The sequence below is a fragment of the Lathyrus oleraceus genome, chromosome 2, assembly GCF_024323335.1.
Source record: "Lathyrus oleraceus cultivar Zhongwan6 chromosome 2, CAAS_Psat_ZW6_1.0, whole genome shotgun sequence".
NCBI classification, from domain to species: Eukaryota; Viridiplantae; Streptophyta; class Magnoliopsida; order Fabales; family Fabaceae; genus Lathyrus; species Lathyrus oleraceus.
The window spans coordinates 269,381,227-269,442,174 of record NC_066580.1 but is presented as its reverse complement, the minus strand read 5'-3'; the positions used below and the strand labels follow the sequence as shown (position 1 = coordinate 269,442,174).

Genomic DNA, 60,948 nt, shown 5'->3' with positions numbered 1-60,948 from the left:
ATGAAAAATAAATTTTTAGTTGCAGAGCAACAAATTTCAATTGAAATAATTTAAACTTTATATTTGACAGTCCCCGACAGTGGCGCCAAAAACTTGATTGGGAAAATAGCAAGTGTACTATTTTGCCAATGTAGTAATAATAGGGATGTTTCCTAAATATTGATCTCGAGGACTACGCAACAATATGAGTTTAAATTGTGATTCAATTGAATAAAACAAATAAATGAGGGTTTGTAATAAGTCACTGTATAATGGAATGAGAAATGAAACAGAATAAATATTTTACACAATTTATAATATTATGCCAAGGATGGTGTATGAATATCTCCTGTAATGACCTTGAATGTATATCTCCTTAAATAGTTCAAAATTGCAATTACCAGATCTTAAAATTGTTTCCTCATAAAACCTTAGAGGGAAACCTTTGTTCATTCATTCTAATCTCTAAGTCCTTAGGCGATTAAAATGAAACCAAGCCTTTTGAAATATCAAGATATAACCAGTAACCATAGGGTATCCCTAGTCCTAGGTGATATCTACTACAGTTTCACTGTGCAAAAACCTTAATAATTGCAATCTCGCAAATTGTTAACCATATAATAATCCTTATTTTTATGATAATGAAAGCATTAAAAACATTGTATAATGAAATTGACAAACAAACATAATATTAAGGAAATTATCAATTCATAGTTATTACACGATCAATTCAGGGACACCCCCTGGCATTGGGGGGTTCAGCCTTTCATATTATTCAAATAAGATACAATATAAAATTTAGACATTACAAGAATAAGAGAATCTCGTTGATCTTCAATTGCATCCGCTCTTGAAGGACCTCCGTTCTTCGCAACTCTTGATCGTTCCAATCTCAATCGTACCAATTCTTTATCGTGTAAAAAGTCCCCGTTCTCAGTCTCCAAAAGTCCCCTAAATAGTTACCGATCAAATATTTGATGTAGCAAATGTCCACAATGCCCTTCGGGATCAGCAATGCCAAAACACAAGAAAAATAGAAGATGAGGTGTCCAAGCCAACACTGGCCATGTCAAGCAACACGGTCGGCCGTGTCAGGCAACACAGTCGGCCGTGTCAGGCAACACAGTCGGCCGTGTTGGCTTACTGATGCCGACTCTTCAACACGCCCCTCCCAGGGTTGCTGACACGGGCCATGTCAACTGACACAGGCACCCCTGTCAGCTCCCTGATTTAGCAGTTGGCCTTCCTTCCCCTGACACGGGCCATGTCAGGAAACACGGGCCATGTCAGGCAACACGGGTGGTCGTGTCAGGGCTATTGTACCTTCAAAATTCTGCTTTCGATGAGCCCGGAATGCCCGATTCCCTTGGCGAGTCTTTGGGTATTCTTGCTTACACCTGAAACCAATCAAACTACCACAGGGAGACATAAAATTGAGTACATTGACGAAAACCAAAGATAATAATCAAAACCAAATGGAAATGCAACCATCTAATTTACTAAACAAAATAATATAAACAAGTAGAATAATATGTTACCGAATTCGTGAATTTGTGCCGAATGAGTGTTAGAAAACAAGTAGGATTGGAGACCGATCACCCTTCTTTTCCGTGAAGCCCAAACTTCGTTTGTCCCCCTCCTTTATCCTTATCAGAGTCCAAATACTTTGTTTATCCGTTTCTTTTGAAGCCTGATCCTTATTTATTACCCATCGAAACCCAATCCTTGTTGGCACCCTTAAAATTCTGGCCTTTTCTTCAGCTTCCTTCCTGGCCTGTTCCTCAACTTCCTGCACCACACGCGCCTCTAGTCTTTCCTCAACACCTCTGATGTAGTCATTTCTGACTTGTTTAGAGAGTCCCTTGAGCTTGAAGACCTCAGATGTAATCCACCTAAGAAATCCATTCTAGTGAGTCCTTACTTCATAAGGATTGTCACTTAGTATGGATTTTTTAGATAACTGCTTGAGTCTCGCAGCAGTGTCCTCTGAGAACTTGGCAAAAACCTCATATAGGGTTGGGAAGGTTAGGTCGGGTTCAGAGGTTTGAGGTATAGGTCAGAGGGGTTGTGGATGGGTTCAAAGGGTTCAGAGGTGGGTTCAGAAGGAGGTGGAAGGGTTTCAGAGTGTTCTGAAGTGGGTGCAGGAGGGGGTGGTATGGGTTCAGAGGCTTCTAGTACATACTTAGTCTGTTCAGATTTTGTTGTGGCTTGAAGTTGCGCAAGAGTGAGGGAGGTTGGGTCAGGGACGTCTGAATGTTCAGAGTTTGAGGTTAGGTCATAGTATTGATGAGAGCTGGGAGTAGATGAGGGAGGTGATATAGGTTCATTCAGAAATATGGCATCAGATACAGGGATTGAGGTCGAGTTAGGTTAAAGTGTGGTAGTGGGGGTGAGGATGTGTTAGGTATGTGGGGTTCTGAAGTCTGGGGTTCTAAAAGAATGGGTGTCATACCCCGATTTTGGCCCTAAAAATTTTTCCCCATCAATCACTTGTTTGCATTCTTTCTTCATGACCATTCCATCTGGTCATGATACTATCCAAAAAAAAAACGTTTGTTGTTGGACTCGCTACCACGACCAGTCCATGTTTGTCTTTTTGGTTTTGTTTCTTGATTTTTGGTATAAGATGATTAATCTCCTTAGCCATGCGAGATTTGAAAACTCTTTCATTTGTTAGAATCAAGTGAACCACATGTTTCATCTTCCGTTCCAATTTCATCGAGGTGATTATTCATCTGTCAGTTGTCTTATTACCAGTTTTCACCCCCCTTTCGAGTAAATCATGTGTCAAGTGCAAAATATTTTATTTTGGGTCATCATGCATATTCATTTTCTCATTCATTCATAATTCAAAGAAATTTCATACATATTTCTTCATTCACATTTATATTCTCCATTTCACATTCAAGATTCTACATTTCATATTCAAAATTTTCATTCATATTTCTTCATTACATTGGAAATTTTTCATTCATATTCAAAAGTTTCCACATGCTCATTCATAGTTCGATTACTCTATTCATTCATTCAATCATAATCATCCATGAACATGGCATATGAATAAAGAACTTCATCACGTGAATATTGGAAGGTTTAAGGTACAAGAGGACGAGTTTGGTTATGCCACGACGTTATCTATTTTCATTCACATAAACGTTATAATCATTACAAGTCATAAGCTTACAAATTTACAAAGTCGGAGTTTGGACCAATCTCAATTCACCCAAACCCCAATAACCAGGGACTCATCAAAACTTTTGGTTGCTTGCTTTATCTCTTGTAAGGAAAAATATCGACACAGACCTTGAGCCATGGCAGCGAGGTTTGCACTAGCAATGCTCTTCCCAGACATGGATTTACTGGCATTTATGTGTGAGTTTTCGTATATGGGAAGCCAACTTGTGTTTGTGGATGACCCTAGAACTCTCTTCTTCTTGTTGAAGACAGTAATGCAGATTGCCGCCATAAAAGCAAAACCTGCAGCACCACCAGCGGCTCCACCAATGACGACTTTCCTGTTATATCCTTCGTGTGTTTGGAAACCTCTTTCCTCTGCTTGGTCTTCTAGGAGCATGTCTGAAGGCTGAGGATTGGGGCCAGACAAGTCTGTGTCATTGAGCTTGAATATCTCCACCTCATTGAGTATGGCATCATAGAACTCTGGCTTTGTCTCAGGTGTTGGCTGCAGTGCAAGCCAAAGTTTTTCATCCACATCACTGTCTTGGACATGTATCACATAGTCCTTATAAGTCGGCACGCCTTTACCTCCTGTCCACCCAATAACATCAACTTGAGGCTCTGCCGTTTGGTTGTTGATAAGTATATTGAAAACAATCTCGTTCACCTTGGAATAATAATACTCATAGAAATGCAACCTCACGAGGTACATGGAATTTGGATCAACTTGGAAAATCCACGTGAGTTTGTATTCTATGTTCGCGTTCTTATCATTTCCCATTGATCTTGACGTTGAGTAGACAGTTTCAGGAGCAATGTATTGTGGCATAGTTTGGTAGTTGATTTGAACATCCTTGGTAGCTTTGTTGGTGACACCTGTGGATGCACCATACAAGTAAGGCGTGTCGTCGTACCACATCCTAGAAAGGCCAGAATCTTGGGCTGGAGACACATACTGCCCACCAACGTTTAATCTAAACATGGTTTGCAATCTCATGCTTTTGACTTCTACTTTTTGTTCAACATACCCTACCAATGCAGCAGAGTCAAACAATTCAGGAATCGGAATCAATTGAATGCCATTGACGAAAGCAAAAACACCTTTTTGCTTGTCAAAAGGTTTAAAGGTAAGAGTCAAAGTATCTGAATTCAAAGGAGCAAGGGAATACTCTCTATCAATATAAGCCAGTGAGAGGGCTTCACAAGTGATGTAAGCACTGAAATTGGTGAGGAGGATAATCCTATTAGTAGCCACGGAGAAATATGAATCAGAAGGGCTGAAACTGCCATAAAGAGAGCAAGCTGCTAAGGATCTTGATCCTAGTTCTAAAGTGCAAACGCGGCGTCTGGTGTTGATGATGTTGTGAGATCTTTAAGCTGCATTTGGATTTCTCATATTCACGCTGATCACCACACTAGGTTGGCTAGGATTCTCGCTCTCCGCCGTGATTTGATGAGAGGAATTCATCACAAACTGGTGCTTGTTGTAGGACCAAGGAAACTCAAGAGATATTTAGATGCATAATAAAGACAGGAAACTCTTCTGGAACAGTTGGTAGAATCCTCTTCTAGATGGAAGACATTGGCATAACCATTTAGGACCAACAAGTATGCTGCTATTAGAAACCTATGAAAGTACAAAAATGTGATCTTTAGTGAAAACAGAACCATTTTTTTCAAACTTTGAAAATTCAAAATCAAATCAAATTCATCTCAAACAAAAACATAGTGTGTGTTTGTGTCTTCATCGCCATCACAATCCTATGTTATGTTCTTTTTTCGTTGAGTAGTCACAAACAACACCAATTCCACAAGCTGCATTCCAAGACCTGTCTCATTTCCAAACATACAAAAAGAATAACAGCAGTGGTTCTCAGGCACAGCCAAACCAGTCCTAGTTGTCACGCCTGCTATACCGTCGATTTCGCGACAATAGATGACGAAGCGTTGGCGTCGAAGCTGAAGATTGATTCTGCGTGCAGCAAAATGAAGAACCTCACTTCCCAAACCGAAGCGTGAAGAGAGGTTATTGAAGGGAAGTTTGAAGATTGGAGAATTCTGTTCGGTTTCGGTTCGTGAGTGTTGAAGATTGTGGACGAAGGTTCAGTTGGATGTCATGGTCGGTTATGAGTCGTTGGCCATTTTTGGAATTTTGATGGATCATTGGTTTGATACCGTCGTAAGAGCCTGAGCATCAATGATTTGGATCTCCCGGCTTCTACTGAATGCACACCTCTGAAGCCTGGTCAAAGCACCAACTAGAGTAGGATTATGAGAATTGGCGGCGGCTACAATCATTGTCACAAATACCAATGAACTAGTTTCAACAGTAGCAACAGTAGCGGAAAAAAACCGTTACTGTCAAGCAATCTAACAAGACATATCATGGTTGTGATGATTGTTATCTTAAGAAAACCACTGAGTTGGTATCCTTGCAAAATCTTAGCTGGAAAAGTGTCGGTTCACAAGACAGCAAGCCCCCTAAAACACAGGGAACACTATTAAACGTATGAGGCAAACTAATGGTGCTCGTATTGAGGTTGATGATTCCAAGGCTCGTCTTGATGATTGCTTAATCACTATAACTGCAATAGAATCTTCAAGTGATCTGAAATCCATAGTTGTGGAAGTCGTTCTACTGCTGCAAGAAAAGATAAATGATGAAGATGATACGCCGACATATCCGACTCTTAGTTCTATCTAAAGTGATAAGGTGTATTATAGGGAGAAGTGGTTCAATCATAAATAAAATTTGGAAGAGAGCTAAGGCTGATATTCAAACCTCAAGAAGTAATAAGCCCAAATATGCAGATGACAATGACGAGCTTGTTGAGGTGGTAGGTAAAGTTGATTGTGTGAGAGATGCTCTAATTCAGTTAGTCTCGAGACTAAGGGAGGATGTATTAAGAAAACAGGACATTGACCAAAAATCTCCCATAGGTGCCGAATCCTTGTACCCAGGCAGTTCTGTTCTTTCAGCACCATCTATGTTGCCTTCTGTTCCTACTACCGCACTAGCTTATGGTCAGAGGACTGGAAGTGCAACTGGAACTGGACTGGGCATGCACTCTTCTAACAGCCGTTACGGATATGATTCTTACTCGATGCCAGCCAATGGTTAAGGATCTATGTCTTCATATGCTACCAAGATGTATGAAGGACATAGTTTGCCTCCCCTGTCAACATCTGAGATATTTGTTCAAGCATGACAGCAGATCCTCATGCTAATGAGCCTAAGCGCATCACAAGGAACCAATTAGTTGCTATTGCTCAAGCAGCAGAGAAGAACAAGATGGAACAAGCTCCGAAACCTGCTGCACATGAAGTTATTGTCATCAGTTCTGATGAAGAAGCTGAAGTGAAAGAGAAAAGTCCACTTAAAGGGAGAAAGTTAAGAGACAGATCTAAGATAAATGTCAGGACATTTAACTCTTTCTTTCAGCTAGAAGCAAGGCTGCTGGTAGAAGTGTGCCAAATGATTTGGTAATGAGCATTGATGCAACTGACAAAGACAATGAATTGGCTGCAACTGAGTATATTGATGTTATTTACAATTTTTACAAACTCAGTGAAGGTGATTGTCATGTACATGATTACATGGTTTCACAGCCGGATATAAATGCTAAGATGAGAGCGATTCTTATTGATTGGTTGATTGAAGTTCATCGAAAATTCGAACTCATGCCAGAAACTTTCTATCTGACTCTTAACATAGTTGACCGATTCTTGTCCATGAAGGTTGTTCCTAGAAAGGAACTTCAGCTTGTTGGCATAAGCTCAATGCTTATTGCATCTAAGTATGAAGAGATATGGGCACCAGAGGTTACAGATTTTGTATGCATATCAGACAATGCCTATATTAGAGCCTGGAATGGTATTTAACCTGGAATGGTATTTAACAGTTCCTACTCCTTATGTTTTTCTGGTTCGGTACATCAAAGCCTCCACTCCTTCTGATAAACAGATGGAAAATATGGTGAATTTCTTAGCTGAACTTTCTATGAGGCATTATGTTACTGTATCATCGTATAGTCCTTCGATGATTGTTGCTTCTGCTGTTTATGCTGCAAGATGCACCACTCGATCCAGAAATATTGAGGCGGGAGGAGTGCGTGCTGTTTGCAATAGCTCATGCAAACCAATTTGATTCACTGCTAACTTTTCTTGACGAGTTGTCCGACTTTTCTCGGTTTAAGACACTAGAAATAAATCTGCAGTGTTGTCTGCTAAATCATCTAGCAGACCTTGTGAAAGTATATTCAAGCTCCAGGCTTGAGAAGCTATTTGGCGATGTGGTTTATCACTTGTCTTCATTGAATTCATACAAAGAGTATGACACCTACAAAAAATGCTTGTTGCGTCTTTCATGCTGGAAGGGTCTCTATGAGTGCCTAAATGAAGTTTCTGTGGACACTTCGAGCCACATATCACATGCTGAGATATGCATGGAGGTTCTATTTACCTTATTACCAGTTGTGAAATCTGCTGGAAGTGTAATGTCAGGAGACACAAGTTCTGTAGAGGAATGGTTTGAGGCTGTAAGATGCTTAGGGAAGGCTCCACAGGGTTGGCTATTGGATTTCCTGAAGGTTTCGCAAGAGGAGTTTGTTCAGAGTTCATGCAAATCTTTTGAAGTCCAAAAGAAGGTTCATGCTAAAATCAAGATTGTTAAAACCGGTTCTCTTCCTCTAATTGAACTAGGAAAAATGAAATCTTACATATTGAGCTCCACATCACAAGGAGTCTGGGATGTTCTCTTGGAAGTTGCGGCTGTTTTGTATCATGCAGAGATAGGTTTTAAAAGACAGTGGCTTATTGATGCTCTTGAAATTAGTTGTGTGTCCAGTTTTCCTTCTACGGCACTGCAGTTTATTGGTCTGCTATCTGTTACCTGCTGCAAATACATGCCTTTTATAAATGTTGACCAACGAACAGTACTGAATGATCTACCAGTCACACTTGTGTCTCTTCTAGCAGATAAAAGTTGGAATGTTATGGCAGAAATTGTTGTTTCCCATCTCTTTTCATCGATAGAACGCATGTATGATTGGATAATGCACATAGCAGACAACTCTTATGTTGAGGGTTCACAATGAAGGAGAATTGCGGTCCAAAACGCAACGGAAATTAAAATTTTCTTCTTTAGAGATCGTTACGAATGGTCATGATAAGTGATAAAATATTTACCTCTTGTGACGATTGAAACCTTTGGTGCAGATCTCTTGTGACGATCAAAACCCTTGATGCACATCTAAGGAGCGATCACGAACGTTGAACGATGACAACGTCTCTACTCAGTCCACACGAACGGATTCCTTCAATCTCAGTGCTAGCTGGTTCGAAAGGCTTTGAGTGAGAGAGAGAGAGAGAGAAAATGAAAATAATGCAACCGCAATGAATGCTTCTGCACAAGGGTTATATTTATAGAACCACTTGTGTGGACTTCAAGCTAAAAGGCCCACTTAAGTGTATTTTGGCCCATATCTTATAATATGCACAAAATCACTTAAGCCCATGGTACCTTACCATATTTCGTATTCTACTTAAGTTCACCGTATCTTACGATGTTCTATAATTCACTTAAGGGCACCGTACCTTACGATGTTCCTTAGTTACTCTATCTCTCATCAATCCGTCCTTTGTGTGTGACCCTGTAGGTTTTCGCGACGTTGGCAATTATATTAAATCACGCATTTAACATAATAAATAGTGAGCGGTATCTAGCAACACATCACTGCTACCCAAGACACGAAAATGTCATGTGATCTGACAAATCCTTTTGTGATAATACTTATGTGTATAATTACCCTTTTGCCTTTATGTCTATATTGAACACAAGGCATAGGCCGTGTCATCCTTGTCCAGTTCAATATTGGACCCATAGACATTTATCCTGTTATGCAGGATGGGCAAATTCCATTAGGTCACTCATGTCCCTCAGCATGCTTTGTGGAGTACCCATCAACTGTCTTTATGGTTATCCAGTTACGGACAATGTTTGATCAGCAATAAAGCACTCGACTCTACATCTAGGGTCCATAGTGGTTTCAGGTCGAAGAGTGGTATACACCATTATCACCATGAGAATAACTTATGACACTTTGCATAACTTTCTATATAGTATTCTCATAGCGGGTCAATCCGGTTTAAATATTACTCTTAATATTCATACCTATGTTTAAGACTTGATAACTCCTTATCCATGATCCATGAGATGTGATCATCAGTCTATATACATAATAGTCTTAATGCTTTAATGTTATCCCACTTCACAATAAAGCTCGACTACTGATACTTTAAGAATAGTGTCCTTATATTTAATGTGATCTCATGATCAAGTCACACTTGATACATTAAACGGACTAGCTATTCTAGGGACTTTATTAAACAAACGTAATAAAGAAAAAGCCTTTTATTATTAATAAATAATTCAATACAAGTACCAAAAGTATTGGCCTCTAGGGCTTACACCAACACACAAACCATTGATGAAAGTGAGAATCATATGGCGGGGGATTTTCTACTGCAAGAGATGCATCACCCTCATTCACGGACACAAACTACTTCTGGTTATGAAGATATTTATACTCAACACACTATTCCCACTTTGATTATTTGGAGTTATGGTGGTAAACATGTTTCTGTGGAGAGATCTTGGGACAATTGGAAATCAAGAACTCCTTTGCAGAGATCGGACAAAGACTTTACAATATTGAAGGATTGTTCCTGAAGACATTGAAAGCATCTCTGGTTTTGAACCTCCTCAATCACCAACCTCAAGTTACGATAATTCATAGCCTGATCTCCCTTTTTCTGTTCAGGGACTAGTAAGTTATCCTCATCATTTTTGGGTAAACCAAGCTCATCATACTTCCCCACTTCCTTCCTACAAGCATCAAACAACACATATTATATTCAAGTGAATTTGTAATAGTGAATAGTCTTTTACCGGCGGTAAAAATCCACAAGCAACAAAAGGGAATCAAAATATTTCCAGGAGAAGGTACAAGGTACAAGTTACCTTTTTCAGAGCAAGCACCAAAATGGGGTAGACAACAGAGCAGCACAAGAAAGCACTTCCAATTCCAATACTCTTTTGATCTCAGTGACCAATTCCAAACCCTAGCAGGTGAATATAAAAGCAAAAAAACCCTAATTTTGGAGAGGGGCGGCTACTGTTCAAGAAGAAAAAACCCCTAAGAATCCTTTGACGGCGAAACGACAAAAAACAACCCTTCATACTCCACGCTTCAGCTGTACAAACAAGCCTCACCGTTTCCTCGCGCCGGTCGACTACAAGTGTGATTCATACATCGAGACTCATCAGTAATCAGCGACAATCACGTAAGATTTGTTTTGATGTCGAGTCAACTGTGCGGTTTTTAAGTTTTGCTGCGTTTTTTTCTTTACCAAGTTTGGTTGGAATGTCCACTTATTCGGTGACTGGGTTCGGTTTTTTGTCAATGTTTGGACTAATTATGGTTGGTTTCATTTTCGTTATCGTTGAGCTTTGAGTTGTTATTATCACATACGTTAATTTTTTGTCTAAAGGAAGAGGATGAACAGTACAATTCCTTTCCATTTTTTTTGTTTTTGTTTTTTCGTTCCCAGTTTTCACTGTATATAGCGCTTGAATCCATTCATGAGCATGAATGATTGTTTGGCTCGATGGAGAGGGGTTTTCATGGGAAACGTTAGGCCATGAGTTCGACACCTTGTGATTCCCTTTCTGTTTTTTATTATGTTTTCTAATCAGTTCATTATTTAGTTTTACTATTTCATTTTTTTTATATGTTATTATCTTTTTATTCATTTTTAATCTCTTTTTATTTTATTCTCATTTCTTCCGACGCTTGTTGATTTTTATGTTTGCCCCTGATTTATTTTCATGAATTAGACATCGATTTTTTGTAATCTATGGATTCAACAACTCTCATGTTGTTTATCCATGATTGTTTTATCGAGATAACAATAGGATTTCGCCGCGTTTTGATTAATCACATATGAAATTTCATTTATGGTCAATATGTGTAAACCGGCTTTGAGCACATTATCTAGATTTCTTGTCTGCTTTTCAATTTCCATCTGCCTTGCACGTCATTGCGTTATGCGACTTTGATTCGCATCCTCGCATCCCGATTTTTATTCGTGCACATCCGGATGTTGTTTCTTTCAATTTAATTTTTGAGTGTTTTTTAAATATAACTTGTTGTGTTATTTATTTTCTTCACATGGCTTACTCTTGGGCCTTCTTATAATGAGACAGTTCCCTTTCACCTACACTCATGCATTGTTTATTCATTGATTGGTCCGATTTAATTATTCCATTACTTTGAATCCCGATTTAACAAAATGTACCCCCACTCCCATGGCATGTAATAATTTTATCGCTTTTTATTTCTTTGTTTGCTTGACTGTTTAGTTAGCTACTAACACCAGAATAAAATCAACAATTTCCAAAAGATCAAAAATAAAAACTCGATCCAACGTCGAGTATTTTCTCAATAAACAAATCAATCCATTTCTTCCTCCCATTCTATTCCATTTCTTTCAAACCTTCATCAAATGCTTGATCCAACGTCAAGCCATTTTTCATAATAAAAACTCAAAAAATATTAATTCATATTTAAGACCTTTTCAATAAAGATGGAAATGGAACGTGGTGGATACCACCCACTCCTGAGGCTAGGATTCGAGATGGATGTCTCGCCTACCTTAGCTCTCGCCAGCATCCAAATTTATCTATTTTGTTTTCTCTCAAACATTCATTCAAAAATTTCTCTTAAACGTTCATCAATGATTGATCCAAAGTCAAGTCATTTTCACAACAAAACTCAAAATACTTAATTCCTATCTAAACACTTTTCAATAAAGATGGAAATGGAATGTGGTGGATACCACGCACTCCTGAGATTAAGATTCGAGGTGGATGTCTCGCCTATCTTAGCTCTCACCATCATTTAAAATTGTCAATGCGGTTTCTTCAAACCATTTCTCAATCAAATTCAAAACACTTAATCCTTATTAAACACTTTTTGCAAATAAGATGGAAATGGAATGTAGTGGATACCACGCACTCCTGAGACTAGGATTCGAGATGGATGTCTCGCCCATCCAAGTTCTCGCCATTACTCAAAACACATCAAACCAATCAATTTATTTTCTCGCCGTCGTGCGATTGACTCTTAAACCTTTTCTCGCCATCGTGCGATTGACACTTCAAACCTTTTCTCAAACGAAAGGTACTTTGTTTCAAAACAATGCAAGGCAATGTTTCTCCACCTGTTTTGGGTAGTCCAACAATGTTTTCGTCGATTTGACACAAAGTAGCTTTCGCTAAAATCGACCAACAAACAAACATTTTTCTACCCAGAACTACGTAAGCCTTGATTTCTCTGTTGAGATACGTAGGAGCAAGATTTGTAAATCTTGTCAGGCCCACTAATAAAAAACTTAGGTTTAGTCCTTCGTCAAAAACTCCAAAAACATTCTCCTCTTTTCTATTCTTTCTTTCCCACCTAATAAATTGAAAAGCCTAACATTTCAACTAACACTAATGCACACAACTAACCTAATGGTTCCCATTGAGTACAACGGACGTGAGGGGTGCTAATACCTTCCCCTTGCGTAATCGACTCCCGAACCCTAATTTGGTTGCGACGACCATAATCATTGTCGTTTCGTCTTGGGTTTTATTGATATTTTCCCTTTCCTTTTTAGGAATAAATAAAGTTCGGTGACGACTCTGTTCAGTCCATCATTGCGAGCGTGCGATTGCGCTTCGCTAGTTCGTATTCCTATTTCCCGAGGTACGATAGATGGCGACTCTACTGGGGACGGTCTTTCCCTAAGTGAGTCAAGCCTAGTTAGGACGTTTGTGTGCCTTTGGTTGTTTAATTGTGTGGCTTTTCTTTATTTATCGCTTTTATTATCTTTATTCTTATATTGATATATTTGTTGTATATTGGTTCCAATGTGTTGGGTACTTGGATATTTGATTGCAAACCATGTGGGAAAGACTCTACACCCAAGTCTAGAGTGAAAAGACATAAGATAGGATGATGGTTGAGTAGTACAGACTCCCGAGGTGAATACTTTGTAAGAGTCGGTACGAGAACCTCACTTAGAGTTGATCCTTTTGTAAATATTGTCGCCCGAGGTGTATACCTCGTAAGCTTCGATGTTTCAAAGGGGTCCATGACTCTAAGAACCTTTTAGAACATTAAACCTTTGGCCAACTAGAAATGATGGTTGCGTAGTATGGATTCCCGAGGTGAATAATTCGTAAGAATCGATACGAGAACCTCGCCCAGAATAGATTCTCTAGATGGAGTTGACGATCGGAAAGTATTTTTTGTAAGCGTCAAACAGTCTTTTGAATCCATGACTCTGAGTACCCCGTCTAGAACCAAGTCGATGGTTGCGTAGTGCAGACTCCCGAGGTGAATACTTCGTAAGAGTCGGTACGAGAACCTCACCCAGAATAGATTCCCTTGATGGAGTTGACGACCGGAAAGTATTTTTCGTAAGCGTCAAACATTCTTGTGGATCAATGACTCTGGGGATCCTTTGTAACAAAGCCCTAAATCATACCCGGTGAGAACCCCGTTTTGGAAAGCAATCAAATTTATCCATACCTCGGACCTTTGAACCTGTACCCAAAAAAAAACATTGTATCCATCCATTCATTGCATACGCAAAAAAAGTAAAACTCTTAGTTTGTTTCGCATTGTTTCAGGAATCCAATACTTGTTAGCAAAATGAATCCTGAGAGAAGAAGCACTTTTCAGTTCAAATACAAGAACGTGGACCTTGCCAGCCTACAAAAGTTGAGTGCCAAAGTAACACCAATCAAACTCAATAGCTTTGTACAAGACTATGGAAGAATTCTGGACATCCTAAATGAGAAGATGAACATGATGACCGCAGTGACTATTGCTCAGTTCTATGATCCACCTCTACGTTGTTTCACGTTTTCTGACTTCCAATTGGCTCCTACCTTGGAAGAAGTTGAGAGGATTGTAGGCCGGAATCTGAGGGATCATAATCCATTTCCTAAGTTCGATGAAGATATTCCTCCCAAGAGGATAGCTTTAGCTTTGGGTCTGAAAGTTTCTGAAGTAGTAGATAATTGGGATGTGAAGGGAGCTTTCAATGGTTTTTCTAGGAAGTTCTTGGAAGATCAAGCTAAGAAGATGAAAAAAGAAGGGAATTGGGAAGCCTTCTATGTTGTGTTAGTCGTGTTGGTATATGGGATAGTTCTCTTCCCAAATATTGACCATTTTGTGGACCACCTGGCAGTGAGAATCTTCCTCTCTGGTAACCCTGTACCGTTCCTCCTGGCAGACCTCCACTATGCTCTCCACGATCGTCATGAGAAGAAGGGAGGAACCATCTTATGTTCTGCACAATTGTTGCATGTCTAGTTTAGATCCCATATTCCCGAATAAGGCCCTTTTGTCTTAGAGGAACTCAAGCCTTCCTAGAAGTTAGCTTCCCTCACCTCCAATCATGTTAAGTGGTATATCAGGGATTGGGAAACCGAGGATGTTATTGTCAGCATTGGAGACTTCCCCAATGTACCTTTGATAGGAACCAAGGGTTGCATCAACTATAACCCCGTGTTATCTCTGAGGCAACATGGTTACCCTATGAATGGCCCTCCAAAAGCTGAAGCTTTAGAGCCTTTCATCTTACACAGTGCTGAAGCAGATCATCCTATGGTGAAAAAGACCAAGAGGTCTTGGCAAGCAGTTATCAAAAAGGGTAAGGAGTTGGGTAAGAGAAATGTCATCGCTCAAGAGCCTTATACTTGTTGGGTTAGAGAGAGGGTTCAGATGGTTAAACTCCCTTTTCCATTTGATCCTTCTATCTATCCTTCGGTTCCTGAGCCAGAACCCATATTACCTGAAGATGTAGAGAAGCTCAATACCCGTATCAAGGAGTTGGAGTTGGAGAATGCTGACTTGAGAGTTAAGCTCGGCTGAGTCTCGATAGAGAATGGGAACTTGAAAGACGGTCAATAAAAGAAAGACAAAGAGCTTGAAATCTCCAACAAAAGAGCTAGGGAGTCTGAAGCAAGGAGGGAAAAATTCGGATAAGCGCTCTACAACACTAAATCTGTGTTCAAGTCAAAGGAGGAGTAGTTGGATAATGCTTTACTCCGAATTCAAAAACTCAACAAGACTCTGGAATTGACCCTTGAAATAAAAAGGGAAGCGCGACTGATTTCTGAGATTCGTACTCGTGAACTAGAGAATACCATTCAGAAATACAAGGATACTCTGGAACGCGAGAAGCTGAGGACTGAAGAGTCAGAAAGAGTTTGCACACGGCTGAAATATCATTTGGAACGAGCCGATGCTAGAATCCAGGCACTTGAAGGTGGGGATCAGGATGCTGCCTATATGATATTGCTAGGTGAATGCAGATATTGGAGAAACCTCTACAGGGACATAGAGGTGACCAAGGCTAAAGACTTGCGCATCATTCAAGACCTCCAAGGGCTTTACACTGAGTGGAAGGGTAAATTTCTGAGGCTGTCCGGATTTGCGAATTCTGTCATGCGAGAGCTACCTGAGAAACTGCAAGAAGCTGATTGGTGCATCTGTCCAGAGAACACCCAGCATCAAGTCTTTAATTTCATTAAGTTTTGTAAGGCAATGCTAGAAGGGCTGACTACCGACCTTGCTACGGTTCGGAAAGCCCATAAGCCATAAGCACGTTATTTGTATTTGAACTTTGCTATGAGATTAATGAAAATTCGCTTTTGAGATTCATTTTTATTGTGTTTCATTTCCTTATTATATTTGCAAACAAGTGTTGTGGAATTTTTGAAATGAATGACTGGAACTAACCAAGAGTTTTGCAAACAAGATGCATCCATACATGTATCATGCATTTTCCAAATAGAGTCTTACTCCGCCCTTTCTTCCTCCAGTTTCACGCTAAATTTTCAACACCAATACAATACTCACGCCCGAGCAAGACAGAGAATGGCTGAACAAGAGCAAGAGAGTTCCCGAATTAGAGCTGAATTGGACGAAATCAAGGGAGACATGTCCCAGATGCGAGAAATGCTACAAGCGTTAACCTTCAGGTTTGAGGTTCCGCAAGCGATCGTGATTTCAGAGACCACGGGCCCAGCAGTGGAAGTCCAACCTCAGAGGACATTACCCTCAACCCTTCCTCCATATGGGCTACCTTATGACTTCGTCCCCTGAGCGGAGGTAGTGCACGACATGGGGCAATCTATCCAACAAGTCGTGCCATTACAGGTTTACACCGACGCACGTCCAGTCATCCATACTGTGGTTCCACCAGCTGCCTATGCTAGGCATATTCCTCACTATGAAGATCAAAATCACATATATCAGATTGTCGACTTAACCGTTGCTGGTGACGAAGTAAGGTTTGAGGATTTCATAGAAGTAAAGGAGAACATGCAGCTCCTTGAGAAGAAGTTCCGAGATTTGGAAGGGGACCATGTCTTTGGATCTGCCGCCAAAGAGATGTGTCTTGTCTCCGGGTTGGTGATTCCGGCCAAATTCAAAACTCCAGACTTCGACAAATACAAGGGGCATACTTGTCCAAAGAGCTATCTTATCATGTATTACCGAAAAATGGTTGCACACGTGGAGGACGACAAGTTGATGATCCATTGCTTTCAAGATAGCTTGAGTGGGGCTCCTTCCAAGTGGTATTTGAGTCTGGATCAGAATAGGATCAGGTGTTTCCAAGACCTGTCAGACGCGTTCAAAAAACATTACAAATATAATATGGACATGGCGCCTGACAGAAGACAGTTGCAAAGCATGTTCCAGCATGACAACGAGTCCTTCAAGGAATATGCTCAGAGATGGAGGGAGTTGGCTTCTCAAGTTGAACCACCTCTGGCTGAAAAGGAATTGGCTGAACTGTTTATCGACACTGTCCAACCCCAATTCTACGAGAAGATGGTTGGAAGTGCTTCCTTGGGATTCTCCGAGCTTGTTGCTATAGGAGCTCGCGTTGAATATGGTGTAAGGAATGGCAAACTGGCGGCTGTAGCTGAAACTTCAAATGCCAATCAAAAGAAGTTCTCTGGAGGGTTTCCCAGAAAGAAGGAAGGGGAAACAAATGCGGTGACCGTTGGTCAAGGAAGAGCTCCTCCAAGAAGGAGACCACAACAATATTCACCACAGCAGTATGGTCAACAACCCTTTCCCTATCAGCAGCCCATGTATCCCGTCCAGTATGCTCCACAACCGTACGTGGCTGTTGTGACGCCTGCATTCAATCAACAGCCTGCTCAGGCTTATCAAGCGCCTCCAGTTTATCGACCAGCTCCAGTTCAACAACGTGTTGCGGCTCCTCCAACTTATCAACAAGAACCAGCAACTCCTATTTATCAACAGCCGAGAGCTCAAGCGCCAAGGCAAAATGCTCAAAACCAGAATAGGAGGCAAGGGGATAGGGTGACCTTCAATCCAATCCCAATGTCGTACACTGAGCTTTATCCCTCCTTGTTGCAAAAGGGTTTGGTGGTTCCCAGACCTATGGGACCTCCACCTGATCGTCTTCCTCCATGGTACAACCCTAATGCACATTGTCCTTTTCATGAAGGTGCCCCCGGGCATGACCTAGAGGGTTGTCACGCTCTGAAGCATAGGGTTCGTGAACTAATTGAAAGCAAGATCCTGTATTTTAAGGACATGGGACCAAATGTGAAGAACAATCCTCTTCCTCCCCATGGAAATCCTGCGGTAAATGCCATCGAAGACGCCTTTGTCGGTGTTACGGTTGATAAGGTGGATGATGTTAAGACTCCTTTGGCAGCATTCCGTGCCCGATTGGTGGAAGTTGGCCTGATCAATGTTAATCATGACAACTGTGAAGAGTGTGCCACACATCCAAGAGGGTGTCAGATGGTATGAGATAATATCCAAAACTTGATGGATAAGGGAGTGCTTCAAATCTCCAGCGTTGCAAAAAGCGAAGACGTGTTGGTAATTGAACCTTGCTTCAATCAACCTAAACCAATTGAAATCCCATATTACAGTGGTGGAGTGGTTCCGGCGAATAGTAAGTCATCGCCTGTTGAAATATGTATGCCCACACCTTTTCCATACGAGAGCACCAAGGTTGTGCCTTGGAAATATGAGTTTACCGCTGTGGACAAGGTAGTTGAAGGGAGTTCAGACACTGAAGTGACAGAAGCTGTAAGTGAAGACATCACCAATATTGCAGGGATGACCAGAATGACCCGTAGCGGTCGAATCTATACGCCTGAGTTCAATGTGACTCCTCAAGGGCCGGCCAAGGAATCAACAGTTGCAGCTCCTACTAAAGAACCCGAAGTGGTCCAATCGAGGATGCTGTTGAATTCTTGAAGTTAATCAAGAGAAGTGACTACAAGGTTATGGACCAGTTGCATCAAACACCATCTAAGATCTCTATTCTGTCTCTGTTGTTGAGCTCTCAAGCCCATAGGGAGGCTTTGTTGAAGGTGCTTGCCCAAGCTCATGTCACGCAAAGCATAACAGTAGACCAATTTGATGGGGTAGTTGAAAATATCACAGCTTGCAATACTTTAAGCTTTAGTGGAGAGGAATTACCTAAGGATGGACAAAATCATAATCGTGCTCTCCATAGTAAAATGCAAAGATGATGCTTTGGCAAGAGTCTTGGTCGACACTGGATCTTCTCTGAATGTTATGCCAAAGAGAACACTCACTAAGTTATCTTATCAAGGACCAGCTATGAAACCCAGTGCCTTGATAGTGAAAGCTTTTGATGGTTCCAGGAGAACCGTGATTGGAGAGGTTGAATTGCCCATATTAATTGGCCCTCACGTATTCCCAATTAATTTCCAAGTCATGGATATTAATCCAGCATATAGCTGCTTGCTAGGACGTCCTTGGATTCATGTTGCAGGGGCAGTCACCTCCACTTTACACCAAAAAATGAAGTTTGTGGTGGACAGTCAACTGATTATTATCTCTAGGGAGGAGGACTTTGTGGTCACTCACCTTTCATCCTTCAGATACATCGAGGCTGGTGAGGACGCTTTGGAAACTTCTTTCCAAGCTCTTGAGATAGCCAATGCCACTTTTGTGGAGATGAAGGACCCTGTTGGGAAAGCTTGTTCATCTTTCGCTTCTCTGAAAAGCGCGAAGTCTAGCATTGAAGGAGGAAACCCTGAAGGTTGGCGTCAACTTATTGATATTCGTGAGAAGCATGATCACTTTGGTCTGGGATATGTGCCTTCCGCTACGAGAGGAGCCCGAGTCCCTGCAAAGGACAACACCCGAAGCATCCAGGAAGTATTCCTTAGCACAGGATTCATCCATGGAGATCAAGTCAATGAAATTGGAGATAGCACCGAAAATGAAGATGAGCCATGTTTGGTTTATCGGTGTGAGACGGCTTTGAACAACTGGAAGGAGGTTGAGATCCCCGAATTTTTTCCTTTGTCAAAGTAATAATTGTTGTATTTTTCCTTTCAAATCCTTAGCTCTGCCCAAGGCTAATGGATCATGTTGTAGGGCCCCTTTTCATTTTCAAATAATCATTATCAATGAATGAAAGACATTTTGTTAAATTCTTATTATTCATTTACTTGGCTTTCTCTTAAGAAAATGGCAATCTTTTCAAAAAAAAAAATCATTTATGCATCTTTTATTTTTACTTTTCTAAAAGAAGTCAATCATTCAAACATGCAGAATAAATGATAACCCCATTGAATCCAATGACTTTACTACCTCTCATAACTTCGACTCCCCTATCTACCAAGCGGAAGAAGAGGGTGAGGAAGAATGTTACATCCCCGACGAATTGGCAAGACTGCTCGAGCACGAGTCCAAAGCCCTTCAGCCACATGAAGAACCGGTGGGAACAATCAACCTTGGCACAGAGGAAGAGAAGAAAGAAGTTAAAGTCGGCACCACGCTTGAAGCAAGTATCAAAGAGAGATTGGTTAAGCTGCTACAAGAATATGTGGATGTATTTGCATGGTCATACCAGGATATGCCAGGTTTGGACACCGACATTGTAGAGCACAAGTTTCCGCTTCAGCCAGATTGCCCGCCAGTAAAACAGAAACTCCGAAGAACAAGACCAGATATGGCTTTGAAGATTCGGGAAGAAGTCAAGCGACAATTTGACGCTGGTTTTCTTGCAGTGGCGAAGTACCCACAATGGGTAGCTAATATTGTACCTGTGCCTAAAAAGGATGGTAAGGTGAGGATGTGTGTTGACTATAGGGATTTGAACAAAGCTAGTCCAAAGGACGATTTCCCTCTACCGCACATTAATACTCTGGTAGACAACACTGCAAGTTTTGTTGTATTCTCCTTTATGGATGGTTTTTCGGGATACAATCAAATCAAGATGGCTCTAGATGACATGGAGAAGACCACTTTTATCACCCCTTGGGGCACGTTTTGCTACAAGGTAATACCTTTCAGTCTCAAAAATGTCGGGGCAACTTACCAAAGAGCTATGGTCACTCTTTTCCATGATATGATGCACAAGGAGATAGAGGTTTATGTTGACGACATGATCGCTAAGTCTCAAAATGAAGAAGATCATATGAACCATCTAAAGAAGCTGTTTGAACGCCTCAGAAAGTTTAGATTACGGTTAAACCCTACAAAATGCACATTCGGTGTTCGTTCAGGGAAGTTGCTTGGTTTCATCGTTAGTCAACGAGGAATTGAGGTGGACCCTGACAAGGTCCGAGCTATACAAGAAATGCCTGCTCCACGCACCGAGCGAGAGGTTAGAGGTTTCCTTGGACGTTTGAATTACATCTCAAGGTTTATCTCACATATGACGTCCACGTGTGAGTCTATCTTCAAATTGCTTCGAAAAGATCAAGTTGTTGAATGGAATTCTGATTGTCAAAGTGCTTTTGAGAAGATTCGTTAATACTTGCAAGAGCCTCCTATTTTGGTTCCACATGTCCAAGGAAAGCCATTAATCATGTATATGACTGTGCTTGAAGGATCAATGGGATGCGTGTTGGGACAACATGACGAAACTGGTCGGAAAGAACATGTTATTTACTATCTGAGTAAAAAATTTACCGATTGTGAAAGTCGATATTCGCTTTTGGATAAAACTTGTTGCGCGCTGGCATGGGCCGCTCGTCGTTTGAGGCAGTACATGATTTGCCATACTACTTTGTTGATCTCGAAAATGAATCCAATAAAGTACATCTTTGAGAAACCTTCCTTGACTGGAAGACTTGCCCGTTGGCAGATGCTCTTGTCAGAGTACGACATCCAGTACGTAACCCAGAAAGCAATCAAGGGAAGTGTTTTAGCAGAGTATCTTGCTCACCAACCAGTTGAAGACTATCAGGCTTTGAAGTTTGATTTCCCCGATGAGGATATAATGGTGATAAAGGATTGTGAGATCCCAGGCCCAAATGAAGGACCAGAACTAGGATCTCGATGGAAGCTCGCGTTCGATGGTTCCTCCAATTACATTGGTCATGGTGTGGGAGCTGTTTTGATGAATCCAAATGGTGGCTTTACCCCTTTCACAGCAAGGTTGTGCTTTGATTGTACGAATAATGTCGCAGAGTATGAAGCTTGTATCCTTGGTCTTGAAGCCGCAATTGATCTCCGAATCAAGATCCTTGAGGTGTATGGAGATTCAGCTTTGGTGATCTATCAAGTCAAAGGAGAATGGGCGACCCGTGATACGAAGCTAATCCCGTATCGTGCTCATGTTGTGAAGATGATAGAATACTTTGATGATATCACTTTCCATCACATCCCAAGAGTAGAAAATCAAGTGGCTGACGCTTTGGCAACATTAGCATCAATGTACCAAGTCAGATTCCATAATGAAGCTCCACTTATTCGAATCGAGCAAAGAGATGAGCCTGCTTATTGTAAATTGATTGAAGAAGAAACTGATGGTAAACCATGGTTTCATGACATCAAGCGATATCTTTTAAGTCAAGAGTATCCAGAAGATGCTACATTGTTGGATAAGAAAACTCTGAGGAGGTTATCGTCTAAATTCTTTTTGAGCAATGATGTGCTTTGCAAGAGAAACCATGACATGGTTATGCTCAGATGCGTGGATAGACACGAAGCAGACATGTTAATCAAGGAGATTCATGAAGGATCCTTTGGAACCCATGCTAATGGACATGACATGGCCAAGAAAATTTTGAGAGCTGACTATTATTGGTTGACCATGGAGTCCGATTGTTTCAGCTATGCCAGAAAATGTCATAAGTGTCAAATTTATGCGGACAAAGTGCATGTACCGCCAACACTTTTGAATGTTTTAACATCGCCTTGGCCTTTCTCAATGTGGGCCATTGACATGATTGGTGCTATAGAGCCTAAAGCTTCCAATGGTCACCGCTTCATCCTGGTTGCCATTGATTACTTTACTAAATGGGTAGAGGCTGCTTCCTACACCAATGTGACGAGACATATGGTTGCTCGCTTTATCAAGAAGGAGATTGTTTCCCGCTATGGAATCCCAAACAAGATCATTACAGACAACAATTCAAACTTGAACAACAAGACAATGACAGAATTATGTGAGAGTTTCAACATTGACCACCATAATTCTTCTCCATACCGTCCAAAGATGAACGGTGCTGTTGAAGCCGCCAATAAAAATATCAAGAAAATTCTGCAAAAAATGGTGAAAACTTATAAGGATTGGCACGAGATGCTACCCTTTGCTTTGCATGGATATCGGACCTCAGTCCGCACTTCAACAGGGGTAACCCCATTCTCCTTAGTGTATGGGATGGACGCAGTTCTCCCAGTCGAAGTAGAGATACCTTCCACGAGGATATTGATGGAGGCCAAGTTGGATGAAGTGGAATGGATCCAGAACAACTATGATCAACTTAACCTCATTGATGAGAAGCGTATGACCGCTCTGTGCCATGGACAATTGTACCAGCAATGAATCAAGAAAGCGTTTGACAAAAGGTTCGTCCTCGAGAGTTCAAGGAATGAGATCTCGTGCTTAGGAAGATCTTGCCAATACATAAAGATTCACGTGGGAAGTGGACTCCCAAATATGAAGGCCCAAACGTTGTAAAAACAGCATACTCTGGAGGTGCCCTATTTCTCACAACTATGGATGGCGAAGAGCTCATTCACCCTGTGAACTTTGATGCAGTCAAAAGATACTATGCCTAACAAATCCCGGTGGACTGAAAACCCGAAAGGGCAGTCCAGGCAAAAGCTAGGGATAAAAAAAATGATAGCTCGCTAAGTTGAAAACCTGAAAAGGCGACTTAGGCAAAAAAGAGCGCCCCGGTGGATTGAAAACCCGAGAGGGCGATCCAGGAAAAAGTTTGGGACAAGAGGCATGGACTGCATCAGTTTGTCACTAATTAACACAGAAAAGCTAAAAGTGGAAGATCAACTTGACTGCTCCCTTCAGAAGCGAGGTTTTGTGGAGTCATTGTTACTAGGGATAGTTAGTCATTGCGATTCAATGTAAACCTTTCCCTATTGCCATTTTCAAATGTGTAACATTCCATGGAGCTACACCATTTGTGTGCTACCATTCTTGAATAAATACAAGTTTGCCTATCAAATTCTATCATTTGCTGTTTTTCTCTGATTTTCTTTGTTATGCAAAATGTCATTTATTTGTTAATAATGAAATTTTGAACTCAAAAAGAATTTTTCAACATATTGAGAAACACAATTTTGCTTTGACATGTGGAAATATTAAAAGGAAATCTTTTGTCTTTCCCCGCAAGTCTCAAGTTGCAAGACTTCCCTTGGATGATCAACATACATCTCCAGAGAGCTTAAAGTTATTATTCTCTGAAAGGATTACTGGGGCAGTTGTAACTTTTCAGCTTGATGGATCCTCCTTTGATGCATTTTTACTCACTCCTTCGATTGAGTTATTGGTGTTGAGGATTCAGTACCTCCATAAAATTTTCCCTAATTTTTAGTCTGTATATTGTCAGCATTTGCATATCATGATCATTCATACATCATGCATATAAGCAAAAGCCAAATCATGCATAGCCCGAAGTGCTTCGCGCTCATTTACATAATCTCAGGTCTCGTTGTTGATTGTATCCCTTGACCTCTAAGACCAGTTGTTACTGGCATCGTCTGTTAAGTCTGGTTGTCACCAGTGTCTTTGACCAAATCCAGTTGTAACTGGTATCCTTTAAAGTTTGGTTGTAACCAGCATTTGTTTTAAGCCCAATTACTATTGGCATCGTCTATTCAGATCCAGTTGTAACTGGTATCTCTTTAAATCTGGTTGTCACCAGCGTTTTCTGTCAAGTCCAATTGTTATTGGCATAATCTGTTAAGTCCAGTTGTAATTGGCGTTCGAATGTTAAATTCCAGTTGTAACTGGTATCTTTTAAAAGTCTGGTTGTCACCAGCATCTTGTCTCAAATCCAATCATATTTGGTACCTCAAGCACAATTGTAACTGGCACTTTGATAAAATCCATTTGTAAATGGTACGATAAATCTGGTTGTAACCAGAATTATCTGCAAGTCCAATTATTATTGGCATCATCTGCTAAGTCCAGTTGTAACTGGCACTCAAATGCTAAAATCCAGTTGTAACTGGTATCTCTTTAAAGCTTGGTTGTCACCGACGTCTTATCTTAAATCCAATTGTAATTGGTATCCCCAATCAGAGTTGTAACTAACACTATATTAAATCCATTTGTAAATGGTATGATGAGTCTGGTTATCACCATTCTTGTTTGTAAGTCCAATTGTCATTGGCATTGTCTGTTAAGTCTAGTTGTAACTGGCGCACATCTGTCAGATCCAGTTGTAACTGGTATCATTTTAAAGTCTGGTTGTTACCAGTATTTGTCAAATCCAGTTGTAACTAGTATCATTTTAAAGTCTGGTTGTTACCAGCATCTGTCAAATCCAGTTGTAACTGGTATCATTTTAAAGTCTGGTTGTCACCAGCATCTGTCAAATCCAGTTGTAACTGGTATCATTTTAAAGTCTGGTTGTCACCAGCATCTGTCAAATCCAGTTGTAACTGGTATCATTTTAAAGTCTAGTTGTCACCAGCGTCTGTCAAATCTAGTTGTAACTGGTATCCTTTTAAAGTCTGGTTGTCACTAGCATCTGTCAAATCCATTTGTAAATGGTATCTTTATGTCTGGTCGTCACCAGCACCCTTGAAGTCTAAGTGTATCTAGAACTTCCTGGAAAGTGGTCCTTTTGACTCTTTCATTGACAGTAATTTCCAGAATATTTGATCGGATGATTTTCTTGTAAGAAATCTCCAAATTTGTCAAGAATGTTCAAGTCGTCATCAGGTCATGTATGAACTTGTTGATACACTCTCTTTGATTTTTCTGATGTTGTTATGTCATGTCTGAACTTTCTGTCAGAACATCTTGATATTCCCCAGCATTGTCAGGTCATGTATGAACCTGCTGTTGAGCTTTTATTCCAGTATTACCAGGTCATGTCTGAACCTATTTTTGAAGAATCTTTCTCTTTGATTATTCCAGTGTCGTCAAGTCATGTATGAACTTTGTGGAAATTTTCTAAAAATATTCAAGTCATTAGTAAGTCATGTGTGAACTTACTGTCGAAATCTCTTGTACTCCAAGTGTCATTTGTCAATTTTCGCCTTGAGTACTCCCATGTTGTGTGTCTGACTCTCCAGCAGGATTGTTATCCCCAGTGGTTTGTTTTTACCATTTGTCTGTCTTCATGTGGACCATCAGCATTCCCCACAGATTTGTCTGTCTAGTAGCATCTCCGTATCCCTAACAGATAAATTCAGAAATAAAGTCTTTCACCCATGCATATCATATCATAGCATTTTCATTTTTCAGGTTCAAAATCTGGGTCTCCATGGTATTTAACCATCCCCCACTGCGATCCGATGAAAAGTGTTGTTTCATTTTCCTCTGGTGGAGGACGTTTAAATAGGGGCAACTGTCATACCCCGATTTTGGCCCTAAAAATTTTTCCCCACCAATCACTCGTTTGCATTCTTTCTTCATGACCATTCCATCTGGTCATGATACTATCCAAAAAAAAACATTTGTTGTTGGACTCGCTACCACGACCAGTCCATGTTTGTCTTTTGGGTTTTGTTTCTTGATTTTTGGTATAAGATGATTAATCTCCTTAGCCATGCGAGATTTGAAAACTCTTTCATTTGTTAGAATCAAGTGAACCTCATGTTTCATCTTCCGTTCCAATTTCATCGAGGTGATTATTCATCTGTCAGTTGTCTTATTACCAGTTTTCACCCCCCTTTCGAGTAAATCATGTGTCAAGTGCAAAATATTTTATTTTGGGTCATCATGCATATTCATTTTCTCATTCATTCATAATTCAAAGAAATTCCATACATATTTCTTCATTCACATTTATATTCTCCATTTCACATTCAAGATTCTACATTTCATATTCAAAATTTTCATTCATATTTCTTCATTACATTGGAAATTTTTCATTCATATTCAAAAGTTTCCACATACTCATTCATAGTTCGATTACTCCGTTCATTCATTCAATCATAATCATCCATGTACATGGCATATGAATAAAGAACTTCATCACGTGAATATTGGAAGGTTTAAGGTACAAGAGGACGAGTTTGGTTATGCCACGATGTTATCTATTTTCATTCACATAAACGTTATAATCATTACAAGTCATAAGCTTATAGATTTACAAAGTGGGAATTTGGACCAATCTCAATTCACCCAAACCCCAATAACCAGGGACTCATCAAAACTTTTGGTTGCTTGCTTTATCTCTTGTAAGGAAAAATATTGACACAGACCTTGAGCCATGGCAGCGAGGTTTGCACTAGCAATGCTCTTCCCAGACATGGATTTACTGGCATTTATGTGTGAGTTTTCGTATATGGGAAGCCAACTTGTGTTTGTGGATGACCCTAGAACTCTCTTCTTCTTGTTGAAGACAGTAATGCAGATTGCCGCCATAAAAGCAAAACCTGCAGCAGCTCATGCAGCTCCACCAATGACGGTTGTCCTGTTATATCCTTCGTGTGTTTGGAAACATCTTTCCTCCGCTTGGTCTTCTAGGAGCATGTCTGAAGGCTGAGGATTGGGGCCAGACAAGTCTATGTCATTGAGCTTGAATATCTCCACCCCATTGAGTATGGCATCATAGAACTCTGGCTTTGTCTCAGGTGTTGGTCTTGTGCAAGCCAAAGTTTTTCATCCACTTCACCGTCTTGGACATGTATCACATAGTCCTTATAAGTCGACACGCCTTTACCTCCTGTCCACCCAATAACATCAGCTTGAGGCTCTGCCGTTTGGTTGTTGATAAGTATATTGAAAACAATCTCGTTCACCTTGGAATAATAATATTCATAGAAATGCAACCTCACGAGGTACATGGAATTTGGATCAACTTGGAAAATCCACGTGAGTTTGTATTCTATGTTCGCGTTCTTATCATTTCCCATTGATCTTGACATTGAGTAGACAGTTTCAGGAGCAATGTATTGTGGCATAGTCTGGTAGTTGATTTGAACATCCTTGGTAGCTTTGTTGGTGACACCTGCGGATGCACCATACAGATAAGGCGTGTCGTCGTACCACATACTAGAAAGGCCAGAATCTTGGGCTGGAGACACATACTTCCCACCAACGTTTAATCTAAACATGGTTTGCAAGCTCATGCTTTTGACTTCTACTTTTATTTCAACATACCCTACCAATGCAGCAGAGTCAAACAATTCAGGAATCGGAATCAATTGAATGCCATTGACGAAAGCAAAAGCACCTTTTTGCTTGTCAGAAGGTTTAAAGGTAAAAGTCAAAGTATCTGAATTCAAAGGAGCAAGGGAATACTCTCTGTCAATATAAGCCAGTGAGAGGGCTCCACAAGTGATGTAAGCACTGAAATTGCTGAGGAGGGTAATCCTATTAGCAGCCACAGAGAAATATGAATCAGAAGGGCTGAAACTGCCATAAAGAGAGCAAGCTGCTAAGGATCTTGATCCTAGTTCTAAAGTGAAAACGCGGCGTCTGGTGTTGATGATGTTGTGAGATCTTTAAGTTGCATTTGGATTTCTCATATTCACGCCGATCACCACATTGGGTTGGCTAGGATTCTCGCTCTCCGTCGTGATTTGTTGAGAGGAATTCATCACAAACCGGTGCTTGTTGTAGGACCAAGGAAACTCAAGAGATATTTAGATGCATAACAAAGACAGGAAACTCTTCTGGAACAGTTGGTAGAATCCTCTTCTAGATGGAAGACATTGGCATAACCATTTAGGACCAACAAGTATGTTGCTATTAGAAACCTAAGAAAGTACAAAAATGTGATCTTTAGTAAAAACATAACCATTTTTTTCAAACTTTGAAAATTCAAAATCAAATCAAATTCATCTCAAACAAAAACATAGTGTGTGTTTGTGTCTTCATCGCCATCACAATCTTATGTTATGTTCTTTTTCCGTTGAGTAGTCACAAACAACACCAATTCCACAAGCTGCATTCCAAGACCTGCCTCATTTCCAAACATAGAAAAAGAATAACAGCAGTGGTTCTCAGGCACAGCCAAACCAGTCCCAGTTGTCACGCCTGCTATACCGTTGATTTCGCGACAATAGATGACAAAGCGTTGGCGTCGAAGCTGAAGATTGATTCTGCGTGCAGCAAAATGAAGAACCTCACTTCCCAAACCGAAGCGTGAAGAGAGGTTATTGAAGGGCAGTTTGAAGATTGGAGAATTCTGTTCGGTTTCGGTTCGTGAGTGTTGAAGATTGTGGACGAAGGTTCAGTTGGATGTCATGGTCGGTTATGAGTCGTTGGCCATTTTCGGAATTCTGGTGGATCATTGGTTTGATACCGTCGTAAGAGCCTGAGCATCAATGATTTGGATCTCCCGGCTTCTATTGAATGCACACCTCTGAAGCCTGGTCAAAGCACCAACTAGAGTAGGATTATGAGAACTGGCGGCGGCTACAATCATTGTCACAAATACCAATGAACCAGTTTCAACAGCAGCAACAGTAGCGAAAAAAACCGTTACTGTCAAGCATTCCAACAAGACATATCATGGTTGTGATGATTGTTATCTTAAGAAAACCACTGAGTCGGTATCCTTGCAAACTCTTAGCTGGAAAAGTGTCGGTTCGCAAGACAGCAAGCCCCCTAAAACACAGGGAACACTATTAAACGTATGAGGCAAACTAGTGGTGCTCGTATTAAGGTTGATGATTCCAAGGCTCGTCTTGATGATTGCTTAATCACTATAACTGCAACAGAATCTTCAAGTGATCTAAAATCCATAGCTGTGGAAGTCGTTCTACTGCTGCAAGAAAAGATAAATGATGAAGATGATACGCCGGCATATCCGACTCTTAGTTTTATCTAAAGTGATAAGGTGTATTATAGGGAGAAGTGGTTCAATCATAAATAAAATTCGGAAGAGAGCTAAGGATGATATTCAAACCTCAAGAAGTAATAAGCCCAAATATGCAGATGACAATGACGAGCTTGTTGAGATGGTAGGTAAAGTTGATTGTGTGAGAGATGCTCTAATTCAGTTAGTCTCGATACTAAGGGAGGATGTATTGAGAAAACAGGACATTGACCAAAAACCTCTCATAGGTTCCGAATCCTTGTATGCAGGAAGTTCTGTTCTTTCAGCACCATCTATGTTACCTTCTGTTCCTGCTACTGCACTAGCTTATGGTTAGAGGACTGGAAGTGCAACTGGAACTGGACTGGGCATGCACTCTTCTAACAGCCGTTACGGATATGATTCTTACTCGATGCCAGACAATGGTTATGGATCTATGTCTTCATATGCTACCAAGATGTATGAAGGACATAGTTTGCCTCCCCTGTCAACATCTGAGATGTTTGTTCAAGCATGACAGCAGATCCTCATGCTAATGAGCCTAAGCGCATCACAAGAAACCAATTAGCTGCTATTGCTCAAGCAGCAGAGAAGAACAAGATGGAACAAGCTCCGAAACCTGCTGAACATGAAGTTATTGTCATCAGTTCTGATGAAGAAGCTGAAGTGAAAGACAAAAGGCCACTTAAAGGGAGAAAGTTAAGAGACAGATCTAAGATAAATGTCAGGACATTTAGCTCTGTGCTTTCAGCTAGAAGCAAGGCTACTGGTAGAAGTGTGCCAAATGATTTGGTAATGAGCATTGATGCAACTGACAAAGACAATGAATTGGCTGCAACTGAGTATATTGATGATATTTACAAGTTTTACAAACTCAGTGAAGGTGATTGTCCTGTACATGATTACATGGTTTCACAGCCGTATATAAATGCTAAGATGAGAGAGATTCTTATTGATTGGTTGATTGAAGTTCATCGAAAATTTAAACTCATGCCAGAAACTTTCTATCTGACTCTTAACATAGTTGACCGATTCTTGTCCATGAAGGTTGTTCCTAGAAAGGAACTTCAGCTTGTTGGCATAAGCTCAATGCTTATTGCATCTAAGTATGAAGAGATATGGGCACCAGAGGTTACAGATTTTGTATGCATATCAGACAATGCCTATGTTAGAGAACAGGTTTTGGTTATGGAGAAAACAATCCTGGGAAACCTGGAATGGTATTTAACAGTTCCTACTCCTTATGTCTTTCTGGTTCGATACATCAAAGCCTCCACTCCTTCTGATAAACAGATGGGAAATATGGTGAATTTCCTAGATGAACTTTCTATGATGCATTATGTTACCGTATCATCGTATAGTCCTTCGATGATTGGTGCTTCTGCTGTTTATGCGGCAAGATGCACCACTCGATCCAGAAATATTGAGGCGGGAGGAGTGCGTGCTGTTTGCAATAGCTCATGCAAACCAATTTGATTCACTGCTAACTTTTCTTGACAAGCTGTCCGACTTTTCTCGGTTTAAGACACTAAAAATAAATCTGCACTGTTGTCTGCTAAATCATCTAACAGACCTTGTGAAAGTATATTCAAGCTCCAGGCTTGAGAAGCTATTTGGCGATGTGGGTTATCACTTGTCTTCATTGAATTCATACAAAGAGTATGACACCTAAAAAATGCTTGTTGCGCCTTTCATGCTGGAAGGGTCTCTATGAGTGCCTAAATGAAGTTTCTGTGGACACTTCGAGCCACATATCACATGCTGAGAAATGCATGGAGGTTCTATTTACCTTATTACCAGTTGTGAAATCTTCTGGCAGTGTAATGTCAGAAGACACAAGTTCTGTAGAGGAATGGTCTGAGGCTGTAAGATGCTTATGGAAGGCTCCACAGGGTTGGGTATTGGATTTCCTGAAGGTTTCGCAAGAGGAGTTTGTTCAGAGTTCATGCAAATCTTTTGAATTCCAAAAGAAGGTTCATGCTAAAATCAAGACTGTTAAAACCGGTTCTCTTCCTCTAATTGAACTAGGAAAAATGAAATCTTACATATTGTCGCTCCCCGAGGATTTCCCAAATCCAGGTACAAACGCGAAAAGAGGCGGCGAGGAGAAAAAAGAGTAGAGTCGCCAGCTATGTACTTTTATCCCAAGAGAAGGGAAAGGTAGTACTGCATAACCGAAAGGGAACGGATAAAACAAAGTCTCGAACTAAAGAAAACTGAGTAAGGGGGCCGGTTACGTGAAGGGAAGGTTATCGCACCCCTTCACGTTTGTGGTACTCTACAGGATCCATGTTTGCTAATTATGTCTAAAGTGTGTGTAAAAAAGTCCTATATGTGATGCGAAAGAGAGAAAATCAAAGTAGGGAAAATAAAGAGTTATTGCTCGCACAGGCCCTACCCTGCTGCATACGTATCTCATGAAGGATTGCGAATCAGGGCATCGTAGCTCGGCTAACCTATTTTTGTTTGTTTTGTGTTTTTTAGATGAACGACGTTACTACGCAATCTACCGGATGCTCGACCTTTGGAGACTTACTCGCCTGTAGTAGAAGGAGTTAACGTGTTCTTAGGAGAAGAAAAATCAATGAGTTTGTTTGTGTTTTAGGAATGCTCATGCGAAAAGGAAGTCCTAGACGAAGGAACCGTGCTACCTTAATTGACATGCAGACGAGAGACTATACGAAGCCTAGCAATCCTATGGGGAGACGATCACACCACAAAAAAAAACATATAGCATAGAGTAAACACACCAACAAGGGGGCTCAAACATACATGGGTAGGGCTTTAGTCAAGAGGGGTCATATCAACCTCGACAAACAAGCCATGGAAAGGTAATCAAATGGGCTCTTAACCACTGACATTGAACGTCAGGGTAAGCAGATCAAAAGGGTAATGAGGGTAAGACCTCATAGCTTTTAACCCTGGACAGGATGAGCTTATGACAAAGCGTGGGGATTCTGAAAGATGGAACCCTCTCCATTGACTGACCGGACAAAAGATCTTGGGCTTTTGTTCTGAAGTATCGACACGTAATGTGAGCATATCGAACGACATACTGAATAATGGGGGATTGACTACTAATCCCTTTTATCCGTCAATTGCCTCTTCATGGAGGTCCTTAGTACTGGTGCCTCTTCTTGGAGGTCTTTGGGCACAAAAGTAAACACACAAAAACATTGCCTCCTATCGAGGTCTTCCAGCTAAGAAAGCGGTAAAATGCGGGAAAGATGTAAAAGGGATCAAAAGATCTACCACACGGATAAAGATCCGAAGTAACAACAACTAAAGAAACAAGATACCCAGAGACCTCTCAAGCTGGCACCATCAAAGAAAGCAAGTCAGCAAAGTAATCAGAATAAATCTCCCAAATGGTATCCCACAAATAAAGTGGAATACCAAGTAAGCTATCTCTTCCGGAGTCATATGAGCCCTCACAAAAACTCAACAAACAAGTTATAATAACAAGATGGGGTGCAATCAAGAGTTGCATAAAAGAAACATAACAACAACAGTGTCAGGTAAACAGTGCACGGATGCAATAGAAAACATGTCACAACAAAACACAAAACAGATTAGAGAGCAAATAGAAAAAAAAGCTACTGTCATCATCGCTACTGCTTCGCTTAGCGAGATGCTAGCGAAGCTTCGCTACATGTTCGCTTAGCGAGGTGCTAGCGAATGCCTGCGGGTTCAAGGTTCTTCCTTGATAATAGTCCGATTTCATGAACCCCAAACCCTATGGTATCCATCTCAGAAGCGAAGTGATTAAACATTCAAGGCATTGTTCTACACATTCATATACATCTAAACCCACATGCAAAACCTAACTATAACCACTCTCCCGGATTACCCATAATACCTCATGCTTCAGGAATTTCAGATTGAGAACGTAAAGTAATGGGAATAAGGCAAACTTGATTGGAGAGATCGAATGAAATTGAATTGCACGGTTGGGTTTGCAATGCAACGGCTAGGGTTTGTATGCGATGGAAGTGATAAGTGCGTGAGTCAGAGTGAAAAGTCTCAGAGTCCGAGTGAATTTGTTTGGAGGCTGCTGCAGATTCGTTCTCTTCAGTCTCTGGAGGTTGCTCTGAAATAGTTAGAATTGGGTTTTGTTCCAATGAAATTAGAATTTATACTCTGATTTTTTGTGGCTTTGTGGGCTCAAAATGAGGGCAACTCAAGCCCATGACTTTCTGTTATATTTTTTTATTTTTAAAACGCGTGGGCTTCGCCTAGCGAAGAATTTGCTCACCTAGCAAGCATGACAGCTCAGGAAGTTCTTATGGGCGCAGGTGACTCTGGTGGCCTTTCTTGGGACTCGCTAGGCGAACCATTATGCTCGCCTAGCGAGCATGACAGCTCAGGAACAGACTTTTGCCCCTTCAAGATGAACGTTTGGATGATGAATAAACCCCATTTGAACATGTTGGAAGTATCTCAAGTCATTCCCTAGCCATTTGACCTTCAGTTGACCACCGTTGACTTTTGACTTCACAGTTGAACTTTGAACTGGACTGAGCCCATTAAGCTTGATCCTTTAAAGAAAACCTCTAGTTGATGCACAATCTCCTTTGCGTTGACTGATCATTCAGATAGAACCCACAAAGCGACTTGGATGATATCCAAACTTCTTGGAAGATAAACTCTTGGAGCTAATTCTGATTGACATGATGAAATGCAATATGAAATTTTAAATGACCTAAAATGAATGCATGAATGAGGAGGGCAAATTTGAGGTGCTACAGCTGCCCCTATTCAATCAACTGTGAACCTGAACGGATGAAAGCAGCGGCTATCGGACTTTCAAGGTAAACAGGGATTGAATACCAAAAGAACCGGAGAATTTGCACTCTGTAGTTAACGAAGCGAGGAAAGCGAGGCCATTTACAGATGGCGGCTTCAAAACAAAATTTGATATTTACCGATATCAAGGAAAGCGAGGCCATTTACCGATGGCAGCTTCAAAACAAAATTTGATATTTACCGATATCAAAGAAAGCGAGGCCATTTACCGATGGCGGCTTCGAAACAGATTTGATATTTACTGATATCAAAGAAAGCGAGGCAATTTACCGATGGCGGCTTCAAAACAAGCTTGATATTTACCGATATCAAAGAAAGCGAGGCCATTTACCGATGGCGGCTTCAAAAGCAAATTGATATTTACCGATATCAAAGAAAGCGAGGCCATTTACCGATGGCGGCTTCAAAACAAATTTGATATTTACCGATATCAAGGAAAGCGAGGCCATTTACCGATGGCGGCTTCACAACAGATTTGATATTTACCGAGATCGAGGAAAGCGAGGCCATTTACCGATGGCGGCTTCACTGGGGAGGGAAAAGTGAAACAAGACTAGACATTTACCGATGACTGGGATGGAACTCGATGTTTACCAACATCGAACAAATATGTTTATAAGTGAAACAAGGCCAGACATTTACCGATGACTGGGAAGGAACTCGATGTTTACCGACATCGAACAATGATGTTTACCGACACCGAACAATGATGTTTACCGACACCGAACAAAGATGTTTATAAGTGAAACAAGGCCAGACATTTACCGATGACTGGGAAGGAACTCGATGTTTACCGACATCGAACAATGATGTTTATAAGTGAAACAAGACCATACATTTACCGATGTCGAAGAAAGAATACACTTATGAAACGAAACCATTTACCGATGGCGAAAATGAAACACTCGATATTTACGGATAGCGAATCTGCTGGGGATCTTAAACGACCAAACCATTTACCGATGGTTAACAAGCGGCTGATGTTTACTGACATCGAATCAATGGTGTTTACCGACACCAAAAAGGGAAAGGACACACACGGGTGTTGACAGAACGATTTTTTGTAGACGCCGTGAGAGACATGCCATTTACTGATGGCCAATGATTGGAATTCGACGTTTACCGACATCGAAAGATGATGTTTGCCGACATCAAAGAAAAGCACAGACATTTACGGGGATCAACACGACACTTATCGGTATCGCAAGGATGACATCTACATATGTCAAAATAAGGCAAACACTTACTGGTGACTAAATCGGAAGAGAATCAAGCTTTCCTTTCCCGGACTGGTGAGAAAATAAATCTCACTAGGATCATCGATTCTGAATGTTGCCAAGAGCAACTGCTGCAAATGTGCTACACTGATGTTGAAAAATGATTCGTCTCTTCCGGAGATATGATTCAATCTGGTTTAATACATGTATGCATATGTTTGAGTTTTCTATGGCGTAATGCTCCACACTGAATGGAAATGCTACGCGATTTGAGAATGCGAATGCAAATGATGATTACTACATGCAAGATGCAAAGGGAGGAAAACTCCTGCTGGGAAAGCAAATGATCACTTTACTGAGCACACAATTTCTGATACGATCTTCCAACTCTGTAGGGACATACAACAATTCTGCTGAGGATACTTACTGATCTGACATTCTCGGAACGGTAGAGAAACCAACTCAGCTGGGGAGTCACTTGTTGGGAAAACACCAACCTCTCGACCATGTTGGGGAGACAAATTCTGAACTCGACTTAGACGACCCAACTTCTTACACGACTGGGCAGCGTTGAAACAACGGGGTCTTCCTTCGAACAAACTTTGGCTCATCTGCTTTAGCCATCAATCAAAGATAGTAACCTGCAAAACGGCAAGACATACATGCCCCTGGGGATTTTATGGACAAAATACTCAAGTGTACTCAGCATTCAAAATGATTTTCAGATGTTTTATCTTTCCGCACGTCATTGTCTAGCCTTCATGTTTTTAGATGCAATGTTTATCAAAAATTCAGACGTTTTTTGCAAACAAAACAGTAGAATAAAAAACAAGAGAGCAATTTGACTGAATAACGACTTTTATTGATTGAAAATGGCCTATAAAGGCAAATACATCAGGAAGCAATTCCTAGGAAGAGGTAATTGCGCCAAAAGAGAAAATAAACTATCCTATTGGCAATGTGAACACGGTATTCCACTATTTTCCAATTCTGTTATGACTCATAGATCTTCACTTTCCCCCAAATTCTTTGCTTTCTGAGAAGAGTGATTGGACCGATCATATCCTTCAAGATGGTAGACACTGAAACGCGATGAAGTATAGGTAACTCAAACTATAGTCTTCGCTTTAATCCCTCTTTTGCCTGGACCGCCTTTTCAGGTTTTCAATCCACCGGGATACCCATTTTTGCCTAAGCCGCCTTTGCAGGTTTTCGACTTACCGGGTGTACATATTATTTTTTTATTCTTTATCCCTAACTTTTGCCCGAACCTTTTTCTTTTCCTTTTCTCTTGGTTCACCGGGATGCCCTTTTTTGCCGGGACTCTCTTTCTTTTTTTCTTGTCCAGCGGGTCAGTTTATGCGAAGTATTTTTTGACTACATCTGAATTCACAGGAGACAGAAAATCTTCACCATCCATAGTTGTAAGCATCAAGGCTCCACCAGAAAAGACCTTTTTAACAACATATGGACCTTCATAATTCGGAGTCCACTTGCCCCTATTATCTGTACTGGGAGGAAGGATCCTCTTCAAAACTAAGTCACCTATCTGATAGCTTCGAGGACTCACTTTCTGATCAAAGGTCTTCTTCATCCTTCTCTGATATAGTTGTCCATGGCACACAACTGCTAATCGCTTTTCCTCAATTAAATTTAACTCATCAAACCTGGCTTGAACCCACTCAGCCTCGTCAAGTTTTACATCCATCATCACCCTCAAAGAAGGGATTTCAACTTCCACTGGTAAGACTGCCTCCATGCCATACACAAGTGAAAACGGAGTTGCCCCGGTTGACGTACGCACTAAGGTACGATACCCATGCAAAGCGAAAGGCAACATCTCATGCTAATCCTTGTACGTCACAACCATCTTTTGCACAATCTTCTTAATGTTCTTGTTTGCCGCCTCTACAGCACCATTCATCTTTGGTCTGTAAGGAGTAGAATTGTGGTGTTCGATCTTAAAGTCTATGCAAAGCTCTTTCATCATCTTGTTATTGAGATTTGAACCATTATCAGTGATGATTCTCTCAGGAACCCCATAACGACAGATAATTTCTTTCTTAATGAATCGAGCAACCACTTGCCTGGTAACATTGGCATAGGAAGCTGCTTCCACCCACTTGGTAAAGTAATCAATCGCGACTAGGATGAAGCGATGTTCATTAGAAGCAGTAGGTTCAATCCTTCCAATCATATCGATGCCCCACATCGCGAATGGCCAAGGAGAATTCATAATATTCAGAGGGTTTGGTGGTACATGCACTTTATCTGCATAGACCTGACATTTGTGACACTTCCGAGCGTATTTGAAACAATCAGATTCCATGGTTATCCAGTAATAACCGGCTCTTAACAACTTCTTGGCCATTGCATGACCACCAGCATGGGTACCGAAAGATCCCTCGTGTACTTCTTGCATTAACATGTCTGCTTCGTGTCTAACCACGCATCTGAGCAGAACCATGTCAAAGTTCCTCTTGTACAACACATCATCCTTGTTCAAGTAAAAACTTCCAGCTAGCCTTCTCAGTGTCTTCTTGTCATTCTTTGACGTTCCTTCAGGATACTCTTGGCTTTTGAGGAAATTCTTAATATCATAAAACCACGGCTTCTCATCAATAACAGACTCGGCTGCAAACACATATGCAGGCCTCTCGAGTCGATTCACAACAATGTGTGGCACATGATTCGGCCAATGAACTTTAATCATGGAAGATAATGTGGCTAAGGCATCAGCCATTTGATTTTCATATCGGGGTACATGATACAACTTTACTGTCTTGAAGAAAGTCAGGATCCTTCTGGTGTAATCTCTATAAGGAATCAAATGCGGATGATGAGTATTCCAGTCTCCATTGACTTGGTTAATCACTAGAGCAGAATCTCCATAAATGTCTATAGTTTTGATCCTTAGATCGATGGCTTCCTCAATCCCCATGATACAGGCCTCATACTCAGCTTCGTTGTTGGTTACTTCAAAAGTCAATCTAGCAGAAAAAGGTATGTGTGCACCTTTAGGATTAATGAGTACTTCCCCAACACCATTTCCATTCACATTTACCGCCCCATCAAACATCAGTGTCCACTTGTCATCGGGATCCGGTCCTTCCTCGACAAGAGGCTCTTCACAATCTTTCATCTTTAAGTACACGATATCTTCATCGGGGAATTCAAACATCATCGGCTGATAGTCATCAATTGGTTGCTCAGCAAGGTAATCAGAGAATACTACCCTCGATGGCCTTTTGCGACGTGTACTGGATATCATACTCTGTCAAAATCATCTCCCAACGAGCCACTCGTCCGGTAAGAGCCGGCTTTTCAAAGATATACTTTATTGGGTCCATCTTAGAAATCAACAAGGTAGTATGGTTCAACATATACTGTCTTAGTCGGCGAGCAGCCCATGCCAAAGCGCAGCAAGTTTTCTCGAGCAGCGAATATCTTGTTTCACAGTCGGTAAACTTTTTGCTAAGGTGGTATATTGCATGCTCTTTTCGACCAGACTCGTCATGTTGTCCCAATACACACCCCATCGAATTCTCTGTTACTGAAAGGTACATTATCAGAGGCCTCCCAGGAATCGGAGGTATAAGAATTAGAGGTTTCTACAAAATATTCTTTTATCTTATCAAAAGCTTTTTGACAATCATTGTTCCACCTGATTGCTTGATCTTTTCTTAGCAATTTAAATATTGGTTCGCACGTAGCTGTTAGGTGAGATATGAATCGTGCAATGTAGTTCAGCCTCCCTAAAAACCCACGAACCTGCTTTTCCGTTCTTGGTTCGGGCATTTCTTGAATAGCTTTTACTTTCGCTGGATCAACCTCAATCCCTTTCTCACTGACAATGAAACCTAACAGCTTTCCAGATCTCACTCCGAATGTACACTTGTTTGGATTCAGCCTCAGTTTGAACTTTCTCAATCTTTCAAACAACTTTTGCAAGTTTACCAAGTGCTCCTCTTCTGTCTGAGACTTCGCAATCATATCATCCACGTACACTTCAATTTCTTTGTGCATCATGTCATGAAAGAGAGTCGTCATAGCTCTTTGGTAGGTAGCACCGGCGTTCTTCAACCCAAACGGCATCACCTTATAACAGAATGTGCCCCAAGGTGTAATGAATGTCGTCTTCTCCATGTCTTCTGGCACCATCTTGATCTGATTATAGCCAGAAAATCCATCCATGAAAGAGAAAACCAAGGACTGAGCAGTGTTATCGACCAATACATCAATGTGAGGTAATGGGAAGTCATCTTTCGGACTGGCTCTGTTTAAATCTCGATAATCGACACACATCCTAACTTTACCATCCTTCTTCGGCACGGGTACGATGTTGGCCACCCAAGGGGGATAATTGGTAACTTCTAGAAAACCTACATCCAACTGTTTCTGAACCTCCTCTTTGATCTTGACAGCCATATCAGGACTAGTTCTGCGAAGCTTCTGCTTTACCGAAGGACAATCTTCTCTGAGAGGTAGCCTGTGCACCACAATATTTATATCCAAACCAGGCATATCTTGATACGACCATGCGAATACATCCACATATTCTCGCAGCATTTCAATCAGCCCTCTCTTGACCTTTTCCTCTAAAGCAGCCCCTATCTTGATCTCTTTCTTTGCGTCCTCAGTACCAAGGTTAATGACTTCCAACTCTTCCTGATGAGGTTGAATGACCCTTTCCTCTTGTTTCAATAATCTGGCCAATTCTTTGGGGAGTTCACAATCTTCTTCACTCTCCTCTTCGGCTTGGTAAATGGGATTATCGAAGTCATATTGAGCCATAACATAACTGTTTTTAATGGAATCCGCAAGATCAATTCTGCACGAATGATGTTTCATGCTTTATTTTAGAAAAGAGTTCAAGAAAGTCACACAAAAAAAACATTGCCATTTTTATTGTTTTGAAAATGAAAGAAATAAAAATAGAAAGGTAGTGAACACAAATTTGATTGCAAAACGTCCTTTATTGATGATAATCATTGAAAATTTAAAACATGATGTGGCCCTACAATGAACCACTACGCCTTGGGCAGAGCGTAGGGCTTTCATGTAAAATGAAAAACAGAAGAAAATTACTCTGTCTGAAGAGTAACTTGGACTATTTCTTCAACAGTCCAGTTGTTGATCTTCTTCCCTGGAGCACACGGGCGCACCCAAATATCCATATCACAATCACTGTCACCATTCTTCATTGTCTGTTGCAAAGACATCCTCGTGATCCATCAAGTTCAAATTTTCCCCATCTTCCACACTATTTACTTTGGGCCCTCTATGCTGAGGTATAGGATTATTCACCATATTCGGAGTAGGAGCAAAGTTAATCGTCTTGACATCAATCAAATCTTGAACTTTATGGTGAAAAGCCCGACAATTCTCGATGTGGTGTCCTGGCGCACCAGAATGAAAATGACAACGGACATTAGCATCATAACCAGTGGGAATCCTTGTTAATGGAGCCATAGTGCGAAGTTCAATAAACTTTAACCTGAGCAGTTCAGGGAGTAATTCAGCATAAGTCATTGGCAACGGATCAAAATGACGCTCTGGCATTCTTTGTCTTGGTTGGAATTGGCGTTGCGGTTGTTGTTGTGGTTGTCCTCTTTGTTGTTGTTGAGGTTGGGTGGCTGGAATAGTCACAGCAACAACTTGACGGTATTGTTGTCCTCTGTTTCCATTTCTCTGATTATGTATAGCATTTGTCTCACCCTCTCTCCTTCTGGGTGCCCCTGAAAATGGTTTCTTAGCACTTGAAGAACTTGAAGAACCAGGGTCTTGGATTTTTCCCGCTTTGATAAGACTCTCAGTTCTTTCTCCGCAAATCATAACATCCGAAAAACTACCAAATGGGCAACTTCCCATACGATCCATGAATACACTTTGCAGGGTTCCAATGAACATATCTGTCAATTCTCTCTCCAACATCGTAGGTTGTACTCTCGCAGCTAGTTCACGCCACCTTTGGGCATATTCCTTGAAACTCTCACCAGTCTTTTGAAACAAATTCTGCAACTGGGTTCTGCTCGGAGCCATGTCCATGTTATGCTTGTACTGCCTCAGAAAAGCTTCACCTAACTCTCTCCATCTTCTAACAGATTCTTTTCTCAAATCCATGTACCAATCCAAAGAGGCTCCAGACAAGCTGTCTTGGAAAAAGTACATCCACATTTTTTCATCATCAGTATAAGTGGATATCTTCCGGTAGTAAGCTTGCACATGAGTTCGAGGACAAGAAGTGTCATTGTACTTGTCGAAAGATGGCGCTTTGAACTTGTATGGGATCCTCAAACCATCCACTAAACCCATGTTAGTAACATCAAAACCCAAAGAATTTTGGCACTCCATGGCACAAATCTTTTCAGCAAGGGCGTCAACCCTTCTATCTCTCTCTTCCGCCTTTCCAAATTCATCGTCATCACTGGGAATAGTGAACATATATTCTTGCTTGTCAACCAAATGAGAAGGGTGGTGAACTGGAGCACGTGTCGCTCGAGCATTAGCAGCCTCTGTAATGATGGGTTGTCCATTGATTCTAATACCACGCAATTCGTCACCAGTAGCATGGTTGTTGACAGGGCTGGTAATAGCAGTGTCATTGACAGGGGTTCCTTCTGGCGGATTCTGACCGACAGGGGGAATCACAGTTTCTTGTCTCTGGGCCAAGGCTTGGAGTTCCTCTTGCCCTTGCACTACCCCTTGCATCATACTCATGAATTGGGCCATGTTGGTCCTCATCTCTGCTAGTTCTGCTTGAACTTGATCCATGATCTTCTATTGATTCTGCCTTGTTGCGTAACGGTGCGGACGATACTCAGCAATTCTGCCTGAAACGGGAACCAGAATGAGAAATCCTCCTCAAGAACACCTGTAATGATGCAAGAATGATATGTGTATGATGCGCATGCTATGTTTTATCATGAATAAACCTAAAAAATGATATGCATATGCGGGTTAACTTTTTATTTTATTTTTATTATGCATTATTTTTTTGAAAATGAACATGCTATGATGCAAAATGATGAAACAATGGCTGGTTGGCTGTGTATCACAAGGCACAGGATCAGAACTTCAGCATGAATTCAGAACCGGGAACCATAGAACACAATCATCAACTTAGAACCCATACTTCAGAACCAACGGTTACCCACAAGAACCAGACAAAAGTCACCAACAGGACACGGTCACCAATAGGACAAATCACCATCAGAACAAGTCACCATCAGTACCTGTAAATGATCCATTCCCGCCCCACTCACGGGTGTAATCTAGGCTAGGGTAAGGTCAAGAGAAACGCAGGATAAACAATCCTTTCAAGAATATCATCATATGCACACCAGGTGTATGCAACGATAATACCTCATCAGAATCTGAACTGCTCGTGATACCATGTTCCGCTAAGTGGCGCCATACCACCCGCTTCCCATGAATCACTCTACTCCTAGGTGTCCTAAAGTTCACTCATAGCCTGTGTATTGGGCCTTTTACCTCTTGTGACTCCCACCCCACAGCGAAACAGAAAAACAGCCAACACAGTATGCAGGAAACACTAAAGCGCACATAGGATGCAATGCAAGCAGATAAGTATGCAAAGCAATAAATAAATAACACACCGTAGCTCGGCTAACCTATTTTTGTTTGTTTTGTGTTTTTTAGATGAACGACGTTACTACGCAATCTACCGGATGCTCGACCTTTGGAGACTTACTCGCCTGTAGTAGAAGGAGTTAACGTGTTCTTAGGAGAAGAAAAATTAATGAGTTTGTTTGTGTTTTAGGAATGCTCATGCGAAAAGGAAGTCCTAGACGAAGGAACCGTGCGACCTTAATTGACATGCAGACGAGAGACTATACAAAGCCTAGCAATCCTATGGGGAGACGATCACACCATAAAAAAAACATATAGCATAGAGTAAACACACCAACAAGGGGGCTCAAACATACATGGGTAGGGCTTTAGTCAAGAGGGGTCATATCAACCTCGACAAACAAGCCATGGAAAGGTAATCAAATGGGCTCTTAACCACTGACATTGAACGTCAGGGTGAGCAGATCAAAAGGGTAATGAGGGTAAGACCTCATAGCTCTTAACCCTGGACAGGATGAGCTTATGACAAAGCGTGGGGGTTCTGAAAGATGGAACCCTCTCCACTGACTGACCGGACAAAAGATCTCGGGCTTTTGTTTTGAAGCATCGACACGTAGTGTGAGCATAACGAACGACATACTGAATAACGGGGGATTGACTACTAATCCCTTTTATCCGTTAATTGCCTCTTCATGGAGGTCTTTAGTACTGGTGCCTCTTCTTGGAAGTCTTTGGGCACAAAAGTAAACACACAAAAACATTGCCTTCTATCGAGGTCTTCCAACTAAGAAAGCGGTAAAATGCGGGAAAGATGTAAAAAGGATCAAAAGATCTACCACACGGATAAAGATCCGAAGTAACAGTAACTAAAGAAACAAGAAACCCAGAGATCTCTCAAGCTGGCACTATCAAAGAAAGCTAGTCAGCAAAGTAATCAGAATAAATCTCCCAAATGGTATCCCACAAATAAAGTGGAATACCAAGCAAGCTATCTCTTCCAGAGTCATATGAGCCCTCACAAAAACTCAACAAAAAAGTTAGAATAACAAGATGGGGTGCAATCAAGAGTTGCATAAAAGAAACATAACAACAACAGTGTCAGGTAAACAGTGCACGGATGCAATAGAAAACATGTCACAATAAAACACAAAACAGATTAGATAGCAAATAGAAAAAAAAAAGCTATTGTCATCATCGTTACTGCTTCACTTAGCGAGATGCTAGCGAAGCTTCGCTACATGTTCACTTAGCGAGGTGCTAGCGAATGCCTGCGGGTTCTGGGTTCTTCCTTGATAACAGTCCGATTTCAGGAACCCCAAACCCTATGGTATCCATCTCAAAAGCGAAGTGATTAAACATTCAAGGCATTGTTCTACACATTAATATACATCTAAACCCACATGCAAAACCTAACTATACCCACTCTCTCGGATTACCCATAATACCTCATGCTTCAGGAATTTCAGATTGAGAACGTAAAGTAATGGGAATAAGGTAAACCTGATTGGAGAGATCGAATGAAATTGAATTGCACGGTTGGGTTTGCAATACAACGGCTAGGGTTTGTGTGCGATGGAAGTGATAAGTGTGTGAGTCAGAGTGAAAAGTCTCAGAGTCCGAGTGAATTTGTTTGGAGGCTGCTGCAGATTCGTTCTATTCAGTCTCTGGAGGCTGCTCTGAATTAGTTAGAATTGGGTTTTGTTCCAATGAAAGTAGAATTTATACTCTGATTTTTTGTGGCTTTGTGGGCTCAAAATGAGGGCAACTCAAGCCCATGACTTTCTGTTATATTTTTTATTTTTAAAACGCGTGGGCTTCGCCTAGCGATGAATTTGCTCACCTAGCAAGCATGACAGCTCAGGAAGTTCTTCTGGGCGCAGGTGACTCTGGTGGCCTTTCTTGGGACTCGCTAGGCGAACCATTATGCTCGCCTAGCGAGCATGACAGCTCAGGAACAGACTTTTTCCCCTTCAAGATGAACGTTTGGATGATGAATAAACCCCATTTGAACATGTTGGAAGTATCTCAAGTCATTCCCTAGCCATTTGACCTTCAGTTGACCACCGTTGACTTTTGACTTCACAGTTGAACTTTGAACTGGACTGAGCCCATTAAGCTTGATCCTTTAAAGAAAACCTCTAGTTGATGCACAATCTCCTTTGCGTTGACTGATCATTCAGATAGAACCCACAAAGCGACTTGGATGATATCCAAACTTCTTGGAAGATAAACTCTTGGAGCTAATTCTGATTGACATGATGAAATGCAATATGAAATGTTAAATGACCTAAAATGAATGCATGAATGAGGAGGGCAAATTTAAGGTGCTACACATATTGAGCTCCAAATCACAAGGAGTCTGGGATGTTCTCTTGGAAGTTGCGGCTGTTTTGTATCATGCAGAGATAGGTTTTAAAAGACAGTGGCTTCTTGATGCTCTTGAAATTAGTTGTGTGTCCAGTTTTCCTTCTACGACACTGCAGTTTATTGGTCTGCTATTTGTTACCTGCTGCAAATACAAGCCTTTTATAAATGTTGACCAACAAACAATACTTAATGATCTACCAGTCACACTTGTGTCTCTTCTAGCAGATAAAAGCTGGAATGTTGTGGCAGAAACTGTTGTTTCCCATCTCTTTTCATCGACAGAACGCATATATGATTGGACAATGCACATAGCAGACAACTCTTATGTTGAAGGTTCACAAACCATTGATGAAAGTGAGAATCATATGGCGGGGGATTTTCTACTGCAAGAGATGCATCACCCTCATTCATGGACACAAACTACTTCTGGTTATGAAGATATTTATACTCAACACACTATTCCCACTTTGATTATTTGGAGTTATCGTGGTAAACATGTTTCTGCTGAGAGATCTTGGGACAACTGGAAATCAAGAACTCCTTTGCAGAGATCAGACAAAGACTTTACAATATTGAAGGATTGTTCCTGAAGACATTGAAAGCATCTCTGGTTTTGAACCTCCTCAATCACCAACCTCAAGTTACGATAATTCACAGCCTAATCTCCCTCTTTCTGTTCAGGGACTAGTAAGTTATCCTCATCATTTTTGGGTAAACCAAGCTCATCATACTTCCCCACTTCCTTCCTGCAAGCATCAAACAACACATATTATATTCAAGTGAATTTGCAGCAGTGAATAGTCTTTTACCAGCGGTAAAAATCCACAAGCAACAAAAGGGAATCAAAATATTTCTAGGAGAAGGTACAAGGTACAAGTTACCTTTTTCAGAGCAAGCACCAAAATGGGGTAGACAACAGAGCAGCACAAGACAACACTTCTAATTCCAATACTCTTTTGATCTCAGTGACCAATTCCAAACCCTAGCAGGTGAATATAAAAGCAAAAAAACCCTAATTTTGGAGAGGGGCAGCTACTGTTCAAGAAGAAAAAACCCCTAAGAATCCTTTGACGGCGAAACGGCAAAAAACAACCCTCCATACTCCACGCTTCAGTTGTAAAAACAAGCCTCACCGTTTCCTCGCGCCGGTCGACTACAAGTGTGATTCATACATCGAGACTCATCCGTAATCAGCGACAATCACGTAAGATTTGTTTTGATGTTGACTCAACTGTACGGTTTTTAAGTTTTGCTACGTTTTTTTCTTTACCAAGTTTGGTTGGAATGTCCACTTATTCGGTGACTGGGTTCGGTTTTTTGTCAATGTTTAGACTAATTATGGTTGGTTTCATTTTCGTTATCGTTGAGCTTTGAGTTGTTATTATCACATACGTTAATTTTCTGTCTAAAGGAAGAGGATGAACAGTACACTTCCTTTCCATTTTTTTTGTTTTTGTTTTTTCGTTCCCAGTTTTCACTGTATATAGCGCTTGAAGCCATTCATGAGCATGAATGATTGTTTGGCTCGGTAGAGAGGGGTTTTCATGGGAAACGTTAGGCCATGAGTTCGACACCTTGTGATTCCCTTTTTGTTTCTTATTATGTTTTCTAATCAGTTCATTATTTAGTTTTACTATTTCATTTTTTTATATGTTATTATCTTTTTATTCATTTTTAATCTCTTTTTATTTTATTCTCATTTCTTCCGACGCTTGTTGATTTTTATGTTTGTCCCTGATTTACTTTCATGAATTAGACATCGATTTTTTTTAATCTATGGATTCAACTACTCTCATGTTGTTTATCCATGATTATTTTATCGAGATAACAATAGGATTTCGCTGCGTTTTGATTAATCACATATGACATTTCATTTATGGTCAATATGTGTAAACCGGCTTTGAGCACATTATCTAGATTTCTTGTCTGCTTTTCAATTTCCATCTGCCTTGCACGTCATTGCATTATGCGACTTTGATTCGCATCCTCGCATCCCGATTTTTATCCGTGCACGTCCCGATATTGTTTCTTTCAATTTAATTTTTGAGTGTTTTGTAAATATAACTTGTTGTGTTATTTATTTTCTTCACATGGCTTACTCTTGGGCCTTCTTACAATGAGACAGTTCCCTTGCACCTACACTCATGCATTGTTTATTCATTGATTGGTCCGATTTAATTATTCCATTACTTTGAATCCCCATTTGATAAAATGTACCCCCACTCCCATGGCATGTAATAATTTTATCGTTTTTTATTTCTTTGTTTGCTTGACTGTTTAGTTAGCTACTAACACCAGAATAAAATCAACAATTTCCAAAAGATCAAAAATAAAAACTCGATCCAACGTCGAGTATTTTCTCAATAAACAAATCAATCCATTTCTTCCTCCCATTCTATTCCATTTCTTTCAAACCTTTATCAAATGCTTGATCCAACGTCAAGCCATTTTTCATAATAAAAACTCAAAAAATATTAATTCATATTTAAGACCTTTTCAATAAAGATGGAAATGGAACTTGGTGGATACCATGCACTCCTGAGGCTAGGATTCGAGATGGATGTCTCGCCTATCTTAGCTCTCGTCATCATCCAAATTTATCTATTTTGTTTTCTCTCAAACATTCATTCAAAAATTTCTCTTAAACGTCCATCAATGCTTGATCCAATGTCAATTCATTTTTTCACAACAAAACTCAAAATACTTAATTCCTATCTAAACACTTTTCAATAAAGATGGAAATGGAATGTGGTGGATACCACGCACTCCTGAGATTAAGATTCGAGGTGGATGCCTCGCCTATCTTAGCTCTCACCATCATTTAAAATTGTCAATGCGGTTTCTTCAAACCCTTTCTCAATCAAATTCAAAACACTTAATCCTTATTAAACACTTTTTGCAAATAAGATGGAAATGGAAAGTGGTGGATACCACGCACTCCTGAAACTAGGATTCGAGATGGATGTCTCGCCCATCCAAGTTCTCGCCATTACTCAAAACACATCAAACCAATCAATTTCTTTTCTCGCCGCCGTGCGATTGACTCTTAAACCTTTTCTCGCCGCCGTGCGATTGACCCTTCAAACCTTTTCTCAAACGAAAGGTACTTTGTTTCAAAACAATGCAAGGCAATGTTTCTCCACCTGTTTTGGGTAGTCCAACAATGTTTTCGTCGATTTGACACAAAGTAGATTTCTCTAAAATCGACCAACAAACAAACATTTTTCTACCCAGAACTACATAAGCCTTGATTTCTCTGTTGAGATACGTAGGAGCGGGATTTGTAAATCTTGTCAGGCCCACTAATAAAAAAGTTAGGTTTAGTCCTTCGTCGAAAAATCCAAAAACATTCTCCTCTCTTTTATTCTTTCTTTCCCACCTAATAAATTGAAAAGCCTAACATTTCAACTAACAGTAATGCACACAACTAACCTAATGGTTCCCGTTGAGTACAATGGACGTGAGGGGTGCTAATACCTTCCCCTTGCGTAATCGACTCCCGAACCTTGATTTGGTTGCGAAGACCATAATCATTGTTGTTTCGTCTTGGGTTTTATCGATATTTCCCCTTTCCTTTTTAGGAATAAATAAAGTTCGGTGATGACTCTGTTCAGTCCATCATTGCGAGCATGCGATTGCGCTTCGCTAGGTCGTATTCCCATTTCCCGAGGTACGACAATGGGGATGATAGATAGTTGGTTCAAAAGGAGATATGATTTAAGTGGTTGAGGTGAGGATGAAAGAATTTTCCTAGAACCAGAGCTTAGGGGATCTTCAAAAATAGGAGACTTGCATGGAGCGGAGGAGCTCAGAGGCACAAGTTGCTTCTGAGATGCTGAAGATTCTCCCAACTTTTGAGTCTTCTTCTTTTTCTTCTCATATTTCTCTCTCTTCCTCTTCATAAAGTTTGGTGGCCGTTCTGGTAGCCATTCCAAGGTGAATCCAGAAATGTCAATTCCCTGGGCTTCTAGATCTTGAAGATAGTGAGCGATTACCTCTGGGGGATCAATCTTAGAGAAGAGATACAACCCATTGGGTATCTTCCTCTGATCCTTCAGAGATTCCCAGGAGGTGTCCAAGGTGGGTTTGACTCTGACCTTGTCAATAAGCCCCATATCTTCAGATTCTTGGCATTCAGAGGCTTGCCCACGTCCACCATGATGTCTTCCATCATGTTGAGAGATATGAGATGGTCCACCAACCCACTCTCAATGAGAACATCAGAAATTAGTCTCCCTAGAGGAATGTAATTTTTGGGCTTCATATTGTTCTTGGTGTCTCTGATGGATTCCCTCAGATATTTGAAGAGGAGGGAGGGCAGATTCACCTTTAACCCTCTGTGCATAGAGTACAAAATGCACTTCTGATATGTATTAATGTAGTCGGAAGAGCTGGACGCTAGATGGTGGTGGATAGTTCCCAGAATGATCTTCAACCAAACTCTTAGGTGTTGGTGAAGTTCTTTATTCTTTGAAGTTTTCCCTTCTGGGTTCTGAGAGAAAATAGATGGGATGATTTCCTGGGACATATACTTTACCCTAGGATTGATATTGTATATTCTTCTGCCCCCTACTATTTCCATGTTCAGCAGCTTGGCAATAAACTTCTCTATGATCACGGTCTTGACCCCCAAAATGTAGGATACAATGTAGTGGTCATCTTAGTCAGTGAACCTCCAGAATTCCTTCACCAGGAATGTGTAAACTGGACCATAGAGCCGTTTGAAGTAGTTTTCCCACCCTTGGTTCTCCAAATCTTCAGTTAGGTTTATTCCATTTCTTTTGAGGTTGTAAAAATCAACCAAGAGTTCACACAATACTTCCAGTTTCTAAAAAGTAGTGGTAAGATTGATGTGAGGGGGGAGATCAAGAACATGAGGTTCTTGATATGAAGTTGTTAAGGGTGTAGCAGTAAGGGTTATAACCTGTTGTAGAGCTTCAATTGTTTGCTCAACAACATTCATTTATTGAGAGTATTCGAAAACCTATTATTGTTGAGGATTCACGTTGTAGTTGATGAAGGATATGAAGCTTCTATGAAGATGCAAGGAGGTTGAGGTTGTAGAGAGAATGAAAGCAAATGGTTTGTGTATGTTGTGGGAGTGAAAAGTGTGAAAGTGGGAATTATGGTAAAATATATACATATTCAAAACACATGCAAAACAACAGTGTTAGGGGACAAAAATAATTATGATTGCTAAAATATGAGTTGACAAGCGTGGGGAGAATTAATTGCAGCTAATGATAATTGTCTAATCTCAAAAATATGCATACTACTCGTGGGGATCTCAATAGTTTGGCTCTTGAGTTTTGAGCTAGACAGTTGTCTAGAAGATCCAAAGCCACACGTTTTAGAGACCACATGTTGATGTTTTTGGAGTCAAGAATACCAAAAGGTTTCTGACTCAGAAGGATTCTAATCCAGATATCATCTAATTCGTACAAGTATCAGAACTAGAACCAGATAAATAACATATATTTAAGTCAGAGTCTATTTTAACATTAGAGAGGAGAAGCACAAGTTCAGATTTATTCTGGGCAATCTGCCATACTTAAATGTTTCAGAATGAAAAGAAATCTATCTTCAGCTAAGGGTTTTGTGAAGATGTCAACCCATTGATGGTGTGTATCTATGAATTTTAAAATTATTATCCCTTTCTGAACATAGTATATGATAAAATGATGTTTAATTTCTATGTGCGTTGCTCTGAAATGTAAAATTGGATTCTTACTTAAACATATAGCAGTATTGTCACAAAAGATAGGGATGTTACTCTCATAGATCTGAAAGTCCTCAAGTTGATTCTTCATCCGGAGAATCTGACTGCTTCATAGTAAAGCTAAAATGTATTATTCTTCTGTTGTTAACAGTGTAATGGTTGATTGTCTTTTGCTAGCCCGTGAGATGATGTTTCCTCCCAGAAACTGACAGTTCCCATATGTGCTTTTACATTCCAATCCGTCTCTAACGTAATCTGCATTACAGTATCCAGAAATCCTATACTTTGATGTTTTCTTATACATCATGCCAAGGTTAGGTGTTCCTTTCAGATACCTCAAGATTCTCTTAATAGCAGTTAAGTGAGATTCCCTTGGATCTGACTGAAATCTAGCACAGAGACATATGCTGAATAATATATCTGGAGGCATAGCAGTCAGATAGAGAAGAGAACCAATCATACCACGGTAGAGTTTCTAACAAACCTTTTGACTCACCTCTTCTTTCTCCAGAATGCAAGTAGGATGCATGAGAGTCTTTACCGGTTTGCTTTCTGACATGTCAAATTTCTTCAGAATATCTTTTATGTATTTGTTTTGATATACATACGTGGATTCTGATGTTTGGTTGATTTGAATCCCCAGAAAGAACTTCAATTCTTGCATCAGACTCATTTCAAATTCTACCTGCATTAGCTCAGAAAATTCTTGACAAACAGAAGGGTTAGTAGAACCAAATATTATGTCATCAATGTATATCTGACAGATCATAAGATCGTTTCTGAATTTTTTACAGAAGAGAGCGGAGTCTACTTTGCTTCTAATAAAGTCATTTTCCATAAGAAATGAACTAAGTCTTTCATACCAAGCTCTGGGAGCTTGTTTCAAACCATAAAGAGATTTTTTCAGTTTAAAAACATGTTCTGGACATTTTGAGTTTTCAAAACCAGGAGGTTAATGGACATACACCTCTTCAGAAATATACCCATTCAGAAATGCGCTTTTGATATCCATATGAAGCTAGCGAAAATATACCTGAGGGTATCGCACACTCGAACATACAATAGAGTCACCATCGAACTTTATTTATTCTCGAAGGAAAGGGAAAACATCGATAAAACCCAGGGGAAAGAGATATGATGGGTAAGGAGGTCGATTATACAAGGGGAAGGTATTAGCACCCCTAACATCCATGGTACTCCATGGGAACTGTTTTGATTGTTCTCACTTGAATAGGTGTTATCTAAAGATTACTCGCAAAATAATAGGGTAAAAAGAAAAGGAATAGATAAAGTGCTCGGTGAGGATTGAGGCCCTCATGCCTACGTATCCTCATAGTGCAATAAGGAATTTAGAGCTCCGTAGTTCAAAGAACTAGTGGTGGGAGATGAAAAGAATTGTGATCAAAGTATGGTCTAAACCAAAGAGTAGTGTTTTGAACTCTAACAAGGGTAAAAACGTGAACCGAAGAGTAAAATTGGCTTTTACTGATACGTGGGCTATCATGCTGCCGCTATAGGGTAATTCCAAAAACAAGATGAATTAAGTGTCTGAGGATGTTCCAAACAGCTCTTCGTTCACAAAGTGACGTAAGATGGAGCTCAAAGAGGTAGTGTATTTGGTTCAAAGAATATATATATCACGTGGAGTGAATGAAGGTAGAATATGAATGCATCATGGAGATGAATGAAATGAAGTGACAAAGTCACAAAATTAAATATTTGGTAACAAGTGAATGAAGTGGTATGATTTGAAACCAAAGGTAAAGGTGTATTTGAATCCATAGGAGAAATGGAATTTGTACCATATAGGGAAACAATGTTAACCGATACGTGGACTAGCATGACAGTCGCTATACGGTATTAGCCAAAAAAGGAGGAATTAAATGTATGGGTACGAGCCAAACAACTCTTGGTACAAAATATGGATTGTCGCTTTATCGTTCTAAAAGGGTATATATGGAACTCCAAAGAAAACTGTGTTTCAGTGTCAAATAAATAGTATGTCACTGGGTGAACGGTTTATGATCGAAGGTAGATAATGGATCATGAAAGATATGAATGGTTCCCTAACGTGCAAGATGGAATAATTAGGAGTATGCTCTCCAAGGATCCGCATCCTCGTGCATATGTATTCTCATTGTGCAATGAGAAAATCAGAGCAATCGTAGTTCGTGGAACCACGAGAACAAAGAGAGAGATAAGTGATGAAATGTGTAACTTGTACCAACAAAATGGTATCAAGAGGTATATGTCTAAGAAATAGAGCCTTAAAAGACAAACCCAAATTCAGAGGTTAACTTCCATGGAACAAAGAGAGGGACATTCGTCTAAGCAACAGGGACTTACAAGACAAACACCACTTCAAGGAATGATCGCAGTACTGTAGTACAGGGAATAATGTATCACTAGCTAGGGAACAAAGAGTTCGAGATCAAAAAAGAATAGTATCTTGGATCCATGAAAGAGATAAACTCTGAATCGAAGAGTAAACTGGCGTTTAAGCCAAAAAAGAATGAATTAAATGTTTAGGGACGATCCAAACAACTCTCGATTGATAAGGTGGACTGCCGATATATCGTCCTAAAAGGATGTACAAGGAGTCCAAGGAGAAGTAATGTTTGATCTCAAAAAGATGGTATTGATTGATGAAAGAATAATTGATTGAAAAATAAGGTAGCTCGTGAAGAATTTGAGGTCTCCTGCCTACGTATCCTTATAGTGCAATAAGGAAATCAGAGCTTTCGTAGTTCAGCCTACTACGACTGAAAACAAAGAGATATTTGATAGGATTACCCAGAGGCAAGGTAACTTGTTTAACAAGCAAGAACGTGGTACTAACCAATGATGGTAATAAACCACATGGACGAATGCGATATAGCCAGAGTATGAACTCCATATGGCAAGATAGATGAATGCCATAGTCTGAACTAATTCAAAGGCAAGGAACAGGTTCCCAGAGTCTGAACTCAATAAGAGTAAAGGAGATATAATGCCAAAGTCTGAACTTCAAGATGATGTCAAAGGTTGCCAGAGTCTGAAATCCATGAGCAATATGTATAAGCATGCCAAAGTCTGAAATACATAAGGCAAAGAGGCTGATCTGAATGCCAGAGTCTGAACTCCATAAGGGTAAAAGAGTATGATGCCAAAGTCTGAATTGTAAAGAAATGAAACAGGTAGCCAGAGTCTGAACTCAAAGGGCTGGATGAATGAATGCCAAAGTCTGAACTGTATGGCAGGATAAAATGTCAAAGTCTGTACTGTATAGACGAAATCAAGGTGACCAGAGTTTGAACTCAATGAGGCAGGGATGCAAAGATTTGTACCTTGTAGGAAAGGAACAAAGCCAAAGTTTGTACTTCATAGGCTGAAAGAAGTTGCCAAGGTCTGCACCTTATAGGCAAGAAACAAATCGAGAGTCTTTACTCCATGGGTTAAATGCCAAGGTTTGTACCTTATAGGCAAATAATAAAAGATGCCACAATCTGAACTGTATGGGCATAATCAAGGGTTGCCAGAGTCTGAACTCAACATGGCAAGAATGCCAAGGTTTGCACCTTATAGGCAGAGAACAAAGATGCCATAATCCGAACTGTATGGGCGAGATGCCAAGGTTTGTACCTCATTGGCAAAGAATAAAGCCATAGTCTGAACTCTATAGGCTGAAAAAAGTTGCCAAGGTCTGCACCTTGTGGGCAAGCAACAAAGTTTGCCATAGTTTGAACTGATAGGCAATGCATGAACCAATTAATTGAGAAATAGGTATGTGACCCCAAGATAATGATCCCAAGTAATGTATGAACATCTAGGAGGAGAGTATAATACTGAAAGAGGATTGATGTGCAATGACACATCACTGTTGAAGTGTTGAATGATTGATGCTTGCTTGAAGAAGACTTGTCAATTGCATGATTCAAATTGCACTAAAGTCTATGAACAAGGGCGAGTTCTTTGAATAGCTAGGGCCTACGCCTCGTATGCAAAGTCAGTCTATACAAGTGATCGGTCACCATTTTCACTATGTTTTCATTACTTATTCCACAAGAAACCAATGATTCTGGAATACTTTGTGCGCATTATGGTACCTTTTAAGTTAGTTTTCATTTTTGTAAGTTATTTAAGCATTTTTTCAATTTTTAGTTTTATTTTGTGTTTTCGGAATTTTATGGTTTGGTTATCTGTGTTTATGCCCTCCAGGTCCACATAGAAGATCCAACGGACTCAATGCAAGAAAGTGGAAGGTTCCGGCATTCGAGGGAAGGAGATTTCTCAGTACATGGGGGCCTGACATGTCCACCTATGTCACCTGACACGGGCCGTGTCAGGATGAAGGCAAATCAAACTGCAAGAGATGGCCAAGACAGAGACTTAACACGACCACCTGTGTCAACTGACACGAGCCGTGTCAGCCCACTTGAGAATGAAATAAAAGATGATAGCAAGACAGGGGCCAGACACGGCCACCGGTGTCAACTGACACAGGCCGTGTCAGCCCATCTGCGAGTGAAAAGAGAATAGAATGGCAAGGCAAGGGCCTGACACGGCCGTGTAAGCCCAAGCGCTAATTTTCCAATTTTTAGGCGTTTTACCCGGGCTTGAGCAGCAAGGATGTTTTGGGGATTTCCAACCATTGCCAAGGGATTATCACTATTTTAGGAGATATTCTACGAGAGGAGAAAACACTTTGGAAGGAGAAGAACACAGAGAATTATCAGACGATCGAGAATTACAAAGATCAAGGAATTTGGAGAGTGGAAGATTTTGATGAGCGGAAGCGATTGAAGATCCAATTCATCCAATTACTTGTAATGTATATTCTTTATCTTGAATCTGTTTTGAACTATATGAGTAGTAAACCCCCCAATGTTAGGGGGTATCCCTGATTTAGATATGTAATGACTTTGAGTTTACGATTGCATTTATAATATTGTTTTTACGGTAATCTTTTGATGTGTGTAATGCTTTCTATTTCTGACTAATAGAGATTGTGGTATGGTTATCAATTAGGCTGGACCGCCATCGGTTATGTTTTCATAAGATTACTCTGCAGTAGATATCACCTAGGACTAGGGATACCCTGTATGAATCACATCATTCTTGATATAATAAGGCTTAATTTCACTGATAATTTCCTATGGACATACAAATTATGGTAGAATGATTAAAGGTTTTCTCACTAAGGAATTGGGAGAAAATACCATTGAGAATTGGTAGTAATTGATATTTGTTGATGCAATAGTGACTCAGAGTTGTTACAAGGAAAAATTATACACATTCCCTGGCATTGTTCCTCTTCCCTTGCAAACCCTTATTTTACAGTATTAATTTCTTTTACCTTTATTTTTATAAATTTGAATCTAAAACCACCAACAATAGTTTTTTGTTTAATTGAACGATGATTTGAACTAGATATTAACTTGCAGTCCTTGAGATCGATATTTGGGGAATTTCCCATTTATTACTATAACAAGCAAAATAATACACTTGCTATTTTTCCGATCAAGTTTTGGGCGCCGTTGTCAGGGACTGCCAAAATATAGAGTTTAATTTTAGTTCAATTATAATTTGTTGCTCTGTAATAATTTTTTTCCTGTCATTTATATAATTTCATTCACTAATCTGTGTATGCGAGGAGAGCCCTCAGTTGAATTTCTTTTTAACGCAAAAATCGAGAGAACCCTTCACTAGAGATGTAGAAACGCTAGATTGAATTCCAAATAAGAAGTTCCCTCTGAACGCTTAGATTCAGAAAAAGAAACTATGGCTGAAATTCCTCCAGTTCCACCTCATCCACCTCCAAAAAGACTCATAGGTGACTATGGAGGTCCACATGCGTCGGGTGGTAGATTGACCATTGTCAATCAACCGGTGAATGTGACTAATTTTCAACTGCATCCTAGCACAATCAATCAAGTTGAAAGAAAACCTTTCACCAGAAAGGTTAATGAAGATACAAACAAGCACTTGTAGAGATTCCTGACCCTGAGTACTACTTTAAAAATTGATGGTCATACCGATGAAGCAAAAAGGTTAAGCATGTTCCCATTCACTTTAGCTAAAGAGGAAGAAGAGTGGTTCTACTCTCTTCCACCTCATCCACCTCCAAAAAGATTCATAGGTGACTATGGAGGTCCACATGCGTCGGGTGGTAGATTGACCATTGTCAACCAACCGGTGAATGTGACTAATTTTCAACTGCATCCTAGCACAATCAATCAAGTTGAAAGAAAACCTTTCACCAGAAAGGTTAATGAAGATGCAAACAAGCACTTGTAGAGATTCTTGACCCTGAGTACTACTTTGAAAATTGATGGTCATACCGATGAAGCAAAAAGGTTAAGCATGTTCCCGTTCACTTTAGTTGAAGAGGAAGAAGAATGGTTCTACTCTCTTCCAGTTGGCAGTATTACATCATGGGAAGAGATGGAAATAACTTTCTTAAATAAGTATTTTCCAGCATCAGTATTTCTGAGAAAAAGGTATGAAATCTTAAACTTCAAACAAAAGGATGGTGAATCTTTGGGAGATGCCTACAAAAGATTCAAAAGGGTACTGGTAGCTTGCCCAACTCATAATGTGGATCAGACTGAACAAATGCAGATGTTTGTTAATGGGCTCAAAATAAAGACAAAACAATTGATTGATACAGCAGTCGGTGGCTCAACAAATTTCTCAATAGCTACCAGTATTAAAAATATCATTGAAGCAATAGTTGCGAATGAGCATTTGGAATTATACGACATGTGTACAAGCAAGCCTGAAGGAGTCATTGATCTGAAACTGAAAGCTAATAAAATCTGTTTGGAAGACACAGTCGCTGCTGAAGTAGAAAAGAAGTTAAAGGCTATGAATATAGGTACTCAATAGGTAGCTCAAGTTCAACCGACTCAGACCATCACTTGTGACATATGTCATGGACCTTAGCACACGATGTATTGCTTTACAACACCTCAACAAATTGAAGAGATAAAATTCTCGAAGCAGAATAATCCCTACTCCAACACTTACAATCCAGGTTGGAAGAATCATCCTAACTTCCCCTGAAAAGATCAGAGAGGGAATGTTCCGCAACAGGGTCAAGGACAATATCACACCCAATATCAACAACATTAGCAACAACAAGCTCCTAAGAAGGCAGACTGGGAGATTGCCATTGAAAAATTGGTCGCTCACAATATTCAGTTCCAAGAGGAGACTAGAAACAGTTATAAAAACACTACCGCCTCTATAAAAAATCTTGAAGCTCAGCTGGGTCAGATAGCACAATAAATAGCAAGCTCTCGAAAACCAGGATCCTTACCAAGTGAAACAGTTCAAAATCCAAGAAATCATGAGAATGTTAATACTATCACGAAAAAAAGGGAGAGGGCCTCTAAAGATGAAAAAGTCATACCACTTGGCAAGCCAACTGAACAGAAAAATAAAAAGGATACTAAACCAGTGATTAAGTTGCCATACCCTCAGAGACTGAAAAAGAAGGATCCAAGCGAGTTAGACTTTGAGAAATTCATGACAATGTTCAAAAAGATAGAGGTTCATATGTCTTTGTTTGAAGAACTCTAGAGAATGCCCATGTACAAAAAGTTCATGGAAGAAGTAAGTATAACCCATTTTTGTCTACAAAAACTGTCATTTTCTTTATTTCTTTTTTCATTGTAATTTTTATTAAACAACATATTTTGATATCAATACATTATATTTACAAATAATTAGATTTAAAAAAACTCAAATATCAATACATTATATTTACAAAAAATTAGATTTAAAAAAACTCATATATCAATACATTATATTTATAAAAAATTAGATTGAAAAAAATTCAATTATCAATACATTATATTTACAAAAGATTAGATTTAAAAAACTCAAATACCAATACATTACAATTTAAATCAATAAAAGTTTTCAATTTTTTTTTTCATATTCTCTTATATTAGTGTTTAACACATATATTTGATATTTTTTACAAAAAGGTACGAAATAAGGATAAATGATTCTTTCAATGATGAATTGGTGTAGTAAGTAATTAGTATATGTATATGCGATTTTAATTCAAAGACATGTATTTGGAGTGTTTCAACCCATCCTATAATGTTGAAAGCAAACTTAACTCTTTTCCCATGTATCCATCTATTAGGTTTCATGTTTCTAACAAAACTTGCTCTACGTTATTTTCACAAACTTGTTTTATTTTTCATAACTTGCACCCATCTTTGTCTACAAAAACTGTCATTTTCTTTATTTCTTTTTTTCATTGTAATTTTTATTAAACAACATATTTTGATATCAATACATTATATATACAAATAGTAAGATTTAAAAAACTCAAATACCAATACATTACAATTTAAATCAATAAAATTATTCATAATTTTTTTTGCATAAACTCTTGTTTTAGTGTTTAACACATATATTTGATATTTTTTACGAAAAGGTACGAAATAAGGATAAATGATTCTTTCAATGATGAATTGGTGTAGTAAGTAATTAGTATATGTATATGCCATTTTAATTCAAAGACATGTATTTGGAGTGTTTCAACCCATCCTATTTTGTTGAAACCAAACTTAGCTCTTTTGATATGTATCAATCTAACAGGTTTCATGTTTCTAACAAAAGTAGCTCCACGTTAACTTCTCTATTCGATTTATTTTTCATAAGTATAACCCATCTTTGTCAACAAAAACTGTCATTTTCTTTATTTCTTTTTTTCATTGTAATTTTTATTAAACAACCTATTTTGATATCAATACATTATATTTACAAATAATTATATTTAAAAAAATTCTAATATCAATACATTATATTTACAAAATATTAGATTTAAAAAAACTCAAATATCAAAACATTAGATTTACAAAAAATTAGATTTAAAAAAAATTCAAATATCAATGCATTATATTTACGAAAAGTTAGATTTAAAAAACTTAAATATCAATACATTACAATTTAAATCAATAAAATTATTCATAATTTTTTTGCATATTCTTTTGTTTTAGTGTTTAACACATCTATTTGATATTTTTTACAAAAAGGTACGAAATAAGGGTAAATGATTCTTTCAATGATGAATTGGTGTACCTTTAGAAGGCTACTATGATAAAAAAAAATACAAAAAGTAGCTAAGTAATTAGTATATGTATTTGCGATTTTAATTCAAAGACATGCATTTGGAGTGTTTCAACCCATCCTATAATGTTGAAAGCAATCTTAGCTCTTTTCCCATGTATCCATCTCTTAGTTATAAAAAAACTCAAATATCATTACATTACAATTTAAATCAACAAAAATATTCATAATTTTTTTGCATATTCTCTTATTTTAGTGTTTAACGCATATATTTGATATTTTTTACAAATAGGTATGAAATAATAAGGATAAATTATTCTTTCAATGATGATTTGGTGTAGTAAACATAGTCACCTTTAGAAGGCTACTATGATAAAACGAACTACCAAAAGTAGCTAAGTAATTAGTATATGTATATGCCATTTTAATTCAAAGACATGCATTTGTAGTGTTTCAACCCATCCTATAATGTTTAAAGCAAACTTAGCTCTTTTGATATGTATCAATCTAACAGGTTTCATGTTTCTAACAAAAGTAGCTCCACGTTAATTTCTCTATTCGGTTTATTTTTCACAAGTATAACCCATTTTTGTCTACAAAAACTGTCATTTTCTTTATTTCTTTTTTCATTGTAATATTTATTAAACAACATATTTTGATATCAATACATTATA

The 60,948-nt window shown here is 39.7% G+C and overlaps 3 protein-coding genes and 3 pseudogenes across 3 annotated transcripts; 4 read left to right on the top strand and 2 right to left on the bottom strand.

Moving 5' to 3' along the window:
• Positions 1–3,193: 3,193 nt before the first annotated feature.
• LOC127122847 (receptor-like protein kinase ANXUR2) lies at positions 3,194–5,454 on the bottom strand. The gene is made up of 4 exons (XM_051053123.1): positions 5,332–5,454; positions 4,960–5,214; positions 4,689–4,783; positions 3,194–4,502 (listed from the first exon to the last, which is right to left on the bottom strand). Exons 1-4 carry the CDS (start codon positions 5,452–5,454, stop codon positions 3,194–3,196), a joined length of 1,782 nt encoding a protein of 593 aa, XP_050909080.1.
• An 87-nt stretch (positions 5,455–5,541) lies between these two features.
• Positions 5,542–6,365, top strand: LOC127122846 (KH domain-containing protein At4g18375-like; annotated as a pseudogene).
• Positions 6,366–16,397: 10,032 nt separating this feature from the next.
• LOC127122845 (uncharacterized) lies at positions 16,398–18,071 on the top strand. The gene has a single exon (XM_051053122.1). The coding sequence runs from the start codon at positions 16,398–16,400 to the stop codon at positions 18,069–18,071; it is 1,674 nt and encodes a 557-aa protein (XP_050909079.1).
• Positions 18,072–26,083: 8,012 nt separating this feature from the next.
• Positions 26,084–29,110, bottom strand: LOC127122844 (receptor-like protein kinase ANXUR2; annotated as a pseudogene).
• An 86-nt stretch (positions 29,111–29,196) lies between these two features.
• LOC127122843 (KH domain-containing protein At4g18375-like) lies at positions 29,197–30,020 on the top strand (annotated as a pseudogene).
• LOC127122842 (G2/mitotic-specific cyclin S13-7) lies at positions 30,017–30,979 on the top strand. Its single transcript, XM_051053121.1, has one exon. The coding sequence runs from the start codon at positions 30,017–30,019 to the stop codon at positions 30,977–30,979; it is 963 nt and encodes a 320-aa protein (XP_050909078.1).
• Positions 30,980–60,948: the final 29,969 nt, after the last annotated feature.

Bases quoted from the DNA above. Each gene is read 5' to 3' on its own strand.
- LOC127122847 (XM_051053123.1), bottom strand. From the start codon at position 5,454: ATGATTGTAGCCGCCGCCAATTCTCATAATCCTACTCTAGTTGGTGCT. The intron at 4,784-4,959 runs GTGTTGTTTGTG...GTACTTTCATAG, and splicing joins GAATGCAGCTTGTGGAATTG to GTTTCTAATAGCAGCATACT. The intron at 4,503-4,688 runs GTCTTTATTATG...CATCAACACCAG, and splicing joins CTGTTCCAGAAGAGTTTCCT to ACGCCGCGTTTGCACTTTAG.
- LOC127122845 (XM_051053122.1), top strand. From the start codon at position 16,398: ATGGGGCAATCTATCCAACAAGTCGTGCCATTACAGGTTTACACCGAC.
- LOC127122842 (XM_051053121.1), top strand. From the start codon at position 30,017: ATGACAGCAGATCCTCATGCTAATGAGCCTAAGCGCATCACAAGAAAC.